Here is a 72,089-nt window from a genome sequence, read left to right on the forward strand (position 1 = left end):
GTTGAGCAGAAGAGGGTCCAGTCCTGATTGGAATTTATTGGAGAAGGCTGGGTATGAGCAGTCTAACCTGTGAAATGATGGCATTTTAGCAGGAGGGGTCTGTTGAAGTGTGGCCAATTTGGGGAATAGATGGCCGAAGAGGGTTCCTTGGGAAATAGAGGAATAATTCTTGTGGATTGGTAGCCATTGTTTGGTCAAGAGGAATGGGGGGAGATAGGTAAGGGCTATGGTCATGTGCAAGAAGGGGTGAGGAGGAACCTCTGCGGAGACAAGGACATCAGAGGACCACTCATGTCCTTCAGTCTCTCACAACCTTCAATATCACCTTGGATATCCCACTGAGAATGAACAGACCTGACACAACTGGGCAGTTTAAAAGCCAGTTGAATTCATCCCCCTTAACCATGAATCGGAAAAGAATAGTAGCTTCAACAAAGAATGATTGATTAGCAGCATCCTCCCCAAAACTCAAAGCTTTTAGCACCTGAATTGCTGAGCTATTTTCCTTTTTGATTGCTGAACCCTGTGGCTACCTTCTCACTTTTTGTTCTTTGTTTTCCAAATTGACCTTGAATTTTGTTTTCCAGTTGGTAATTCAACGCACCAGATCTTTTTGACTGTTCAAATAATCACAACAATGAGATCACTTTACATAGATTGAGAAGTTAATACCCATTGTCAATGATAGAGAAAGAATAACTTTCTTGGCATTACTGAAAATAGTTATAGCCTTAAAAGGATGTAATCTGGCAATATCTGTTATGTTGAAATTACAGTTCAGCCTAGCAATTTTCCTCCTGGGAATCCTTCCAATACTTATGGATTGTTCACAAGTGGCAAAAATTGGAAATGAAGCGAGTTTCATTAGGTAATGATGAATTTTAGGTAATTATTAAAAATGACTTAGAGCTATTACTGTAACTTGGAGGGACTGCTATGGCTTGTTGAATAAAGTAAGAATCAGAGAAGTGTGAACAATATTCTATTTAATAAAATGGTGAGTAAGATCTCTCTATACGTATATTAATATATGGTTAAATGAGCATGGAGAAAAGTACTAAAGTACACATGGATTAGGGGGAATTAGTGGTTTATCTTTATACCAATATCACACTTCTTGATTATTATATAGTACATCTTTTTTTTTTTTTAATTAATTTATTTATTTTTGGCTGTGTTGGGTCTTCGTTTCTGTGCGAGGGCTTTCTCTAGTTGCGGCAAGCGGGGGCCACTCTTCATGGCGGTGCTCAGGCCTCTCACCATCGCGGCCTCTCTTGTTGCGGAGCACAGGCTCCAGACGCGCAGGCTCAGTAATTGTGGCTCACGGGGCCAGTTGCTCCGTGGCATGTGGGATCTTCCCAGACCAGGGCTCGAACCCGTGTCCCCTGCATTAGCAGGCAGATTCTCAACCACTGCGCCACCAGGGAAGCCCCTATATAGTACATCTTTAAATCAGGTCGTGAAAGTCCTTTTAACTGTTCTTCTTCAGGATTGTTTTCATTGTCCTCGGTCTGAACCTGCATTTCCAGGTTCCGGTCTCCAATTATTCCCCTTCTTGTCAAATCCAAAGGGTATTTTCCAGTTTATTCTTACCTGGTCTTTAACAGGACTGAAGGTTTTTTACTCACGTGAACTGCTCTCTTTCTCTGCCTCTGTGATATCATTCTCCTAGTTTTTCTTCTGTCTTTCTGGCTATTCCCATGTCCCTTTAAGGCGTATCTTCCTCCCTTGCCATTGAACATTGGAGATTTTCAAGACTTGGTCTGGATCTTTCCTCATTCTACACTTCACATAAATGAGTACTGTTTCATAACCAGAGCTTTAATCAACTTATAAAAGATAGAACTTTACTTCTCTCTCAGTAATAGTCTAGGTGGTCCCTGCTGGTGGAGAGCTCTTCTTTACAGAACTTTCAGGACCCGGTTTACTTCTGTTTTGTTCCTTAAACATTCCCTTGGGCAGAGGTTATAACCTGGAGTCCATTATATTGGTTTTCTGTTGCTGACACAACAAATTACTACAAACTGAGCTGCTTGAACAACACCTCCTTATTATCTCACAGAGTTTCGTTTTCAAGCTCATTCAGGTTGTTGGCATAATTTATTTCCTTCTCATGCTTTCCATGTGGCCGTCTCTATATTTAAGCCAGCGACAGTTGAGCCCTTCTCATGCTTTCATTCTCAGACTATCCCCTGTGCCACATCTCTCTGGCTTCCTCTCCTATCTTCATCTTCTGGGTTTTAAGGTCATATGATTATGCTGGGCCCACCAAGACCCAGATAATTCAGGCTAAATTGCCTATTTTAAGGTCAGCTGATTAGTGATCTTAGTTATATCTGCAAAGTCCCTTTTGTATGTAAGTAACATAACCATGGAGTAACACCTGGAGGTGAAGGTCACAGGGGCCAAACTTATGCCTACCATATCCATGGATAGAATTCCGGAATACCATGAATTTGGATGGCAAAACAATTAACTCTATTTTCACTAACATTTTATTGAAATGTACCATTTCCTTCAATTATAAATGTTGGCAACAAAGACACAGAAATATAGCAGTATTAACAATAAATGTTTCACCATAAAAATCACAGGTAAGGTATTCTTATATTATGCAGATAATCTTGAAATGTCATTTATGTCCATCACTTCCAAAATCACAGTTGTTATTAGATCTGCTACTAGATCTTATTTATTTTGTTAATAAAGAAACATATTATCATACCACACATTTGTTTTTTTTAATATTTTTATAACTTTCATACTGAATTAATTTCCTTTGTAATCTTATATATTTTATTTTAAGCATTCCAAAACATTATTCTAAGAAGGGGTCTATGGGCTCCACCAAACTGCCAAAGAGATTTAAAGCACCAGAAAAAAAAAAGAATTCCTGCCTTCAGGAATAGTTTTCCTTTCTAAGATTGAAATTAGGTTACTGCCATTTCTATATTCCAATATAAACAAATAGAGAAAGAGGAATTTCAGGGTAAGACATTCCTTCAGGCAGAAGTTGCATACAACATTTTTGCTCATATGTCATTGTAAGAATGTGGCAATACTTAGCTGCAAGGGAGACTTGGGGAATGTATTCTCCAGTTAAGTGACCTTGTACCTAGCAGGAAGGAGAAACAGAATATAGGGGACAACCAAGAAAAGAAAAAGAAAACCAATGACCTCATTTACCTCTTAAATGAATAATGGGCATCTTTTGTACAAATTTCTTACTATAGACATGCTAATGATGTCATGCACTTTTCTAAAACATGTTTTATAAGTTTAGGAGTTAACAAGCCTTGAGGCTAAGTATTATGCTCTTGAAAGATTGAGATAGCATCTATAGTCAAAGTAATTTGACTAAAGAGAGACTTTCTTTTGAATATTGTGAAACACAGGGAGAGGATTTGTAATTTATGATAGGGGACATAGCATAGAACAATCTAATCTTTTGGGGAATCTTTCCCCAGCCTGACCAGTCGGATAACAAGTTTCTTTGTTTAGCATACTGAATTATAAATACCTTAAAGAGAAGGCAACTTAAAGTCCAGCCCCTGATTAAACAACTTTCAGGTTCTAGAGATTGTGTCCTCCCCTTGCAAGTCTCCTTACTGGTGACCCTTCAGGCCTGCTATATTGACAAATGTCAGTTGTACTTTAGGAGTGGTGGAAAGACCACACTTTTGGAAAATCAGACAAGCTTTATTCATCTAAAGGAGACAGGAGAAAGTCAGCACAAACAGGGGCAAGGATACACAGCAGAGAGATCAGCTGCTTCATTTCAGAATGAGTTGTAGCTTCCCAGGCATTAAATCTTGCTGGGCATTAAGCCTTCCTTAGGCTATATAGGAGTGGGGTCCATGTCAGACTTTCTTGCAACAAAACTCCCTGTTTCTTGGGTTCACTTCTGTTTGCTGACCTGAGTGGCTTAGGCTCTGGAAAACCCCTTATCTGAGCCAAGGACACCACCCCATGTTCTGGGAGCTGCTTTTAGTTATGTATTAGTTCATGTAACTATCTCAACGATCCTATGAGGTAAGTGTTAGTGTTATTTTCAATTTACAGATGAGAAAACTGAGCAGAGACAGGTTAAGTGATTTCCCCAAAGTTGTATGTCTAGTGAGTGCAGAGCCATGATCTACACCTCAAGAGGGCAAAGGACTACCCTGCCCTACATATTACAAGAACTAACCAACTCTGCCCTTTCTCATTCTTATTCACTCAGATTGGATTCCCTTGTTTACTTTGTTGACTTTAAAAATAAAAGTTATTTTACCAGCAAAAATGGGTTTATTCCGGAATAGCAGAGGAATTGTAACAGAGAAGAACAAACCTGATACCTTTAGCTCTAACCTTTGTGCTTTGTTGCCCCATAGCCTGTGCTTAGTCATGCTGGTTCTGCACCTTTGTCCAAAAAAATGTTGCCTAGAGCCTGAAATGTACTTTATAGCGCATTCTCAAGGCTCTGCCTTCCAGGCTTGACCTTTAAAGGTATAAGACTTTTCATTTACATAGAGATAAACAGTTGCAGAACAAAGAATAACATTTGTCTTGTTGGAGGTTTACAGGAACATGGTGACCAGACCTTTGTGGACAGCTACAAAAACAAAGGATTCTCACATCCCCTCCAGGGTCTGGCCTGCACCAAGAAGTCTGCAACAACCAACCACACCCCTTCCCCCTTTAGTATTAAAAGAAGCCTGAATTCTAGCTCCGGTAAGATGTTTCTTTGGGACACTGGTCTGCCATCTTCTCCGACTGCTGCCTTTCTGAATAAAGTCGCTATTCCTTGTCCCAACACCTGGTCTCTCGATGTATTGGCCTGTCATGGGGCAAGCGGTATCAGTTTGCACTTGGTGACCGAATTGCAATTTGGGTCAAGCAAGCTATAGCAAAAGCCATAGGCAAGTCCAACAAATAAAGGAAAGTTACTTTATAGAGAAAAAGGAGGAATTTGGGAGGGGTTCTTTTGAAGGAAAGTGCATGGTGAAAAGTGAGGGTGATGACAGTTTCTCATTGGCTGAGTTGCTGGGGTAGTCTATTTCTTGTATGAACTGCAATGTACATCTTTGCTCTTTGGGGCCTGTAATTGACAATTCTTTCTGCAATTGACTGGGAGTGGTACTGTACTGCATGAGAGCTCCCCCTTCTGGCCTCCCAACTCTATTTTGGTGAGGTTTCCCTTTATTAATTTTCACAACTTTCTCCTGTAGAAATCCCCCAGCAAAAAGAGTCTATTTCCTTTTCTTTGAGAAGGTTTCTCTGCGTTAATGGATGGTCCCACTTGTTAGAAATTTTCAGCCTGGAGTTAGACTTACTGAATTGGCAGTTTTGCAGGTGGTGCTCTTCAGTCCCTTTTTAACAAATCCTTCGAAAGAATCTGATGCAAGTTAAAGGCGGAGAGCCACTGCTGGAGTTTTCTTCCTCAGATACGTAAACAAGCTTTGCAAGTTTGGGAGATGACTGGGGGGCGGGGCTAGCCCCGGACGCTACTTCATCCGATCGGCACTAGGACCCCGGCGCCGGGGACCGGGTCTCGCAGCGGCCGTTGCGCCCGGGGCGGGGTTGTGCTGTTCCGGGAGAGGGGCCTCCAACTCGACCCGCCCCTGGAGGCGGACCCGAGTTGACTTAAACTCTGGGGCCGTGAGGCGCTGTGCTTTCCCCGCTCACCCTGGCTGGGTTGCGTGCCCGTTGGTAAGTGGCGGGGGCGGGGGGCCTGGTTCCCGGCGGGCACTGGCACGTCTTCACTGGTCTTGGCGGGGCTGGGGGCACCGGGAGTCCAGGTGTCTGCGGGCGGGGGCTGGGCGTGTGGCGGCGAGCGCTTTTGTTCTGCGGAGGGGACAGAGTGGCGGCTGCGGGGGCTCCGGGGGCTCGGGCCTCGGGCCCCGGGCCCGCGGTGAGCGCGCCCCGCTGGCCGCCGCCCAGAGCTGGGCGGGCCCGCCGGGCTCGGCTCGCTGCCCTCCCGCGGCGCGGGGCTGGCCCGGAGGAGCCGCGGACTCAGAGCCTGACCCAGAGGGCGGCGCCTCGCCGGGTGTTTTCTGTGGATCGTCTTACTCTTCACGGTAGAGGTCGCGGGTGCCGACTACGAGGACGCATTTTGTTAAACTCCAAGGCGATTGGTTAGGCTGGATGTGAGAGTGGCTTATGTTTTTATTGATTTCCTGTCGCTGGCTTGAAAAAAAGATATTTGTTTTGCATTTATTTTTCTAGTGTTTTCTTCCTCCCCACCCCCATTATGCAGAACCTCCCGAAACAATTGCTTCGCTTGCATCTCCAAGTGGCCCGCGAACGAGCTTGTGCCGGAGACGCTTTCTGTTCCTCTGCAATAGTTAGTCCCTCGAGGCATTTTTAAATGCACAAATGCGTACCGATTTTAGATGTTCTCGAGGGACGCGAATTCCCTAAGCAGATGACCTTAGGATCCAAGCTTACGGAGAATCGTTTCACTGAAAACAATTTGTAATACTTCTAGTGCCTGTATTCAAAATAAAGAGAACAGCAAGGGATGGGGATGAGCTTGGATGCATTTAAATAGGCGGGTCGCAGAGCTTGTTTGGGGATTTTTCTGATTAATGCGTTAGCTGTAAACCACATTTAAGTTTTATTTAGTGTTATTATGCATGAGTTAAGGTTTTACTTATTTTTTTTACTGTACAGTTGGCTTCTCGTTTACTAATCCAATAAAGAATTAAAGTGTTGCTTAGCGTGATAAAATAATAGTGGCCCAGGAGGAGCGCCCGTGAATTATCACTTAAAAAGTGAATGGTATTTTAAGGCAGACCCAGTTTCTGTTTGTTACTTTGCCTTCTTAATAAGAATTCAGTAAACTTAGTTTGCTTTTGGTGCAACCTTAAGGAACAGTTTGCACAGCAGTGTCATGTCAAGTAAACAGATTAGTGTGTATTTTTATTATAAATTTAATATGAACTTTATAAATTCAACTATAAATTTTGTATTAAATTATATATTATATATTTAAGTTTTATATTAAGTTATTATCAGTTATAAAATGTTTCTTGCTGTTCCTAGGACCAAAGAAGTAAACACACACTGTGGAGTGGTACTGACACGGGGAAATGGGAACATATACAGTAATGAATGAGTAATATCATATTTAAAGGTAAGCGTGTCACCTCTAAGTAGTCTAATTTATCTGTTGTGGAACAAAATTATTAAGTTGAATCAGCATTGGTTAAATATTAAACTATAGGATGCTGTGGATTTCACGTCAAAGCTTGAGAAATATGGTTGGCATGGCATGGAGAATTCAGTTGTTCATCTTTGCAAGAAAAGGAATAGGAGATGATGGTGAGGTGACTGTGGTCTAAGTTACTGAGGAAGAGGTCTACTTAACATTATTCTCTACATGGTCTGTCTCTTATTTTATGTTTTAAATTCATCATATGTGGCACATGGGGTTGGAGGAAGGCAGCACAGAGCAGAACTCTGGGAGAACCATTCCCTGAAATATCAACCTATAAAGCCAAAGAGGTCATTTCAGGGCTTCCATCCTGTAAACTCCAAGTAGTGTTAGGAAATCATCTGTAATGATTAAGACCATGGTCCCTGCAGTCAGACTGCTGAGCTTCAGATTTTGGCTCTACCACTTGCTATCTCTGCAACCTTGGGAGAATTATTTAACTTCTCTGCCTCAGTTTTCTCATCTTCTGTGAAATGGGGGTGACAGTAGTACCTAGCTCGCAGGATTGCTGTGATAAGTTAATGAGTTTGGTAGATAGAACACACTTGGAAGAGCTCCTGGTAAATGGTAAGTGCTTAATAAATCTTAGCTGTTGTCATGAGAAGAAATATATTTTATGGCCTAAGAAAATTAACACTGTCTTATAGGAGATTCAGTTTGCTCATTTAAGCTCTAAATCAGTTTATCAAGTTTGTGTTGATTAGACCCTTCACTGTAGATCATGTTGGAGGTTCTGTTTTTGTAAGGAAGTACCAGACACAACTCTGGTTTTTACCTGCAGCCGTTGTTTTTTTTTTAATTAATTAATTAATTAATTTTTGGCTGCGTTGGGTCTTCGTTGCTGCGCGCAGGCAGTCTCTAGTTGTGCCTAGGGCTTCTCATTGCGCTGGCTTCTCTTGTTGTGGAGCACAGGCTCTAGGCTCGTGGACTTCAATAGTTATAGCACGCGGGCTCAGTAGTTGTGGCTCGTGGGCTCTAGAGCGCATGCTCAGTAGTTGTGGTGCACGGGCTTAGTTGCTCCGCGGCATGTGGGATCTTCTTGGACCAGGGCTCGAAGCCGTGTCCCCTGCATTGGCAGGCGGACTCTTAACCACTGCGCCACCAGGGAAGCCCTAAAGGCGTAATCTTAAAAAAAAAAATGTTATCTTGTGGACCTTTGAAGAACTCTAAGTGCTTTGTTGACAGACAGCTATGTAGTGTGTCTATGCTTGCTATCCTAAGTGTGCTTGTAAATTGAAGGGCAGTGTTAGAGGCTAGCCTGTTGAGGTAAATGTCTCAAGTGATTGCAGAGATTTAATGACAGTCACTAAGATTGTCTTGAGATGTGTTAAATTACAAGACTTCATTTGTAAATAAAATCTTAACTTGTGTTTAAAATTGTGGTTAAAGAAATTATATTGTCCACTTAGGTTTCAAGAAACAAAAAATCATAAGCAAATTTTTTTAAGCCCCCAAAGAGAATTTTTTGGATCACATAACTTAAGAGTTCATGTGAGAAGATATACAGATTGCCAACAAACACATGAAAGGATGCTCAACATCACTAATCATTAGAGAAATGCAAATGTAGGTGATACCTACAATGAGGTATCACCTCACACCAGTCAGAACGGCCATCAAAAAATCTACAAACAATGCTGGGGAGGGTGTGGAGAAAAGGGAACCCTCTTGCACTGTTGGTGGGAATGTAAATTGATATAGCCACTATGGAGAACAGTATGGAGGTTCCTTAAAAAACTAAAAATAGAACTACCATTACACCCAGCAATCCCACTACTGGGCATTTACCCTGAGAAAACCATAATTCAGAAAGAGTCATGTACCACAATGTTCATTGCAGCGCTATTTACAATAGCCAGGACATGGAAACAACCTGTGTCCATTGACAGATGAATGGATAAAGAAGATGTGGCACATATATACAATGGAATATTACTCAGCCATAAAAAGAAACGAAATTGAGTTATTTGTAGTGAGGTGGATGGACCTAGAGTCTGTCATACAGAGCGAAATAAGTCAAAGAGAAAAACAAACACCATATGCTAACACATATATATGGAATCTAAAAAAAAAAATGGTTCTGAAGAACCTAAGGGCAGGACAGGAATAAAGACTCAGACGTAGAGAATGGACTTGACGACACAGGGAGGGGGAAGGGTAAGCTGGGATGAAGTGAGAGAGTGGCACTGACATATATACACTACCAAATGTAAAATAGATAGCAAGTGGGAAGCAGCCGCATAGCACAGGGAGTCCAGCGAAGTGCTTTGTGACCACCTAGAGGGGTGGGATAGGGAGGATGGGAGGGAGACGCCAAGAGGGAAGAGATATGGGGATATATGTATATGTATAGCTGATTCACTTTGTTATAAAGCAGAAACTAATACACCATTGTAAAGCAATTATACTCCAATAAAGGTGTTAAAAAAAAAAAGTTCATGTGGCTTGACTTTCAGGTTTGGCTGGATCCAACATTTGAATCTGAAAGAAAGTATTAAAGACTTGAGACACTGTCTTTGAGTTCTGCTGTCCTCTTTGGCATTGACTTCATTCTCAGGCACAGCTCCCCCTTCATTGGGTAGCCCTAACATCTCCAGGTATATAGCCAGTCAGCTTCAACTTGCACAGAGCATGTCTTTGGTTGCTCTGCCAGGTCTATAATTACATTAGTGCTCATCGTGTCATGTGCCCATGTCTGTGCTAACAACTGGGAAATGTTTTGTTTTTTTAAACTGTAGTTTAGAGATATAATTCTATATCATATTCATATAATTCAGTTTATTCACTTACAGTATACAGTGGTTTTGCATATATTCACATAGTGTGCAACCATTACCACAATCACTTTTAGAACATATTCTTGCCCCCAAAAAGAATCTCTACTCATTATACTCTCCATATATTCTCTATACTCTCCATTCTCCCCCAACCCATGCATCTCCAGGCAACCGTTAATCTAGTTTGTCTCTAGAGTTGTGTATTCTGAACATTTCTTATAGATGATGTCATATGTGATCTTTTACGACTCTTTTCTCACCTAGCGTGATGTTTTCAAGATTGATTCATGATAAGCATGTATGTATTTCATTGCTTTTCATTAGCAAGTAATAATTCCATTGTATGGTTATGCCACATTTTGTTTTCCTTTCATCAATTCACACACATTTGGATTGTTTCCACTTTTTGGCTATTCTGAATAATGTTGCTGTGACCATTCATGTACAAGTGTTTGTATGGACATACATTTTCAATTCGCATATTATGTATATATCTAGGAGTGGAATTGCTCTGTCATATCATATGGTAACTATATTTGACCTTTTGAGAAATTGCCAGACTGTTCTTGATGAAGCATATACATTCTCAGTAGTAACAGCAATGCACAGGAGGAGTTCCAGTTTGTCCACATCCTTACCAACACTTGTCTTTTTGATTGTAGCTATCATAGTGAGCATTAAGTGGCATCCTGTGATTTTATTGCTTTCCTGTGGTAGTTAATGATGTTGAGCATCTTTTTGTGCATATTGCCTATTTGTATATCTTTGGAAAAAGTGTCTATTCAAAATCTCTGTTAAATTCAAGTTTTTATATTGTCGAGGTGTAAAAGTTCTTTATATATTCTGGATTCTAGTTTCTTCCTAGTGATCATATATATGAGGATTTGTTTTTGGATTCTGTTCCATTGATCAATGTCTATCCTAGTTCAGTCCCACATGACTTTGTTTACTCTATTTTTTTTTTAGCCTTTGGTATTAGTTATTATAATTAGTTGTTGCATAATTACCCCAAATATTAGTGGCTTAAAACAGCAAATAGTTATCTCATATAGTTACTATGGGTCAGGAATCAGGGAATGGCTTAGCTGAGTGGTTCTGGCTCAGGGCTTTTCATGAGGCTGCTGTCAGGATATTGGCAGGAGCTGCACACAGTTTTTGAAGGCTTGACTGAGGCTCAGGGATTTGCTTCCAAGATGGCTCACTCACATAGCTGTTGGAAGGAGGCTTTAGTTTTTTGCCATGTGAGTATCTCCATATTTTGCCTGAGTGTCCCGATGACGTGACTGCTGGCTCTTCCCCTTCTCATCAGGTCCTTTCAGATGGGCAGCAACATCATTGGAAACCACAGAGGTTCAAGGTACAGGGAAGGCTTGCAAGATCATCAGTACCATTAGAGTGCAAAACTAAAAAGGCTCCCAATGTGATGTGCACCCTTGCTCAATGGTAGCTCTTCTTATTAATTTGCAGTTACTATTTTAAGATCTGCTGGTAGTGCAGGGTCTCCTGCAGAGGTGGGGTGGGGTGCTGTGGCTCACGGGGACAAGGACACTGGCAGCAGCAGTTCTGGGAAATACCCATTGGCGTAAGGCCCCACCAAAGAGCCTGTAGCGGTTTACTCTAGTTTTGTAGTTTAAAGTTTTGAAATTGGGAAGTGTGAGTCCTTCAACTTTATACTCTTTTTCAAAATGAATTTTAGGGTCAGTTTCTCAATTTCTGCAAAGAAGACATCTGGGACTTTGGTAAGGGTTGTAATGAATCTGTAGACCAATTTGAGGAGTAGTGCCGCCTTGAGAGTATCAAATCTTCCAGTCCATGAATGTGGGATGTGTTTCCATTTATTTACGTCTTTAATTTCTTTTGGCAATGTTTTGTAATATTCAGAGTGTACAATTTTTACTTTTCGTTAAATTTATTCCAAAGTATTTCATTCTTTTTGCTGTTACTGTAAATGGAATTGTTTTCTAGATTGTTGTATAGAAATAAATTTGGTTTTTGTATACTGAGCTTGTACTAGGCGACCTAGTCAAACTAGTTCTATTAGTTTTTTAGTGGATTCCTTACAACTTCCTATATACAAGATGAAGCCATCTGTAAGTAGAGGTAGTTTTATTTCTTTTTTTTTTTTTAATTTTTTTATTTATTATTTATTTATTATGTTTATTTTTGGCTGTGTTGGGTCTTCGTTTCTGTGTGAGGGCTTTCTCCAGTTGCGGCGAGTGGGGGCCACTCTTCATTGCGGTGCGCGGGCCTCTCACTATCGCGGCCTCTCTTGTTGCGGAGCAGAGGCTCCAGACGCTCAGGCTCAGTAGTTGTGGCTCACGGGCCCAGTTACTCCGCGGCATGTGGGATCTTCCCAGACCAGGGCTCGAACCCGTGTCCCCTGCATTGGCAGGCAGATTCTCAACCACTGCGCCACCAGGGAAGCCCTAGTTTTATTTCTTAATTTCCAATCTAGCCATGGCTAGAACCCCTCCTACAGTGTTGAATAGAAGTGGCAAGAGCAGATATCCTTGTCTTGTTCCTGATCTTGTAAAGGGAAAAACAGTCAGGCTTTAAAGCTGTGGCTTTTCTTGTAGATGCCTTTTATCCAGTTGAGTAAGTTCCCCTTTGTTTCTAGTTTTAGTGTTTTTATCTGAAAGGGTGTTGGATTTCAGGATGCATTTAATTTCAGTCGTAGTAGATGCTTTTTCTACATGTGCTTGAGATGATTATGTGGTTTGTGTCCTTTATTCTACTGATGTGTTATATGACATTGGTTCAACATAAAAAATAAAAAAATCAATCTTGCATTTCTGGGAAAGTACCAGTTGGTCATGGCGTATACTTATTTTTATATGCTGTTATATTTGGTTCACTAGTATTTTGTTGAAGATTTTTGCATCTATATTCATAACAGATTGGTCTGTAGTTTTATTGTGATTTTATGTATTTATTTATTTCCTGATTTTAGTATTGGCCTCAAAATTGATTTGGGAAGTATTCCCTCTTTTATGTTTTAGAAGAGTTTGTAGAGTGGGTTTTAAATGTTTAAATTTTTGGCATGAATCACCAGAAAGTCATCTGGGCCTAGCCATTTCTTTTTGGGTTGTTTTTTGGTTATTAATTCAATTTCTTTATGGGTCTGTTCCGATTTCCTGTATCTTCTTGAGTCAGTTTTGGTCAGTGTGTCTTTTGGGATTCTGCACCCAATTCCAATGTGTGTGGGGTGGGAGTTCCCCCCCATACCACCAACAACCAATTCTCTGGGAATATCAGTTGGGTGTTCTACAATTCAACTTGTTACCAAGTCCAAGCTCCCTCTACTTGCTGCACGACAGGCCAGTAAATCAGGAGACGAGGTGTTGAGGCAAGGAATATGACTTTATTCCGAAAGCCGGCAGACGGAAAAGATGGCAGACTAGTGTCTCAAAAGAACCATCTTATCGGGGTTTGGATGCCAGTTTCTTTTATAGAACAGAGAGGGGGAGGAGGTGAGGAAATGAAGTAAAAAGGCCATAAGTTTTGCAAATATCCCCTGGAATGGCCAGCCTCAGGGAGGAGGGGATGTGTTGATTTCTTCTTTCTTGCAGCCATCCACAGGTGGACAGAGTCTGGACACTTCCCTGAACAAAGGCACTTTGGTTTAACATTCAGGGGCAGGGTTCCCTGAGTCAGGCCATTATGTATAGACAGTATCCTTTTAGTGAACAAAAGCAGCGGAAAGCAAAGGTTAAAGTAAAAGAACCAGATCCAACATGTAGTTAGATTTGTCTCTTCCCTGTTACAAACTCAATTCTGACACTATCTACCCGGAAATGCCATCAGATTCCACAGGTCGAAGCCTCAGTCCCACAAGCTGCCTCACCCCCCACTTCAGATGCACAAGCCCACATTGTCACCTGTGCTTCTGACTGGATACAGATTGGAGGTTTCCAGGACCGACCCTCTCCTTGAACTTCATACACCAGTCTCAAGTCCAGGTTGATACCTGTATTTCTGATCGATTGGTAAGAGGTTTCTAAGACCCCCCTCCTCTGTTCAATTAATTTGCTAGAGAGACTCACAGAACTCAGAAACATTTTACTTACTAGATTACTGGTTTATTGCAAAGGATATTAAAGGATATTGTTACACAATACTCAACTGAGTAAATTTGAGGATCTAATTGGCTTTTTTCAACAATTCATGAATTGAGAGTAAATTGGAGCTCTGAGGAGCTGTACAGAATGGAAGCCTTTTATAGAAACCCGGCCGAGAAGGAGGTTATTAGCAAAAGAAAAGAAAGTATTGTTTCAGGCAAGGTTACCTCACTAGTGCTGACCAGGAAATTCCAGAAATTTAAGTCCTGGGAGATTTTGAAACTGCAATTAAATCTTAGTTTGCTGTCCTGGGGGCAAGTGGCTCCAACCTAGGACCTGTTGTTTTTGTTTTTGTTTTTATTTTTTAACAATAGGAGTCATCAACCAGATGGAAGAGTGGAAGAGATGTGTAGGGTGAAGTACATGGGAGGAAGGGATGTGGAGCTTCCATGCCACTTCTCCCCAGATCATGTGTTCATCAACCCCGAAGCTCCCCAACCCTGCCCGTTGGGGTTTTTATGGAGACCTCTTTACACAGTCATGATTGATTAAATCACTGGCCATTGGTGATTGATTCAACCTCCAGCTCCTCTCCCCTCCTGGAGCTGTGGGGTTGGGGAGGGAGGTGCGGGGCGGGGGGTGAGGGGTGGGACTGAAAGTTCAACCCTCTAATTGTTAACGCAAACACAGTGAGACCAAACAAACTGAAATGTCAGAGTTTGCAGCAGAGAAAGGTTTATTGCAAGGCCATGCAAGGAGATGAGGTGGCTCATGCCCTGAAAAGCCTTGAGCTCCCTGAAGGGTTTCAGCAAAGCATTTTCAAAGGCCAGGTGATTGGGGCGGGGCTCTCAGGGTAAGTGATCAGCTTGCGCACAGTTCTCTGATTGGCTGATGGTGAGGCAGCCGGGTGGTGTCACAGGGGTTAACCTCATCAGTCCTTAGGCTCCAGGAGGCCTGGGGATATGTGCTCATGATCATCATGTAGTTTGTCCAACAACTCAGGAAATTTGCATCAAATACTATTATCTAGGTACTTCAGAGAGGAGCTAAAGCAGAGGATATGGGGGAAGGCCTGTCCCAGAAAGGCCCCATAGGGTCCTGCTGTGTTACAAAATCATCTGGTTGGTTCTCCTGGCAACCAGCCTCCATCCTTAGGTGCAGTCAGAAAGTCACCTCAGTGACATAACAAAAGACACCTTATCACTCTCACTAAGGAAAATCCGAGGGTTTTAGGAGCTTTGTGCCACAAATGGGGATGAAGACCTAATAATGTATTTCTTATTATAAATTACAATATCACAGGGGTTTGTCCTTATCATCCAAATGATCTGAATATATTGGCATACAGTTGTTCATAGTATCTCTTTTTAAATGTAAGGTTGGTAGTAATGTCCTTATTCCTGAGTTTAGTAATCTGAGTCTTTTTTCTTGCGCAGTCTGGCTAAAGGTTTATCAATTTTGTTGATCTTTTCAGAGACCCAACTTGTGGTTTTGTTAGTTTTCTCTCTTTTTGTATTCTTGTGGCTAAAGTTTATGACAGCAAAGGATACACTATAGGACCAACGGGGAAAAGGTGTGCATAGGCAAAGTCCATAGAAGTCAGATGTGTGCTTCCAGATTCTCCCTCCATTGAGAGCTGCATGGACATGCTTTCTTTGTAGCTGGAGACTGCAGGAACACATGGTCTCAGGAAGCAATTATATACAGTAAAAATTCTTAAAGACCCTAAAGAACATTTGTTTATGTAGGTTACATCAATGTTTACTGCATTAAAAACAAACAGGAATTTTTAAAAACTATTTTATTTAAAAATAACAGTAGGACTTGCCTGGTGGTGCAGTGGTTAAGAATCCGCCTGCCAATGCAGGGGACCACGGGTTCGAGCCCTGGTCCGGGAGGATCCCACATGCTGCGGAGCAACTAAGCCCATGTGCCACAACTACTGAGCCTGCGCTCTAGAGCCCGTGAGCCACAACTACTGAGCCCATGTGCCACAACTACTGAAGCCTGCGCGCCTAGAGCCCGTGCTCCACAACAAGAGAAGCCACCACAATGAGAAGCCCATGCACCACAACGAAGAGTAGCTCCCCACTTGCCACAACTAGAGAAAGCCCGCGCTCAGCAACAAAGACCTAACGCAGCCAAAAATAAATAAATGAATAATAATTAAAAAAACCAGAGTAAATCCTTACATGTTAATATAAATGTTTTCCAAAACAACACAAAACACCAGTGAAAAGAGTGGCATTGTTTTGTATTTTTGCAAATCTCTTTAATGTCTGGCTAATAGTTGGATTCTTATATCTGCTTCTGCATTCAGTTTCTTGCTACGTGTTACTTTAGTTGAAGTAGTTGAAGGATGTTTATTGGATGACAGAAATTCATCTTCAGTAGGTCACTTTCATTATGCCCCTAAAGATTCACTGCCACAATTTCTATCAGTTTTTACATTTTCCTTCTATATGATCATGTCATTGGGCAAAGTGTTGTGGCTAGGGTGGCTTAGAGCATGGGATTATTCACTTTACAACTGAGTGCCATTCCTTCTCATCCAGCAAAATTTGAATGGCTCCCCTATGCTGGTGGGGAAGGAAGACAGTACTGATCATGGGGGTAGGGGGCGCTTAGAAACCATTAATCTAATTTACTCCAGACTGTTGCCACCATCTTCAGTATAACTACAGGCCAATGGAAGATCTTAACCTAAGGACACTTAGAAACTCAGCAGCTGCTGACTTTGAGAGTGGATGTCCTTGGAGCTGTGTCCTTGGGCAAAGGCCTGAATACTTCATCCTATTAGTCATGATTTCTCATGGTTTCCTGATTAGAACCCTCTTGTGTACATTTTCTAGACTGTAGTTATGGCTCTGAATTTAACTGCTTGCTGGATCTGTCATCCTTTACCTGACCCTGCTGACAAGAAGGTAGATTCTGTCCTGTATATTTCTTCTGGTACTTGAGATCTGTTTGCATCATTAATCTTAACCTCCAGTTTTATAGAATCTGAATCTTAACCCCATGACAACAAAATGCCTCTGTTGTAGTTCTTGGAATCCTGTCAACAACCTGGGACTACCAGAACAAACACTATAATGTGCCGATTATGACAGTGGTAACCAACAGGGAGGAAAAGATTTTTATCAGATTTCTCTTCAGAGGCATTTCGGCGTACTTTATGGGAACTGTTCACTTCTACTCAGGGAGTTTGTCTACCTCAAGAGGCACAGAATCGCCTCATTCCTATTGTAATAAGTGATGCTTATCTCCTAATGCAGTTTGTACCCCAGTAGAATATTGTTAAGTAGCTTATACTTGCCTACCAAATATTAATCATCTATACTTGAGGCAGTTGTCAGGGATTTCCAGATACTTGAGACCACTACCCCTCTAATGGGTCGTGTTTCCTTGAGGTGGGAACCTAGAGGGCCCAAATGAGTTGCTAGGCAGAACTCCAAGGAAGGATAACTGACTTCTTCCTGTGTGCTCTGTGATCTTTAGTTCCCACTTTAGGGAATAATACTCCTAGAAAAGGTGGTCTGAAATTTGTCTGACCTCTACTATAAAGACGCAACAAACAAGTGTAAACTTTCTAGCCCCAGTGATCATCGCATTGCTCTGAATTTCCTGCTGCCCATCATGATGAGTGCCAACATCTCATGCTGTACTGAGATTAATCAGTCAGGGAAAGGAGAGCAATTTATTCCGGCTTCTCCATTCTCCCAGGAGGAAGCCATGTGGTTCTGACTGGTGAACCTTGATGGCATCTGGGACATATGGGGAGCCTGGTTGTGGCCTGATCATCCTGCTGAGAGTCACTGTCTAGTCACTCTTACCCAGTGTTACCTAAGAGGAAGTATAATTAAGTAGGGTGTCTGATTGTGCTTCTGAATCGAATTTGGAGCTAGGTACCTGAAAGATTGGAGAGTAGACGTGTAGGTGAACAGCTTCACCGTGGGGCTCTGATGACCCTTCTTTTCCTTTAAAAGCCTCACAGGCAAAGTTTAGCTTAATCTCAGTCTGACCCACACCTTGGCAGGACACCCCACAGGTCCACAATGTGGTTTCTCTTCCTCCCTAGTTCCACTTGCACTCAAGACTTGACAGCCTCCCTTCCCTTGGGGTATAACTGCAGGCTATGAGATGACTGCGGTTTAGTTCTCATCCGCCTTGGTACTACCTTGTGGGACTAGGGACACTGAAGTTGGTTTTGCTGTTTGAGTGGGTAAAAAACTACATAAGAATCCATTCAGTCTTGCCTCCTTTCTGTCTGCGGCAGTGTAGAGAGCCGACCTAACAGCTGGGACAGTGGCCCTGCCAGCCGCGGTGCTCCTGCTTAGGACTGCTTGGCTTCGTGCATTTGTTGTGACCATTAGATGTATTTAGTATTCAATACAGTTCTTGACATAAATTTTCAAGTGTTAGCTGTTACTATTTATAAGTTGTGTTATAAAGGTAAAATTTAGGGTAGTCTATTCTTGAAAGCCTAATTCAAGGACTGATAAAAGCCTTATTTCTCTTAGGACTAAGAACACAAGAAGTCAGAGCTGGAATAGGTTGAGTAAATCTTGATACTTTTGGAATTCCTCAGAAGTGGGTTTTACCACTTATGTGTGGTATTTCTGGTTTTGTTGATTTTAAAGAAGAATCTATAGCTTTTTCCATTGGAGATGAGTTTTGCAATGAAAAATACTGGTTTTTCCTCAATTTAATCACATCAGTGGAATCTCCAAATAAACACGTTAGAAGTGGAACTAAAGACATAACGGAAGGTTCCAATTTAAAATACCAGAAGAGATATATGTTTTTTTCAGGTATGAGAAGAGTACTATATTTTTTAAGAAATCCTGTATTTTTGAGGTACTGAAATGCTTACAGATGAAATCATGTAATGTTTATGGTTGACACAGATGCAAAGGGAGGGGTGGAGACTTTTTCCCATTTGCAGATTTAAATAGGGACTTCTCTTTAACTTGGTGTTCAACAATTATAGATAACATTTATTCATTTGACAAACATTTATTGAAGCCTGCTAGACAACTGTCTAGATATGCATCTTTTTTTTTTTTTTTTTAATTTCTGGGCCACGCCATGCGGCATACTAGTTCCCTGACCAGGGATGGAACCCGTGCACCCTGCAGTGGACACGCAGAGTCTTAACCACTGTTTTGCCAGGGAAGTCCCTAGATACGCATCTTTTGCTTTTCCCTGAGACAGTCTTTTTAAAAGCCTATCACTCTTGGCTTTGAATAGCATTATCTTTCACTATAATAATGTTCCAGTTTCTTTGATAAATTAATGGTTACCCTTGCATATAAAAAATTCTTGATGTGGCTTAATTTGCCCTTTCATGTTCTGTTTCTTACTACTTTTTCTGGCCTAAAGTAAGCCTGGCCATGGTAAACCATAATATGATAGGTCCATTTCAGTAGAGTTTTTTCTGTTGGTGGTTGTAAATGCTTGTGCATTTGTGTTGAAGATAGATATTAATATGATTATTCTTCAAAGGTATGATTTTTAGGTTATTTTTTGGTTTGTAATTTTCTGTAATAAGTCTGACTTCAAATAAAGGAGGCTTTCCAGTTAAACCATATTTGCATTGTATGGATATAGAATATTTTAAAATAAAAAAAATTCACAAGCCTTTTCTTAACGTTAGTAAGGTCTTTATGAAGATTTTATGTGAAAATCCGCATGCATTGTTACATTTATAGTCTACTGCAGCCACTCACTTCCCTTTTTTTCCAGCTTCACTAATTCATCTTAATTTCGCAGTTTACAACTTGCTATTCACAACTTCCTATGCCATGGATTTTAGTGACTTGCTTTTGTCCCACTTTTCTCACAGGAAGTAATAGTAATAATATATATAAGATTTCAATCCAGAGACTGTCAGACCTAAAGATAGACTTTAGGGTTTTTTTTAATTAAAAATTTTAAAAGACTGTTTTTGTGATGACACACAGGAAGCCTCCATGGATTCTCTCTTTGGAATAGGAGTATATGAATTATGACTCTAAATCCCCCCAGTGTAGACCATAGCACTTTATTAATGTCAACACACCCGGGCTGCTTGCCTCCCTTCCCAGTGAGGGCCACCACAGTTTATCAGCATCAACATATTAGTATTGCTTGTTCTCCAAACCGTAAAACCTACAGCCAGATGGGTGGGTTAGTAGAGCCAAACTTTGTGCGGCTATATCAAGGATCATTATTTACGGTTTGCTAATTTACCTATACCTATTCATAGTTAGAAAGATTCCCCACAACAGAATATAAGAATCTAGTGCTTTCATAGCTTGCTGGCACGTGCACCTGTCACTGGGCTGCTTGCTGACCCTTTTGCCACTTGACAAGAGTACATGAACTATTGGATCCAATCCATAGTAACTGCCAGAGAGGAGAGAACCTTAAAACTACAAAGCAACCAATGGACAATTGTGCACTAACCTGCAACCTAAAGTACTCTAGTTTTTTGAATTTTTTTTTTTTTTTAATCTGCACTGGAAACTAGAAATGTGGGTGTATATAATATGTTGAAAACTCCTATTTCCTTGTTGATTTTTTTTTTCCCCCTGCCAATTCTGTTCACTATTGAAAGTGGGGAATTGAAGTCTTTGACTCTTGGTGAATTGGCTATTTTTCACTTTGTGTTTTGCTTCTTGTATTTTTTTTATATAAATTTATTCATTTTTTAAAAAAAATTATTTTTGGCTGCATTGGGTCTTCGTTGCTGCGTGGGCTTTCTCTAGTTGCAGAGAGCAGGGGCTACTCTTCATTATGGTGCACGGCATTCTTATTGTGGTGGCTTCTCTTGTTGCAGAGCATGGGTTCTAGGTGTGTGGGCTTCAGTAGTTGTGGCTCGCGAGCTCTGGAGCGCAGGCTCAGTAGTTGTGGCGCATGGGCTTAGTTGCTCTGCAGCATTTGGGATCTTCCCGGATCAGGGCTGGAACCCGTGTTCCCTGCATTGGCAGGTGGATTCTTAACTGCTGCGCCACCAGGGAAGTCCCTACTTCTTGTATTTTAATGCTCTCTCTCTTTTTTAAAATTTAATTTTATTTATTTATTTTATTTTTGGCTGCATTGGGTCTTCACGGTTGCACGCGGGCTTTCTCTAGTTGTGGTGAGCGGGGGCTACTCTTTGTTGCAGTGCGCGGGCTTCTCATTGTAGTCGCCTCTCCTGTTATGGAGCACCGGCTCTAGGCACGTGGGCTTCAGTAGTTGTAGCACACGGGCTCAGTAGTTGTGGCTCCCGGGCTCTAGAGTGCAGGCTCAGCAGTTGTGGTGCACGGGCCCAGTCGCTTTGAGGCATGTGGGATCTTCCTGGACCAGGACTTGAACCCGTGTCCCTTGCATTGGCAGGTGGATTCTTAACCACTGTGCCACCAGGGAAGCCCTTAATGCTCTCATAAGTGTGTATATGTTTATAGTTGTTATATGTTGCTTGGTGGACTGACCCTTTTATGGTTATAAAAAGTCTCTCTTTAGTAACATTTTTTGTTTTAGTGTATTTTTTCTGATAATTAGTATAGTCATTCTCCCTTTATTGTGGCTGTTATATGCCTAATATCTTTTTTTTATCCCTTTTTAAAAATTTTTATTTATTTATTTATTTGGCTGTGCCGGGTGTTAGTTGCAGCACAAGGGATCTTTGTTGTGGCATGTGGGATCTTTAGTTGCAACACGTGGGATCTTTTAGTTGTGGCATGTGGGATCTAGTTCTCTGACCAGACCTGGGTCCCTTGCATTAGGAGTGCAGAGTCTTAACTGCTGGACCACCAGGGAAGTCCCTCTTTTTTTATCCTTTTATTTCCAATCTGTTTTTATCTTTGACTCAAAGGTATGCCTATTGGAGACAGCATATAGTTAGCTAGCCATTTTTTAAAAATATAATCTGGCATTCTGTCGTATGGATTGTTTAATCCACTCACTTTTAATGTTATTATGATATAGTTGGATTTACATCTCCCGTTTGTACTTTTTATTTTCTGTCTCATATCTTTTTGTCCCTCACTGTTTTTGCATTAAGTGAGTATTTTGTAATGTAGCATTTTAGCTTCTTTAATAATTTTTTCAGTATTTTTTTTGTTATTTTATGGAATCACAAATTACTTTTATTTTTTATTTATTTATTTAATTTATTTTTGGCTGCATTGGGTCTTTGTTGCTGTGTGCGGGCTTTCTCTAGTTGTGGCGAGCGGGGGCTACTCTTTGTTGCGGTGCACGGGCTTCTTATTGCGGTGGCTTCTCTTGTTGCGGAGCATGGCTCTAGGTGCGCGGGCTTCAGTAGTGGTGGCTTATGGGCTCTAGAGCACAGGCTCAGTAGTTGTGGCGCGTGGGCTTAGTTGCTCCACGGCATGTGGGATCTTCCTGGACCAGGGATTGAACCCTTGTCCCCTGCATTGGCAGGCGGATTCTTAACCACTGCGCCAACAGGGAAGTCCCACCTTTATTTTTTTTTAATATTGGTTTATTTAATTTTGGCTGTGCCGGGTCTTAGTTGTGGCATGCAGGATCTTTAGCTGTGGCATGTGGACTTCTTAGCTGTGGCATGCATGTGGGATCTAGTTCCCCAATCAGGGATTGAACCCCCACCCCCTGCATTGGGAGCACATTGGAGTCTTACCCACTGGACCACCAGGGAAGTCCCACAAATTACTTTTAAAAAAATCATATTTGTTTCTACCTTTAAAGGTCTTAAGCATTTAAAATCTGATTTGTTATATTTGTGATTTTTAGCCAAGTTAAAAGACTGTCACTGGTGTGTGTGTGGGGGGGGGAGTAGAGAGCTGAACAATGTAGGGCCCAGTGAGGTTATTTGTTGTGTTTTTTGAGTACCAGTAATCCTGGCGTATGTGCGTATGTGTGTGCGCCTGTGTATGTGTAACTGACTTAATCCAGTAGAGACAGGTTGATACTGGGAATACAGGGAAAGGGAGTAGGATTTTATCTCTCTCTCTCTCTGTTTTTTTTTTTGTTTGTTTTTTGTTTTTTGTTTTTTGGCTGTGCTGCGTGGCTTGCAGGATCTTAGTTCACTGACCAGGCATCGAACCCGGGCCCATAGCAGTCAAAGCACTTAATTGTAACCACTGGACCACCAGGGAATTCCTGGGAGCAGGATTTTAAATGTAGAGATTTGATACTGTAAGTACAGACTGCATTTACAAGGCTGTGTCTTATAGATTTGGTGACAGGAGGATGATGGATAGTGCTATTTTTTTTCTCTCTGAAATATAAGCAGCGGAGTACGGGGAGCATGTGTATGGGTTGGGGTGGCGGGGGACCAGGGAGGAGAGAAGAATGGAAAAATTAAATTACTTTAATATAAATAAAATTTCAACAAAATGAAGTAGAATTGTCAGGCACTGTTTATATGTGCAATGTGTGAACTCATTTAGTTGGCTTGTGTGTTTTTTCCCCAGAAAACTTCGGCTACTCCTGTGCAGAGAGGTTCTTAAGTTCAGCCGTAGCTGGAATTTGTTAGGTAAATGCCATGGCTGTCACAGGTGAGGGGAGATAAGAGGGCGGGGTGCCAATTTGGGGGCAAAAGAGTTTATTTTTCCAAGAAAAACTTAAATGATAGACATGGAAATCCTGTCTCTGGTTATCTCCATTAAAATATATCTTCAGAAGGTCTAAGAATACATTGTATCCAAAAGTAGAGGCTGCAGTCAGGAAAAAAGTCTTTTTTGTTTTGTTCTATTTTTGTTTTTGTCTGCGGCAAGTGGCATGTGGGATCTTCGTTCCCCAACCAGGGATGAAACCAGCGCCCCCTGCAGTGGAAGTGTGGAGTCTTAACCACTGGACTGCCACAGAGGTCTCTTAACTCTCTCCTTTTAATTTCGGTAGTTCAAGGTTGGTTTTCCAGGCTTCAGTTTTTTTCTATGCCAGCAAAGGAGAGAGAGGGGGTAAAAACCCAACAACCCCAAATTATTTGTAAGGAGCATTTCTCTTCCTACCCATAGGCTCTGTGTTAGTCTGCAGGGCTGCCCTAACAAAATAACCACAGCTTGGGTAGCTTAAACAATAAATTTCTGCAGGTCTAGAGTCTGGAAGTCTGAGATCAATGTGTTTGGTTTCTCCTGAGGTCTCTCTCATTGGGTTGCACACAGCTACCTTCTCTGTGTCTCCTCAGATGGTCTTTCGTGTGTGTGTGTGTGTGTGTATACACCTGGGTGTCTCTTATAAGGACACTAATCCTGTTGGGTTAAGGCCCCACCCTTAAGACCTCATTTAACCTTAATTGCCTCACTCAAGGCCCTATCTCCAAATATAGTGAACTGGACTTAAACATATAAACTTTGAGGGAACAGAATTCAGTCTGTAACAGCCTCCCACCCCCAAGCTCACATAAGAAATAGGGCAAATTATTGGGAATTTATCATTAACTCTTTTGTAGTACTGCTACTTGGTAGTACTGCTTTTTACTTTGTATTATACTTCTCCCTAATCAGTTGTCTTATTAAGGAGCTTTCCTGGGAGAAAGCATGTGAGGAATATACAGATCTTTCTCCTTGGGACCTGTTTTTAAACCAAAATGTGCATGCTGTCATGCTGGACAAGGGTGATCTGGCTCCCCGACAAATTAAACTCTCAAGAGAGGGAGGTTTCTTTACTACCTTAATCAGATGACAGGTCAGGACAAACATAGAGTTCACCAATGACTTTGACTTTCACATAAGTGAGAAGAAGCAAGCAGAGAAATAGAAAGCAAAAATGTATGTAAAAATGCAGAATGAAAGTTAAAACCACTTGAGCACGAAGTGCTTGTAACGAACCAAGTCCATGCATCCATAATAGAAAAGTCCAGTTGGTCCAAGACACTAGTCTCCTCAACGAGGCACTCAAGCAGGTCTGGATTACTGCTGGGTCACAAGTGATGAGGTGAAGACTGTCCATTTGGGCAAAGCCTCTGGTGGCCAGTGCCTTGGTGAATGGATGCTCGACAAGAGATGAAGTTACAGCAACACTTGTCTCAAATGCAAACAGTCCCAGCTCACCTAAGTTTATAGTCCCAGGAGCACGTTATCTCCAAGATCAGATGTTCAGTTTGGGAGGGGGAGAGTTTCTAATGCCACCTGTGTCACCTTAGGTCACCTTGGCAGGAGATCCCCAAAATGTCTGCCTCTTCCTTCCAGCATGCACAGATCAATCTTGGCTCAGGTACAGCAATGACAAAAAATGAAACCTCTGAAGTCATGGAGTCAGTTTCTAGTCACGGCTTTATTTCATGCTCGACACCAGGCCTCAAAAGGTTCCCTTCTATGTATTATTTATGAGCAAATACGTAAATAAACATACATATCAAGAAATTAAACACATGGTAACATGTGCCTTCTTCAATCTAGTTTGAGTACACTATGACCCATCATGTAATAGATCTAAAAGATCTACAGATTGTTTTGGATTTTCTACATAACGTCTATTAATAGCTTTATATTTTCCTTCACAATTCTTATACTTTCTAGGATCTCCAGTGCAACAATGAATAGAAGTGGGTGATAGTGGCATCTTTATTTAAGTTATCTATTATTATTAATAATAATATTACTGTTGTTGGTCTGAATTTTTGAAATTACCATTTATCAAAATTAAGGAAACTTCTTTCTATTCTTGGTTTTATACAATTGTTCTTTTAATGAATTTTAATTGAATTTTATCAAAAGTTCTTGCATCTGTTGAAATGATCATGTGATTTTAAAAATAATTATAATGTAATTACTCTGATTAATTTTCAATGACAAACTTTGTATTCCTGAAATAAACTCAGTTCGATCGTGATGTTATCCTTTTCATGTATCACCCCATTTGGTTTGCTAACATTTTGCTCAGGACTTTTGTGTTTGTTTCTGAGAGATTGGCTTCTTAATTGTCTTTCTTTTCAGCTTTGGTATGATAGGCTCAGTAAATAAGCTATGAAGTGTTCCCTCTTTTATCCTTTTAAAGAGGTTATATTGGATTATCTTTTCCATAATTGGTAGAACACTCCAGTACAGCCACATGGCCCTGCTGTTTTCTTTGTGAAGATATTTAATTATAGATGTTAGGATATGTTTTTTCAAGGAATTTCTCCATTCCACCTAAATTTTAAATGTTTGGAAATACTCAAGATAAATACATTACCGTTTTAATGTCTGTAAGATCTAGTGATAGCCTCTTTTCCCAATACAGTGGATTTTTTTTTTATGATGATCAGTGTTGTCAGAAGCTTATTGATTTTTATTTGTTACCAACTTGTGACTTATTGAATCTCTGTTCTCATTTTATTTCACTCTGTCTTTTCCTTGGATTAACTTATTTTTAACTTTGTATGATAAATACAGAGATTGCTTCCCAGTCTTCTTTTAAATAAGTCTATTTAATGTTATAAATTATCCTCAAGTCATATGTTAACATGGGGTTGGGAGCCCATTATGGACTGAACTGTGTGTCTTGTCCCCTACCCCCCCACCAGATGCATATGTTGAAGCTCTGACCTCCAGTGTGACTATTTTTAGAGATGGGGCCTTTAGGGAGATAATTAAGGTAAATGAGGTCATAAGGGTGGGATCTGATTCAATAGGTCTGGTATCCTATTGGATAATTAGAGGAAGAGACACCAGAGCTCACTGCATTCTTTATTTCTTAATTATTTGTCAGTTTCCTAGGTCCTTTTTCTACAATTTCTAGGTTAATGCCACTGTGAATTAATCTGAATTATTGTAATCCTTCAAAAATGATATTTGCTTATGGCCTAGCCATATGGTCAGTACCAGTAAAAATTCCATGTGCATTGGAAAGAATGTGTGTTCTGCAGTTGTTTGGTATACTATTAATACGTTTAAGTCAACTTTGTTTGCCCTATCATTTGTTACAGATTTGTCCGTTTTTAGATATGTCCCATGTCCCTGTACTGTTGGTGAGAGTATAAATTATTTCAGTCTTTTTGGAAGGCAGTTTGTCACTGCTTATGAAAATGATTTTAGTGTCTTTTGACATTGATTTCACTTGTAGGAATTTGCAGAAACAGCACAAATATAAAAGCATAAATACAAGAATTCTTAGTATAGGATAGTTTATAAGTGCAAAAACTTAAGAAAACCAAATGTCCATCAATAGAGAAATGGTTAAAAGGTGATATACACAGAAAGTGGAATGTTATGCAGACAGTGAGATAGATATGTGTGTAGTTGAAATGATAAGATATCCTAGGTATAGTAATGAAAATGAGGCTAACTGTAGACAGCATGTTTGGTAGGACTCCATTTGTCTTAAAAGATGAGGTTTTATCTATGTATTGGTGTTTTTTTATATATAGAAATTTTCTGAAAGAAAGGTAACAGTAGATACCGCTAGGGAGTTAGACATTGGAGATGGACAGTAGTAAGGGCTTCTTAGTATATGCTTGATTTTTAAAAAATTTTATTTTTTACAGTGATCATGGGTTACTTAGAATAAAGAGCTAGTTAAAATAAATAAATGCAGAAAGTAATTGTCTCTTAAGTGTAACAAACAAAATACTAACTATATTGGGTAGAATGAATTTCTGTTGAACACGCCAGAAAATTTTATTGACATTTGCCATATTTATTATTACATCTTCCTTTGCTGTTCCTCTTATCCAAATCAAAGATGAAGCTTTCTCTAGTCTGAGGTTTCAGGAATTTTGCTAGACATAGTCAGCATTGGTGATAAGGTAAACTAAGAAAATTATCTTAGAAATTCTGACCTGGCAAAACAGCTTTTTAATAAAAGATCTTTATTTCCTACAGATTCCTGACATTCAAAACAGCTGGCTTTTAATACACTGCTACTGCATCAAATCGACAATGAACTGGAATGCAAAATCAGAGAGTGTCACCTTACCACCACAGTATCCTAAAAAACAGGCATCTTTTTTGGAGCAAGCTTTAGTAAACACACTTACCACAGCATCTCATAGTTCTTTAAACCATCCTGGAAGTAACCAAGAACCATGCCTATTTCTCAGTAATTTAAATCCAGTATCACAGCCGCTGCTCAACATCAGAAATTATAAAACTCCTCAACAAATCCCTATTTCTGATATGCATGGTGGGACCATTGTGACCTCACAAACTTCAGTAGAAAGAATAACATATGCAAATGTTAAAGGACCCAAACAACCAAATCACGATTTGCAAATGTCTTCAGGAGTTACACAGGATGTATGGTTGAACTCACCAATGAGGAATTCTATGCTTTCTCATACAGGGACAACTGTATCTCATCAGACTGGTTTTGGAACGAATACGCCCAATGTACGTGCACTACAGAATCAATTTCTAACATCAGATACCTATTCTATGCAACTACAAATGATCCCTTCTAATTCCGGAAGAGTTCCTATAACTTATCAAGGAAACCCGAGACTTAACCTACCTTTATCAGAGCAACAGGTTGATTGGGCACAGCAGTGTGCATCCAGTGGATTGACTTACCCAGATTACAGACCACTTCCAAAGCAATATAGTTATTCATCACAAAGCTTTTTGCAGGATCCTACTCTTCAGAAACAAACCCCTATGTCATCTGTATCATTACAAGTTAAAAATAGTCAGTCTCCAAATCCTGCCCTGACTTTACAGTCAAAGCAGATTGCAACTGTACCGTCATATCAATATGCAGTTACTCAAACTGACAAAAGACCTCCTCCTCCTCCTTATGACTGTAGGTATGCAAGCCAGCCTCTGCAAAGTACTCAGCATGTTGTTAAACACACTTCTATGGAAGTTCCTCAGAGTCAAGAAATGCACTTATCTGAAATGAGAAAAGACTTTTGTAGAGGCTTTCAGCAGCAGTGGCAAAACCTTAATGAAAATTTCAACACAATGGGAAATTCCTGTAACTTGAGAGTAAATACCAATGTCAATCAGCCTTTTAATGAACCTATTAGATCTTCTGTGGATGGTGTTCAGGCTCTTACTCAAAATAATCAAGAGAAAAGAGTGGATTCTCGAAATCTAACTTCAAATCAAGTACTGGACACAAGTGCCACAAAAGAAAAGTTAGTGAGGGATATTAAAACATTAGTAGAAATAAAAAAGAAGTTTTCGGACCTTGCAAGGAAAATTAAAATTAATAAAAATCTTTTGATGGCAGCAGGTTGTATTAAAACAACTAATAACTCTTACAGTGAATCAGCTCAAAATTGTGGGTTGTCTCTGAAACAAACTGCCAAAATCCAGTCTGGACCACAGGTAACCCTAGGCCCTCCAGATGCTGTTGAGGATAAACCACCAACGGTAATGGAATCTGCAGAAGAAACAAATAGAACACACAGTACATTGAATTCCAACCTTCAGGACAGAAATTTTAACCAAGTCAGTTCTGTTTTACTAAATTCTGGCTGTTCACAAGTTGTGAGTTCTTTAAAGACATCAACTGTTGAGATTACCCAGGCAATATTAAATAACACCCAGTTTTCATCAGGAAATCTAGTCAACGTTGCACAGAATGTGCCAACAAATTCTGAAGCAACTTCTCTTCCTCAGTCTACATCCTTTGAGGAATATGTTTCAAAATATCCAAATAAAAATAGGCTAATTCTCAGTTTACTTGCATCTGGAAATAAAACTCAGAAGAAATTATTAAAAGATACTAATGAACATATTCATGATTCTAAACTGCATAGTTTTGAAATGAATCCAAATATCCAGAACACTGGTAACCAAGTGAATTTGAAACCCATGGAAACTCCAGGTACTCCAAGTACTTGTAATATAAATGCCAAGATTTCAAACAACTCTTACTTTGAGCATAAATCCTTCAATGGAATGTCTTCTAAAAGTGACTCTCACTTTTCCATGGAATTGCTAGCAACGTGTCTTTCTTTGTGGAAAAAGCAACCTTCAGAACCTACGGAAGAAAAACAGTGTAATGAGTCAAAAACAAACACAACAGCAGTTGGAATTTCAAAGCCTGTGGACATCTGTGACAAGAGTCCATTTTCAACTGTGGGAAATTCTCAGAATAAAATTGTAAACAGCTCACAAGAAACAGTTTTATCAATGGTAGCACAGAATTATGAGTCTTCAGGAGCAACTACTACAAAGGGGATTGCTGTAGTATCACCCTTAATTCTTTCAGATGTCAAAACATTGTCTGTCAAAGGTATAACACCTGAAGCTTTACCTGAAACAATGTATCCAGTTATTAAAGAAGGCAGTGTTTGTAGCTTACAAAACAAATCGACGGAAAATACTGCTGCTTTGAATGTTAATGAACCAGTGACAAGTACCACAAGCACCAAGATTTTCCCACTAATTCAGAAGGATAAGCAAAGTGAATCAACTAATACTAATTCAGAAGTCACACCTAATACCAATCAAGGAAAGCATAACAAATCAGAACCAGATATCCAGTGTCCTGTGAGTGATCAGCAAACCACATATATATCAAAGGACAGTGATATCGTGGGCAGAGATGTATTACAGATTGGCAGTATTTGTTCTCTTGTTGAAGGTGATACTGCTTATAATTCCCAAATAGCAAAGATATTCAACTTGCCCTCTTTGCAGAAGGTTGAGCCACAGAAACCTCTACCCAATCACCAAGTAATGAATAATAGACAAAATGAACAATTTGACAATATCACTGGAAATAAAGACTTTGTCTTTCAAAAAGAGAATTTTGTACAGTGCACAGATGTTTCACATAAAATAACTGATCAGTCAGAGTCACTGCAACCTCCAGAACCATCGACTTTGAAGTACATTGGAGCAAAGAGTGGTATTCTTGAGGAAGGCAGTTTAGAGCATATCACTAAAAATGAAAGCATGTCTAATGATATGTGTTCACCAGCTGCTATTCAGCACGATAGTTACCCTCAGGAAGCGGCCCAGGATCCTACAACAAATGAGAATCTCAAAGATAAGACATCCATCTTATACCTACATGATCAGCTGTCAGAACTTTTAAAAGAGTTTCCCTATGGTATTGAACCTGTGAACATGCATGAAGGTTTTGTGGTCCAACAAATGGCACACCGAATCTCAAAAGCTCAAACTTGTGATAAAACCAGTTGTGACTCCAAAGACTCAACAGACCAGATACAAATTACAATATTAAATTCAGAGCAAATGAAAGAATTATTTCCTGAACAGGACGATCAACCCAATGAGGTAGACAAACTGACAGAGCCTCAGAAAGAAAAGCCTGTCACAAAAGAAGGGAACCAGTGTGACCCACAAGCACATACAGTTGAAGAAACCTGTGATTCTGTAATACTGGATTCAGAAAAAGATGATGTCCGTTGCTGTGCATTGGGGTGGCTGTCTATGGTTTATGAAGGAGTACCTCAATGCCAGTGTAATTCCACTAAGAACTCAACTTCAAAGGAAGAAAAAGGGAAAGATCCACGTTCTCCTTTGGAGACCAATGGTTATAAACAAGGAGAGAGAACTTCTGACAGAGATGTTCCTATTGCATTTAACAGTCCTTCAAATAATCAGCCGAAGATTCCTCTGACTTGTCCAGTTGAGAAAAAACCTTTTCCTGAAACAGAGCAAGGCAGGAATATAAAAGATAAATCCAAATCAGAACATAACAGCTCATTAAGGACAGAACAAGAATTATCTGGTCACTTTTTATCTAAAGGTGATAAAAAACCAGATTCTTTGCAGAGTCACAAAAGAAAAAGAAAACTGCAATTTCATGAGATAACTTTTCATTCCACTAACAAAATTGCAAAATTTTCTCAAGAGAGCCTGCAGAGGAAGCTCATGGCACAAAACTTACGACCACTAAAACCAAAGATGGGTTTTTTGACAAGTAAAAATAAAGATTTGCATGTGAAGAATGGTTCTTTGGTACAGTCAGTATCACCAGAAAAGAGAAAATTGAAAGCAGGTGGCTCTAAAAAAGTTTTGGAAAAGAAGTTAGATGAAGGGAGCGTACTTGATTCAGAGATAAAGAGGAAGAAGTATGATAAACAAGAGCAGAATAAGAATGTGGGAGGTGGTGCATTTAAATTCTGTAACCCTTTCTCAACCACAGGTGAAAGAGCCAGGATTAAAGAAAAGACAGTGTCAAATGTTAAGTCCTCAGGCTCTATGGATAGCTCATCTAAAATTAATAGAGTTCTATCACCAAAGGAGTATTTATCAAGGCAGAAGCATAAAGAAGCATTAAAGAAAAACTATCTGAAAAATGTACCATGTGATTCTCAGTATATGAGGTCCAATAAACTTTCTACGCGAGTGGGAAGTTATGGGAGATCAAATGAGAGACACAATGGCAGTGTACAGACCTCTAAAGAATCATTAAATATTGGTACAAGCCATGGTAAAAACCTCAAAGCCCATCATTCCAAGGAGTCTAAAACATATGTTTCAAGGAATATTAAAGGAACAGTTGGTGGAAAGCAACCTGATAAAATGTGGATTGATAAAACCAAATTAGACAAAAATTTAAGTAATGTAAATAATGACGTTGAATTCAGCCAAATGGCTTCCCAAGCAAAGGATCAAAGGAAACTGTATCTGAACAGAGTTGCATTTAAATGCACTGAACGTGAGCGCATTTGTCTCACAAAATTAGACAGTTCACCCAGGAAGCTTAATAAAGAAAAGAGACCAGAAAGTAAACCTAAGACCCTTTTACCTGTAAAAGATACCACAGAGAAACTAAGCATGCTGGAGTTTAAATTATGTCCAGATGGACTATTTAAGAATACAAACCCTGTTGAAGACCAGAAGGATCTGCCATTTACTCCTAGGAAGGAGCAAGCTCCTGTGCAAGGTCCAGTATGATTTTTTTGATGGTGTCTGCAACATTGTAATACTGTAGTTCAGCAAGTGACAGAGCATCTCTCCTGACTTCCCTGTAACTAGGAGAGACTTAAATGCATTTTGCCTTTACTTAGTATTTAGTCTTCTCAGTAAGTTGATGGTTCATTGGGCAATATTTGTTTTAAGTTTGTGTCCCACTTATTTTAAATTATACTACATTCACGTTAAAGACAAGAGGTATATAAAATTGTAAGGTTTGCCAAATACAAAGATTTCCTTTTGTGCCATGAAGTGAAAAACATTCTTTGTGCTAAGTCAGAAAAGCATCAAGTGTACATTATTTCAGGTCTTGCCTTTGTTCATTCTCTTTTGGGGCTTGCAGTTTCAAAGCCCTGTGAATTTGAAATTTTGGTCTAAATGTTAGGAGATATGTAATGTTAATGAAATCTTTTTGTACATATGGAAGTGGTTTGACTTACTGTCATCTTTGAAGCAGTTGGTGATTGTGTTATCACTAAAGTTAAAGTGGTACCTTGTAGTCTACTCATGAAATACGCAATGAGAGGATCTTGGAAGCAGTGTTGTCCATTGTTGAGTTACCAAACCCGAATGGAAATCATGACTGTTGGTTAGCTGAAGAATAGAATTCTCAATGTAGTGCAAGATGGAAGGAGAAAATAGAGGACTCATCATTTGTGGTAGAAGGAAACATTTATGGGTTGTGGATAGTATATGTAAAACATTGTGTTGAGAAACCCAGATTGGAAAACTAAAGGATTTGAATGGAAATCGTAGTTTCTCCTGTACTGTGTTCAGACAGTATCTGTTTGGGTATAAAATTACAATGTAAATAAGGTACTTTTTCTTGGAAGGTGGTAGGGATATATGAGTATATAGAGTATAAAATTCATCTTGTAAAGTACTGGTGATTACACTTGGTTCTTAAAACTAGATCCTTAGCATCTGAGGGCCTGGTTGGAAGTGGGTGCAGCAGCAGTGTGAGGTACATTCTGTCTCATGTGCCCTTAAGTACCTTGAAATGTGTTGGTGTTCAGCCCAAGTGGGAGAAACATAATTACATAATGAAGGTAAACTTTTAAATTGTGAGATTCAGGCACGTCATATGGGAGAAAGCATTTTTCCAGGCCCTTTTTAGTTATGTGTGAATATATCTGATGCCTTTTAAAATCTAATTTAGGCTTACATGGTTTTCCTTCATTATAGTACTAAAAGAGATGAATAGCAATATCTAGAGATCTGAAAATGAATATTTAAATAGTTTCAGGAATAAAAAGTTCAAAAGAAGACTGGTTAAAATGTGTGACTGAGGAGAAAAGGATGCCGGAAGCCAACCAAGAAATAGGTAAAGCCGTCTGTTTAAGTTTTTATTTTACTTACCTGGCACTCTGTCATATATAAGCTGGATTACAGTTATGAAACTATTGTGAAGTTTGGTTTTTATCCATATTCTTTTAAAAAGCAGTTCAGTGTCTGTATGAGTGGTAGGAAGACATTCTCTTATTTTTTCTGTCATGCTGTGGACAGAGAAGTAGTGATCTATTTCCTTTTAACAAGAGAATTCTAATCACAGTGACTTAAGACAAGGGGTTGGCATACTTCTTCTGTGTAGATAGGTTTTGCAAATCATAATGTCTCTCCTAAATACTCTAACATTGCAGTGAGAAATGGCTGTAGAATAATGAATGAGCATGGGCTATGTTCCGATTAAACTTTACCAAAACTTGCTAGAGGCTGGGCTTGGCCCACAGGCATACCCTGTTAGCCAACCCCTAGATTAGATTATTTGCAAGTTAGTTAATTAAATTCTCAAAACCAGGGAGTCAAAGATATTCCCATTTATCAATGAGAGGTTAGATCATTTGGCTGAAGTTACATAGCCAGTAACTCAATAGGGACTTGAACCACATCCCTCTCTTCAAAGTTTATTAAGTGTGGAATTTGAGTTATTTTGATGACGAAAGACTGATGCTCCTAGTTTTTTGTTTTGGTTTTGGGTTTTTTTGTTTTTTGTTTTTTTTTTTGCTGGGAAGGGTTTTGGGCTGAGGGCCAACCAGAAAACCAGAATTTTTAGTATCTGATTTTTAATTAGTGGAATTAATGTATTTTGTGTTTTAGGGTTTTGCATTGAGAACTGGAACCTAGGGTTCAGGAATTTTATTTTAGTTTTGGTTAATTAAATACACAAAGAAGAGTTCATAAGAGTCTTTTGAAAATTGGGAGAAGCAGAATTTTGCCAGGAGCAACAATAAAGAGAAGCAAGAGAAGAAGTGTGACAAAGGTTGAGAAGAGCTTATAAAGAATATATGTAAGCAGGCATGTAGAAATGGAGTCTTATACATTGAAGATACATAAAGGGAAAAAGAAACCTGAATGAAAGAATTGAAGGAAGAAGAAATGTACACTCTTAATTAGAACAGGAAGACAACTGAAAGAGGGGAAAATGAATTAGTGAGAGTAGAAAACACACCCCTACAGTTGGAACACAGGAAGTGAAATATGAGAAAGATGGAAATGGGTGTGGAGATTGCAGCAAGAAAGTACCTTGGAAAAAGGGAGGGCCATAAGTTTTGCCTCAGAGAGAGTTGAGAGGCATAACTTGAATCTGAATCTGAAAATACTCAGAAGACAGATATATGCACAGGTTGACCAGAGGCTCAGGGAGCAGCATGAGCTAAACAACAGACATGAAGATACCTGCAGACAGGATGAGCAATAAACACTGAAGGTGGGACATCAGTACTCAGGATCACTATGGAAATGACACAAAGCAGGGCCCAGGCGCAATGAGAGATGCAGCAGGGTGAGAGAAAAGCTAAGAAACAAGTCCAGAGCTCTGTCAAAAGTCTTACGAGACTCAGGGAAATCATGAAAGACAGAACATACCAAGAGGAAGAGGCTGGAGAACTGGAACTCCCAGAGAGCTATAAAAAAACACACTTTAGATAAGCGACACCTAAATTTGGTGGCAAAGGTTGGAGCGTAGATGGAGCAAGCCGTGAAACTGTCAGGGTGAGGTAGAAGAAGAGGTGACAGAATCCAGCGGAAAGCAGCTTAGAGCTGCACCTCAGGTATCAGCATTCATAACAGAAAGCTGATGTGCATGGAGAGGAATTTGAAACATAAAGAATTAAGAGTAACCATCCTCTGTTACCAAAAAAATAAAGAAAGAAGAGGACAGAGTGCTTGACCCACCCAGGCAGAAAAAGGTAAAAGAAAACTTATTCAGAAAGGAGTGGCTAGAGCAGGAATGTAAAGTACGGGAATTCAGAATTGGAACAGCTTCTGAGATACAGAGGCACATCTAGAAATACACGGAAAGAGGAAAAGCTGGCTGGGCCCATCAAAAAAGGGATAGTGAGGCTAATGACAGCACTGAAATAGTCTAAAGAAATAGAAAAATACAGATATTTCTTAGAATACCTAGTGCATAGCAAGACCACAATATGCAAGCTGTACTTTCCATTTACTCTTTGGAACTGGCTTGCGTTTGTGCTTTTTATATTGCTAGTTTAGATGGCTGTTAAGAAAGTCACGTTCATAATAGTGTGCAAATAATAAGAGTTTTTATTGGGCAAGGGTACAGGTAGAGCAGAATAGCCCTGGGCAGTGAAGATGGGGATGAGGTTAGAAAACAGCCCCCAAAGGAGAGGCAAGATGTCCTGTGTATTTACTTTATAATTCTGTAGGTAAAGGGCCATAGTTTGTCACATTTAACTCTTTCCATTTTTTATCCCAGAGAACAACGCATGTTTTCCGTCTCAATTTATACTGATTGTATACTAGTCACTAACATTAAGAGTAATAAAGTAAATAAAATTTTTGTTTCCTTAGATGATAATGTTTTGGCTAATTCAAGACTCTCCAAGAGAAGTTTCAGTGCAGATGGATTTGAGACACTACAAAACCCAGTAAAAGATTCAAAAGCAATGTTTCAAACCTACAAAAAGATGTACATGGAGAAGAGAAGCAGAAGTCTTGGTAGCAGTCCTTTAGAATAATTTTGAGACTTTAATTCTTCTGATGGTTCTCTAATTGCCACAAGAAAATTTCTGTCACTTTCTGTTCGAATTATTTTTCCAGAAATACTCAGATTGCCGTGATAAAATTTCTCAGAGAGTTTGGTTACCATTTTAGGTTATGTATATCATTGAAGTTACTTAATTAAATTGGCTTGAGAACCTTATTTGTGGGTAGCAGACATAAGAAATAGATGGTATTTGTCAGGGAAACTATAGGTATTGAATTCTGACATTATTGAACCAGTTTACCATTATTTTAAAAGGAATTATTATACTATCCATCCTAAGGGAGACCTGTTCATTACTTAAGGACTTGTTTATTTCCTCTGGGACTGTATTTTTGTTTCTAAAACTTATTAGCAAAATTTATTTTTCAGAAATCCTCACTGTGAATGTCAAAGTATATTCTTAAGTATTTTATACTGAATTGTAAACTTTGTCAGAGTCTTGTTTTATACTTGTTAAACTGAACATAATTTTTGGATAATGTTTAAACATTACTTTTCATACTTGAAATAAACATCTATTTTTAAAAACGTATATCCAAAACAGTTTGATTTGTGTTTGATTTCCTGCCCTCACAACAGAGCACATTTTAGAAAGGTGTTTTTAAAAGGAGAAATGCTAATTAAGCTGTCACAAGTAAATATTTTCAGGTTCATTCATTAGAAGAGCAAAAATTTACTAGGTTCAGGAAATTGCAAGGAAGGCAAAATATAACTCTTCAGATGTTTCTGGGCTTTATTTTATGACTACTAGAAGTAGAAATGTGTTGTTTTCATAAAATATTAATGCCACATAGTTCACACATACTAAAACTACATTTCTGGGAGTAGAGAGAAATGGAGAGTTTTTTAGTTGGATGTATAGTTTCAGTTTTGCTAGTGCAAATATTCTTACCGCTATTGAACTGTGCACTTAAAAGTGCATGAGATGGTAAACTCATGTATATTTTATCACAAGTTTTAAAAATACATTCTGAAGACTTCAGAAGACTGAGCTTCTCAAAATATTAAATAGCATGCTTCCATAGGAAAAGCCATTGTGCTCATCCTGAGCAATGTCAATAGAAGGATCAGTTAGAAAAGCAATGGTTGGTAGAACTGGCACCATAGCACTAGTCAAGGCAATGCAGTGGTTCCAAACTATGAATATTAGTGGTCATTATATTGGTCATTGTGTTCTTTTATTTTTAACTGTTTATTTTACATTGGAGTATAGTTGATTAACGGTGTTGTATAGTTGCAGGTGTACAGTGAACTGATTCAGTTATACATGTATCTATACTTCTTCAAATTCTTTTCCCATTTAGGTTTTTAAATAATATTGAGCAGAGTTCCCTGTGCTATACAGTAGGTCCTTGGTTATCCATATTTTTATTGGGGTATAGTTGCTTTACAATGTTGTGTTTGGTTATCCATTTTAAATATAGCAGTGTGTACATGCCAATCCCAAACTCCCTAACTATCCCTTCCCCCCTGGCAACCACAAGTTCATTCCCTAAGTCTGTTAGTCTGTTTCTGTTTTGTAAATAAGTTCATTTGTATCAGTTCTTTTTAGATTCCACATATAAGCGATAACATACGATATTTCTCTTACTTTACTCAGTCTGACTTAATTTCACTCAGCATAACAATCTCTAGGTCCATCCATGTTGCTGCAAATGGCATTATTTCATTGTTTTTAATGACTGAGTAATATTCCATTGTATATATATATACCACATTTCCCTTTATCCATTCCTCTATCGATGGACATTCAGGTTGCTTCCATATCTTGGCTATTGTAAACAATGCTGCAATGAACATTGGCGTGCATGTATCCCTTCTGACCATGTGTTTCTCCAGGTATATGCCCCAGAGTGGGATTGCAGGATCATACGGTAGCTCCATTTTTAGATTTTTAAGGAACCTCCATACTGTTCTCCATAATGGCTTCACCAATTCACATTCCCACCAACAGTGCAAGAGGGTTCCCTTCTCTCTGCACCCTCTCCAGCATTTATTGTTTGTAGATTTTTTGATGATAGCCATTTTGACTGGTGTGAGGTGATGTCTCATTGTAGTTTTGATCTGCATTTCTCTAATAATTAGTGATGTTGAACATCTTTTCATGTGCCTCTTGGCCATCTGTATGTCTTCTTTGGAGAAATGTCTATTTAGGTCTTCTGTCCATTTTTTGATTGGGTTGTTTTGATGATATTAAGCCACATGAGCTGCTTATAAATTTTGGAGACTAATCCCTTGTTGGTCACTTCATTTGCAAATATTTTTGTCCATTCTGTAGGTTGTCTTTTCATTTTGTTTATAGTTTCCTTTGCTCTGCAGAAGCTTTTAAGTTTAATTAGTTCCCATTTGTTTATTTTTATTTTCATTACTCTAGGAGGTGGATCAAAGAAGATATTGCTGTGATTTATGTCAAAGATTGTTTTCCTATGTTTTCCTCTAATAAGAGTTTTATAGTGTCCGGTCTTACATTTAGGTCTTTGATCTAGTTTGAGTTTATTTTTGTGTATGGTGATAAATAATGTTCTAATTTCATTTTTTTACATGTAGTTGTCCTGTTTTCCCAGCACCATTTGTTGAAGAGACTGCCTTTCCACCATTGTATAATCTTGCTTCCTTTGTCATAGATTGACCGTAGGTGCCTGGGTTTATTTCTGGACTTTCTAACCTCTTTCTATCAATGGACCCATTGATCTATATTTCTGTTTTTGTGCCAATACCATACTGTTTTGATGACTATAGCTTTGTAGTATAGCGTGAAGTCAGGGAACCTGATTCCTCCAGCTCCGTTTTTCTATCTCAAGATCGCTTTGGCTATTTGGGGTTTTTTGTGTCTCCATACAAATTTTAAGATTTTTTGTTCTAGTTTGGTGAAAAATGCCATTGGTAATTTGATAGGGATTGCATTGAATCTGTAGATTGACTTGTGTAGTATAGTCATTTTCATATTATTGATTCTTCCAATCCAACATGATATATCTTTCCATCTGTTTGTGTCATCTTCGATTTCTTTCATCGGTGTCTTATACTTTTCAGAGTACAAGTCTTTTGTCTCCTTAGGTAGGGTTATTCCTAGGTATCAGTATTTTATTCTGTTTGATGCAGTGGTAAACGGGTTGTTGTTAGTGTATAAAAATGCAACAGGTTTCTGTGTATTAATTTTGAAACCGGCAACTTTACCAAATTCATTGATGAGCCCTAGTAGTTTTCTGGTAGTATCTTTAGGATTCTCTATAGTATCATGTCACGTGCAAACAGTGACAGTTTTACTACTTCTTTTACAATTTGGATTCCTTTTATTTCTTCTCTGATTGCCGTCACTAGGACTTCCAAAACTATGTTGAATAAAAGTGGCGAGAGTGTACATCCTTGTCTTGTTCCTGATCTTAGAGGAAATGCTTTCAGCTTTTCACTGTTGAGTATGGTTTTAGCTGTAGGTTTGTCTTATATGGACTTTATTATGTTGAGGTAGGTTCCTCTATCTCACTTTCTGGAGAGTTTTTATCATAAATGGGTGCTGAATTTTTCCAAAAGCTTTTTCTGCATCTATCAAGATGATCGTACGGATTTTATTCTTCAATTTGTTGGTGTGGTGTATCACACTGATTGATTTGTGGATATTGAAAAATCCTTGCATCCCTGGGATAAATCCCACTTGATCATGGTGTATGATCTTTTTAATGTATTGTTGGATTTGGATTGCTAGTATTTTGTTGAGGATTTTTGCATCTATGTTCATCAGTGATAATTGGCCTGTAATTTTCTTTTTTTGTGTTTTCTCTCTGGTTTTGGTATCAGGGTGATGGTGACCTCATAGAATGAGTTTGGGAGTGTTCCTTCCTCTGCAATTTTTTGGAACAGTTTCAGAAGGATATGTGTTAGCTCTTCTCTAAATGTTTGATAGAATTCGCCTGTGAAGCCCTCAGGTCCTTGACTTGTTTATTGGGTGCTTTTTAATCACAGTCTCAATTCCAGTGCTTGTGATTGGTCTGTTCATATTTTCTATTTCTTCCTGGTTCAGTCTTGGGAGATTGTACCTTTCAAAGAATTTGGCCATTTCTTCCAGGTTGTCCATTTTATTGGCACCTTTCAAAGAATTTGGCCATTTCTACCAGGTTGTCCATTTTATTGGCATACAGTTGCTTGTATTAGTCTCTTATGATTCTTTGTATTTCTATGGTGTCAGTTGTAATTTTTCCTTTTTCTTGATTTGAGTCCTCTCCCTTTTTTTTCATGAGTCTGGCTAAAGGTTTATCAATTTGTTTATCTTTTCAAAGAACCAACTTTTATTTATTTATTTAGTTAGTTTAAAAAATTTATTTGGCTGCGTCGGGTCATACTTGTGGCATGCAGGATCTTGGCATGTGCAGGATTTTTGTTGCTGCATGCAGGCTCATTAGTTGTGGCATGCAAACTCTTAGTTGCGGCATGTGGGATCTAGTTCCCTGACCAGGGATCGAACCCGGGCCGCCTGCATTGTGAGCGTCGAGTCTTAGCCATTAGACCATCAGGGAAGTCCCAGAACCAGCTTTTTAGTTTAATTGAAATTTGCTGTTGTTTTCTTTGTCTCTATTTCATTTATTTCTCCTCTGATCTTTATGATTTCTTTCCTTCTAGTAACTAGATTTTGTTTGTTTTTCTTTCTCTTGTTGCTTTAGATGTAAGGTTAGGTTGTTTATTTGAGATTTTTCTTGTTTCCTGAGGTAAGATTGTACTGCTATAAACTTTCCTCTTAGAACTGCTTTTGCTGCATCCAATAGGTTTTGGGTCATTGTGCTTTTATTTTCTTTAGGTATTTTTTGATTTTTTTCAGTGATCCATGGGTTGTTTAGTAGCCTATTGTTTAGCCTCCACGTGTTTGTGTTTCTTATAGTTTTTTTCCTGTAGTTTATTTCTAATCTCATAGCGTTGTGGTCAGAAAAGATGCTTGATATGATTTCAATTTTCTTAAATTTACCAAGGCTTGCTTTGTGGCCCAGCATGTGGTCAATCCTGGAGAATGTTCCATGTGCACTTGAGAAGAATGTGTATTCTGCTGCTTTTGGATGGAATGCTCTATAAATATCAATTAAGTCCATCTGATCTAGTGTGTCATTTAAGGCCTGTGTTTCCTTATTGATTTTCTGTCCGGATTGTCTGTCCATTGGTGTAAGTGGGATGTTAAATTCCCCTAATATTATTGTGTTACTGTTTCCCTTTATGGCTGTTAGTATTTGCCTTATGTATTGAAGTGCTCCTATTGGGTACATACGTATTTACAATCGTTGTATCATCTTCTTGGATTGATCCCTTTATCATTATGTAGTGTCCTTGTTTGTCTCTTATAACAGTCTTTATTTTAATGTCTATTTTGTCTGATATGAGTATTGCTACTCCCGCTTTCTTTTGATTTCCATTTGCATGGAATACCTTCTCATCCCCTCTCTTTCAGTCTGTATGTGTCAGTAAGTCTGAAGTGGGCCTCTTGTAGACAGCATATATATGGGTCTTGTTTTTGTATCCATTCAGCTAGTCTGTGTCTTTTGGTTGGCGCATTTAATCCATTTACATTTAAGGTAATTATTGATATGTATGTTCCTATTGTCATTTTCTTAATTGTTTTGGGTTTGTTTTTATAGGTCTTTTTTCTTCCCTTTGTCTTTTGTTCTCTTCTGTGGTTTGATGACCATCTATAGTGTTGTCTTTGGGTTGCTTGTGTGTGTGTGTGTATCTATTGTAGTTCTTAGGTTTGCTATTCCCATGTGGTTTTGATATAGCAGTCTCTTTATGTTCAGGTTGTTTTAAGTTGCTGGTCTCTTTCTTTCTCACCTAGAGGAGTTCCTTTAGCATTTGTTGCAAAGCTGGTCTTCTGGTGCTGAATTCTCTTTAGCTTTTGCTTGTCTGTAAAGCTTTTGATTTCTCCATCATATCTGAATGAGAGCCTTGCTGGGTAGAGTATTCTTGGTTGTAGGTTCTTCCCTTTCATCACTTAAAATATATCGTGCCACTCCCTTCTTTCTGGCCTGCAGAGTCTGTGCTGAGAAGTCAGCTGATAACCTTATGGGAGTTCCCTTGTATGTTATTTGTCGTTTTTCCCTTGCTGCTTTTAATACTTTTTCATTTTCTTTAATTTTTGTAAATTTGATTAGTATGTGTCTCAGCGTGTTCCTCCTTGGATTTATCCTGCCTGGGACTCTCTGCTCTTCCTGGACTTGGGTGACTGTTTCCTTTCCCATGTTAGGGAAATTTTCAGCTATTATCTCTTCAAATATTTTCTCATGTTCTTTCTCTCTTCTCCTTCTGGGACCCCTATAATGTGAATGTTGGTGCATTTTTAAAAAATATTTATTCATTTATTTTGGTTGCGCCGGGTCTTAGTTGCAGCACGTGGGATCTTTAGTTGTGGCATGTAGACTTCATATTTATGGCATGCAGACTTCTTAGTTGTGGCACGCAAAATCTTAGTTGCGTGGCATGCATGCGGGATCTAGTTCCCTGACCATGGATCAAACCCAGGGCCCCTGCATTGTGAGCGCAGAGTCTTACCCACTGGACCACCAGGGAAGTCCCTGTTGGTGCGTTTAATGTTGTCCCATAGTGCTCTTAGACTGTTTATATTTCTTTTCATTCTTATTTCTTCATTCTGTTCCATGGCAGTGATTTCCCCCATTCTGTCTTCCAGGTCACTTATCCATTCTGCTGTCTCAGTTATTCTGCTTTTGATTCCTTCTAGTGTATTTTTCATTTCAGTTATTGTATTGTTCCTCTCTGTTTGTTTGTTCTTTAATTCTTCTAGGTCTTTGTTAAACATTTCTTGCATCTTCTCGATCTTTGCCTCCATTCTTTTCCGTGGTCCTGGATCACCTTCACTCTCATTATTCTGAATTCTTTTTCCAGAAGATTGCCTATCTCCATGAATTAGTTGTTTTTCTGGGATTTTATCTTGTTCCTTCATTTGGGATGTAAACCTCTACCATTTCATTTTGTCAAACTTTCTGTGATTGTGGTTTTCGTTCCGCAGGTTGTAGGACTGTAGTTCTTGCTTCTTCTGTCTGCCCTCTGGTGAATGAGGCTATCTAAGAGACTTGTGCAAGATTCCTGATGGGAGGGACTGATGGTGGATAGAGCTGGGTCTTGTCCCTCTGGACCGGGCAGTGCTCAGTAAAACTTTAATCTGCTTATCTGCTGATGGGTGGAGCTGTGTTCCCTCCCATTTGGTTGTTAGGTCTGAGCAACCCAACATTGGAGCCTTCAGGCTGTTTGGTGGGACTAATGGTGGCCTCTGGGAGGGCTCACACAGTTAGTACTTCCCAGAACTGGTGCTGCCAGTGCCTTTGTCCCCTCAGTGAGCCACAGCCGCCCCCCACCTCTGCAGGAGACCTTCCAATACTAGCAGGTAGGTCTGGCACTGCTTTTTCTCCCCTGGATCCTGATGTGTGCAAGACTTTGTGTGTGCCCTTTAAGAGTGGAGTTTCTGTTTCCCCTAGTCCTGTGGAAGTCCTGCAGTCAAATCCCAGTGGCCTTCAAAGCCAGATTATCTGGGTACCCCTCCTCCTGTTGCAGGACCCTGAGGCTGGGAAGCCTGACTTGGGGCTTAAAACTTTCACTCTAGTGGGAGATCTTCTGTGGTATAATTGTTTTCCAGTTTGTGGGTCGCCCACCTGGTGCGTATGGGATTTGATTTTATCGTGATTGCACCCCTCCTACCCTCTCGTTGTGGCTTCTCCATTGTCTTTGGATGTAGGGTATCTTTTTTTGGTAGGTTCCAGCGTTTTTTTGTTGATGGTTGTTCAGCAGTTAGTTGTGATGCTTGTAAGAAGGGGTGAGGACACATCCTTCTACTCCGCCATCTTAGAAAAATGGTCATTGTGTTCTTTAGTGCTGGAATCTTTCAATTAAAAAGTCTCCCTTAAGAATGTCTTTGATAAAGTGGTGAAAGTTGTTTATGTTGTTAAATCTCAACCCCTGAATATACATCTTTTAAATATCCTAAGTGATGAACTAGCAAGTACACATAAAGAAATGTATGCATTCCCAAATGATTTGAACCAAGAGAGATACAGAAGCAATGGTGGTGTGATGGTCATTGAGAAGTAGTCCCATGGAACATCATATTTACTTGAAGGAATCATGGACACGTGTGTCTCGAACTTTGTCATCCTGATATTTCAAGGGGAATAAAAATACTTGTTGCCAAGGATAATTTGAGCTTTTGAAGAGAAATTAGGATTTTGGAAATTTTGTATCCAAGATGCTGAGCTTGATAGCATCCCATTACCTGGATCTCTAGTCAACTCAATGAGAATATTAATGAACTCAATTATTTTTGATGTTGTGTGGTAAGAAGTGTCAATATTTGGAAGATCTGTATACCTTAGTGAACCAATATTTCTGCTGACCAGTGCGAAGAGATAAGAGATCCTTTCAAAATGCCATGTAGACCAATGGATTTTAATAAAACTGAAAATTTCTTTGTGGTGACAGCTTCTACATTGCAACTAAATCTTCAGGAAACAATGGCTTGTCAACTTTTGGCACAGTATCGAAGAATAATGCATGATTATCTGAAAAGGCTATGAACACACTCTTTGTCCACATAAAAAGCTATGCCTGTATGTGAGATCGGATTTTTTTGACATATTTCAAGACAACATAGCTCAACAGCAGAAGGCACAAGTAAGAATTCAGCTCAGTGCTTTGTGATGACCTAGAGGGGTAGGATAGGGAGGGTAGGCTCAAGAGGGAGGGGATATGGGGATATATGTATACATATAGCTGATTCACATTGTTGTACAGCATAAACTAACACAGCATTGTAAAGCAATTATACTCCAATAAAGATGTAAAGAAGAAAAGAATTCAGTGGTCCACCATAAACTTAGATATTAGAAATTTGCAAAAATGTAAAACAATGGTAGACTTTTGTCAAATGTTTTGATAATTATTTTTCATTAAAAATAATTTTTTTTTTTTGGCCACACCACATGGCATGTGTGATCTTAATTCCCTGACCAGGGATGGAATGGGTTTAATAATTTAATAATAAACCCAGGGAATAATGGGTTTAATTTTAAATGAAAAATGCTTTAAAAATGTGTTTCAGTTTCTCATGAAATAAATTTTGATAAGTATCTTTTGAGTTTCCTCAGTTTTTAAGATTGTAAAAAAAAATCTCAGTGGTTAAAGTGGTGATTCAAGCACTTTAACCACTGAGGCACAAGCACAATTAGGTGGATATGTTCAGTCTTGCCTCATTACCAAAAAGTCAACATTAAATTTCAAATACTTAAATCGGATAAGACATTTAGAGCTGCACATGTGTATTTAACAATGTTGAATTGGCTGCTATCATTATTCTTTAATTTTTTAATAGTTAATGTTTTCACTTTAGGCATGGTGTTTACACGTTGAGGCTTGCACCTTACAGGTACCAATGAAGATTTTATAACATCTAATTTCAGTGGTTAATTTCAGCAGAGAATGAAAGAAGACTGCTTTGACTTAAAATTAGTAAAAAGAAATTCGACCTTTTAAGTGTTTGAGGCTCAGGGCAATTGTGTGTAGAATATTCCTTTATGCATAATATGAAGAAAGACAAACAAACCCTCAATGAAAGAAAGGATCAAAGAAGAGGTCCTTCAGGAAGAAGGGAATAAAAAATAGAAACTGAGATGCAAGAGTGGAAGATCAAACAAATCAGTAGACATCCATGTAAAGAACTGACCACAGAAAGAAAGTGATGATAAGACTAATTTTAGAGGAGAAATATAGAGTGAAAATATCCATCTGAACGGTGACATTGTTCTGGAGGGAGAGCTAATAGGGCTTGATGGTGGATTGGATAAGGGAGAAGAAGAGAGAGGAATCTTGTTTCTGGATTGTGCCACGGTGTGGGTGCCACTGAGTGGCCTTGCCTGTGTGGGAACAGGTGTCTTGGGACTGAGGATTGATTGCGTTAAGCATGTGGCCAGTTTCAGTGGAGCTTTTGCAATGGCCATCTCCTTTTCTTGCAGGCCATGATGGAAGGCAACAATCTTAAATGAGTTAACCCTAACCACTTAGTGGTTGAGTCACCCAGTATAGATTCTAGAAAGGAATGGAGTCATGAACTTGTACCCAGGGCACCATCTTCCCAGCAGCATTATTTTCATAGATGGTATTTCAGGATAAATTTTAATGGAAAGAATGTCTGTGGTTTAATATGAGATTTTTATAATTTATCCTAACTTTTGCTTTGCCTAATTAGAATCGATTTGTCTATGAGATAATAGAATTTAAAAAAAAAAAAATAGCCAGAAACCTGGACTATTGACCTGAATGGAAAGAGTTAGAAGGGAAGGAAAGGAAATTTAGCCTTTCCTTTTCTAAGTCCTTTTAGTTGCTTTCCTCCTGTCTTTTATTCTCTGATCTCTCTGTTGATCAACTCCAAGTTGATGATTTGCTTGAGATTCTAGGCTGTTGAAATTGTGGGGACCCAGTGATCAGGGAACTGCTGCCATCACAGCTGCATTTTAGGTATGTTACATTCCATTGGTCACTGGGAATTTGCATGCTCTGATTGCTTTGAACTACATATCCAAAATGTGGCTCCTACCTTGTAATACTATAATTTCTTGGGGTCCAAACTCTATTTTTAAGACATCAAAACATCAAATGTAAATCCTATACTTACTCATGGTTGCATGGCCTGAGCAAAATATCAAGTTAGGCTTGGTGAGAATTATCTTAACTCTGTTCCTTTTAGATGCTTCAAAGGATCTTGTAGGAAACAAAATGTGTGGATAGTTAATTTTTCTCTTCAGATTCAAGTACACCCTTTATTAATTAACCCTTACTCATTTCCTCTCATTAATGATAAGTTAATATTCACAGTAAACCAGGAAGTTACATTGTCCTTGTTTTATACATATGAGAACATTGAGCTACAGAAAATTAACTTAAGGTCAAACAGCTTTTAAGCTTACCCAAGAATTAATATAATCATCAAACAACTTATAATTTGACCCCAAATACTAAAATCAACAATTACAGTCCAGTTACCAAGGAGCATTTCTATTACATGATGCATATCAACACCTACCCTTTCTCCATGAATAGAAGTACTGGAATAATTGGCCAGAATATGTGTTCTAAGTAATCCCAGCATAGGACTCACACAGACTGTCCTTCAGCTTCCACCTGTATTTGGCTTTGCACTTAAAATTTCTAGTGGGCTTGTACTTTTTCTGTCGTGACTTCTTCCTGTGTCAGTGTGACCTTAACTTTGCTTACTGCCTCCCTTTTCTTCATTTCTGACTTAGTACCACCTACCAACTTCTTATATTTGGAATATACTATCATCATGTGCTTCTCCTTTTGCAGAATGAAGCTCATTGTTATATCCCCGTATCCGTTATTGTCATAGTTTAGGGCTTGAAGCAACAAGCATTTACTATGTCACAGTTCCTGTGGGTCAGAAGTCTGATGTGGCTTAACTGGGTGCTCCTCCTCAAGATCTGTCATAAGGCTGCAGTCAAGGTGTTGGCTGGGATCGTGTTCTCATCTGAAGGCTTGACTTGGAAGGATCCACTTCCAAGTTCACTCATGTGATTCTTGGCAGGATTCAGGCTTTTCAAACTGTTAGACTGAGGGCCTCAGTTCCTTACAGGCATTGGCCTGGAGCCTCTTTCAATTCTTTGCTGTGCAGATCTCTTCATAAGGCAGCTGACTTTCCCTAAAGCAGTAGAACATGAGTGTGAGAAAGAGGCAGGATGAAAGTCACAATCTTTTTGTAACGATCTCAGAAATGACATCCTATCATTTGTGCTATATTCTGTTTGTTAGCAGTGAGTCACAAAGGTCCAGCCTGCACTCAAGGTGAGGGGGTAATCCGAGGGTATAACTATGAAGGGGTAGGGATCACTAGGGACCATCCTAGAAGCTGCCTAACAGTCTTTTCCTAAATTAAACCCTAAATTGTTCCTTCTTCATACGGGAATGGAAGGCCTGAATGGACATGTGAACTTTCTGTTTGATTCGAGTAGCTCTATGCTTATTCTACGGAAGCTTGGAAGTCAGGCTCCTTGGCCAAGATAAGGATAGACAGTGATACACCTGGTTAACCAGTTGCCTAGACAGGTTTTAGCTACCTGGTGCGGAGTATAAAAGACCCCTGGGTAGACATGTGCCTCGGCATCCCTGAGATTGCAGTATCTCACTCCTGTCTTGGTGGTTCATAGCCCAAAGACTAAGAAAGGACCCTGGGAGCTGTGTCCAGAAGCCTCAGATTTCTCTATGGCTGTCTGTGCTTTTTTCTTATGCTGTACTACATACTTTTATTTTAAAATTACTTAAGTATATCCTGTGAAGTCACAGGAACCCTTTCAATGATCCAGTCGCATGGAATTGCTGCAGTTGGGCAGTACTATTACCACACTGTGTGCACTTCAGATATAGCCACTGTGTCTAAATTCCACTGGTATTGAAGGGGCTTTGGAAACTCTGCTAGCATCAGTCAAATCATCCATGGGCTGCAAAGAACCTCATTAAATGCCTTTCCCTAAAGTCAGTTATTCTTTTAGGGTTAGACCTCTTTCTGCACTGCTTTCCATGCCATTCTCTCCCATTGCTTCTTTCTTTGTACAGTACCAGCTTGCTGAGTTTTCTACTGCTGTAGGAGTGCTTATTGTATTACATTACAATTACTCTCAGTTCCTGGAGAAATTAGGAGCTCCTTGAGTGCAGGGACCCTGAATTAGTTATATTTGTATTATAGTGCCTATTGTCTAGCACAGTGCTGTCCAATAGAAATGAAATGTGAGCCACATATTTAATGTTAAATTTTATAGTTGTTGGGACTTCCCTGGTGGTGCAGTGGTTAAGAATCCACCTGCCAGTGCTGGGGACACAGGTTCGATCCATGGTCCGGGAATATCCCACAGGCCATGGAACAACAAAGCCCATGCACCACAACTACTCGGCCTGCACTCTAGAGCCCACAAGCCACCACTGCTGAGCCTGCATGCCACAACGACTGAAGCCCCTGCCCTGAGAGCCTGTGCTCCACAACAAGACAAGCCACTGCAATGAGAAGCCCACACACCACAATGAAGAGTAGCCCCCGCTCTCCACAACTAGAGAAAGCCTGCACACAGCAACGAAGACCTAACGCAGCCAAAAATAAAAATATAAATAAATAAATAAATAAATGATAAATTACAAAAATTTTTTTTCTAGTTGTCACATTAAAAAGAGTAAAAAGAAACTGGTGAAATTAATTTTAATAATATATTTTATCTAAGTCAATATATTTAAAATGTATTGTCAGGGGACTTCCCTGGTGGTCCAGTGGTTAAGACTCCATACTTCCAATGCAGAGGGCATGGGTTTGATCCCTGGTCAGGGAACTAAGATCCCACAAGCTACATGGTGTAGCCAAAAAAAAAGAAAAAGTATTGTCATCATGTATTGATATAAAAATTATTAATGAGATATTTTACATCTTTTTCTTTCTTTTCTTTCTTTTCTTGGTACTGAGATTTTGAATTCTGGTGTGTATTTTACATGTACAGGGCATCCTATTTTAGATTAGCATTTCAGAGTTTTTTTTTTGGCTGTGTTGGGTCTTTGTTGCTGTGCATGGGCTTTCTCTGGTTGTGAAGAGCGGGGGCTACTCTTCGTTGTGGTGCATGGGCTTCTCATTGCAGTGGCTTCTCTTGTTGCAGAGCACAGGCTCTAGGCACACGGGCTTCAGTAGTTGTGGCACATGGGCTCAGTAGTTGTGGCACGCAAGCTCTAGAGCACAGGCTCAGTAGTTGTGGTGCACAGGCTTAGTTGCTCCGCAGCATGTGGGGTCTTCCTGGGCCAGGGCTCAAACCCATGTCCCCTGCATTGGCAGGTGGATTCTTAATCACTGCGCCACCAGGGAAGCCGCATTTCAGATTCTTAATAGCCACTTGTGGCCACTAATTGGACAGCACAGGCCAGCACATAAAAGGTGCTCAAGTATCTGTAGGTACATAAGAGGTCCTCACTTTCTGAGGATTTGTTAAGTGCTCTGCCAATCTATCGCTCATATTATCTTAATTAATACACACACCACCTTGAGATGCAGGTATCATTATCCCCAGTGTGAAACAGGAAAACACTTGTTTTCTTCATCATTGTGTACCCAATTCCTAGCTTATTTTCTTTTTTAATTTATTTTTATTTTTGGCTGCCTTGGGTCTTCGTTGCTGCACACGGGCTTTCTCTAGTTGCAGCAAGCGGGGGCTACTCTTTGTTGCATTGCACAGGCTTCTCATTGCAGTGGCTTCTCGTTGCAGAGCATGGGCTCTAGGTGCACAGGCTTCAGTAGTTGTGGCACACAGATTCAGTAGTTGTGGCTCGCGGATTCTAGAGCACAGGCTCAGTAGTTGTGACACACGGGCTTAGTTGCTCTGCAGCATGTGGGATCTTCCTGGACCAGGGCTTGAACCTGTGTCCCCTGCATTGGCAGGCAGATTGTTAACCACTGCTTCACCAGGGAAATCCCTATTTTCTTAATAATTATTTGTTTTATGACTAAGTAAATGACTATTGAGGAGTGAACATTTGGGCTTAAAAAGGTTAGATAACTTGTGTTAAGTGAGTAATAGAACCAGGATTCAAACCCAGCTCGGACTTGACTCCAGAGCTCTTCACTGCCCTCTGTGCTTCCTCTACAGACAGATGAAAGAACTGATATGTTAATTAATAACTAGCACATTAATAAGGACATGAAATACAACCACAAATATAAGAATCCATCATGGGGGCTCCCCTGGTGGCGCAGTGGTTGGGAATCTGCCTGCCAGTGTGGGGGACATGGGTTCGAGCCCTGGTCTGGGAGGATCCCACATGCCGCGGATCAACTGGGCCAGTGAGCCACAACTGCTGAGCGTGCGCGTCTGGAGCCTGTGCTCCACAACGAGAGAGGCCGCGATGGTGAGAGGCCCGTGCACCGCGATGAAGGGTGGCCCCCGCTTGCCACAACTGGAGAAAGCCCTCGCACAGAAACAAAGACCCAACACAGCCAAAAATAAATTAATTAATTTAAAAAACAAAAACGCAGTACCCCCAAATCAGGGCCGGGGTACCCCCATAGGATTGACTCTACAAAACTCCTAAAAAAAAAAAAAAAAAAAGAATCCATCATGTAGCACTTATGTGAAGTGCTTGTTGAATCAGAACATGTTTAAAAGTGAGGTTATTCAAAAATAAATATTAAGAGGCACTTGTGGTATGGCATGTGACTAGTAAAAACTGAATTCTTATTGCAACCAACCTCATTATATCCTACCACTAGAAAGAGAATAACTCTTAAATAGCCTTTGAGTTACTAATAGTGCAAAACCCCACAGCGCTTTTATGAGCAAAATAAATTCTTGAGTGTAATTAAATATGAAGCAGAGAGAGAGAGGACTGGTTCATTCACCTGTGTAGCAGCTACAAACAGGCATAATCTGGACAGCCAAAACCAAGACTAAGTGACCAGCAGAACATGTGTAGGGATTGCCTATCTGCTTTGATAGGCCTTTTTTTAGTTTAACTTTCTCAAAACATGATTTTATTGGAGTATAGTTGATTTACAATGTTGTGTTAGTTTTAGGTATACAGCAAAGAGATTCAGTTATACATATACATATATCCAGTCTTTTCCAGTTTCTTTTCCCATACAGATTATTTCAGAATGTTGAGTAGAGTTCCCTGTGCTCTACAGTAGGTCCTTTTTGATTATCCATTTTATATATAGTAGTGTGTATATGTTAATCCCAAACTCCTACTTTATCCCTCCCCCCCACGTTTCCCCTTTGGTAACCATAAGTTTGTTTTCAAAATCTGAGTGTGTTACTGTTTTATAAATAAGTTCATTGTTATTATTTTTTAAAATTAGATCCCACGTATGAGTGATATCATATGATATTTGTCTTTCTTTGTCTGACTTACTTCACTCAGTGTGATAATCTCTAGTTCCATCCATGTGACTGCAAATGGCATTATTTCATTCTTTTTTTTTTTTTAATTGGCGTATAGTTGTTTTACAATGTTGTGTTCGTTTCTACTGTACAGCAAAGTGGATTTCCCTGTGCTATACAGCAGGTTCTCATTAGTTATCTATTTTATACATATTAATGTATATATGTCAATCCCAATCTCCCAATTCATCCCACCCCACCCCTTTCCCCCTTGGTGTCCATACGTTTGTTCTCTACATCTTTGTCTCTATTTCTGCCTTGCAAACCAGCTCATCTGTACCATTTTTCTAGATTCCATATATATGCGTTAATATATGATATTTGTTTTTCTTCTTCTGACTTACTTCACTCTGTACGACAGTCTCTAGGTCCACCCATGTCTCTGTAAATGACAGTTTTGTTCCTTTTTATAGCTGAGTAATATTCCTTTGTGTATATGTACCACATCTTCTTTATCCATTCATCTGTCAATGGTCATTTAGGTTGGTTCCATGACCGAGCTATTGTAAATAGTGCTGCAGTGAACATTGGGGTGCATGTATCTTTTTTTTTTTTTTAATGAAATGGCTTTTCTGTTTTTTGGTTGTTTTTTTAAAATTTTATTTATTTATTTATTTATTTATGGCTGTGTTGGGTCTTCGTTTCGGTGCAAGGACTTTCTCTAGTTGTGGCAAGTGGGGGCCACTCTTCATCGCGGTGTGCGGGCCTCTCACTATCGCGGCCTCTCTTGTTGCAGAGCACAGGCTCCAGACGCGCAGGCTCAGTAGTTGTGGCTCACGGGCCTAGTTGCTCCGTGGCATGTGGGATCTTCCCAGACCAGGGCTTGAACCCGTGTCCCCTGCATTAGCAGGCAGATTCTCAACCACTGCGCCACCAGGGAAGCCCCCCATGTGTCTTTTGAATTATGGTTTTCTCTGGGTATATGCCCAGTAGTGGGATTGCTGGGTCATATGGTAATTCTATTTTTAGTTTTTTAAGGAACCTCCATACTGTTCTCCATAGTGGCTTGGGGGAATTTACATTCCCACCAACAGTGCAAGAGGGTTCCCTTTTCTCCACACCCTGTCAAGCGTTTATTGTTTGTAGATTTTCTGATGATGCCCATTCTAACTGGTGTGAGGTGATACCTCATTGTGGGTTTGATTTGCATTTCTCTAATAATTAGTGATGTTGAGCATCTTTTCATGTGCCTCTTGGCCATCTGTATGTCTTCTTTGGCGAAATGTCTAGGTCTTCTGCCCATTTTTGGATTGGGTTGTTTGTTTTTTTGATATTGAGCTGCATGTGCTGTTTGTATATTCTGGAGGTTAATCCTTTGTCCGTTGATTCTTTTGCAAATATTTTCTCCCTTTCTGAGGGTTGTCTTTTTGTCTTGTTTATGCTTTCCTTTGCTGTACAAAAGCTTTTAAGTTTCATTAGGGCCCATTTGTTTATTTTTGTCTTTATTTTATTTACTCTAGGAGGTGGGTCAATAAGTATCTTGCTGTGATTTATGTCAAAGAGTGTTCTTCCTGTTTTCCCCTAAGAGTTTTATAGTGTTCGGTCTTACATTTAGGTCTTTAATCCATTTGGAGTTTTGTGTATGGTGTTAGGAAGTGTTCTGATTTCACTCTTTTATGTGTAGCTGTCCAGTTTTCTCAGCACCACTTATTGAAGAGACTGTCTTTTCTCCACTGTATATTCTTGACTCCTTTGTCATAGATTAGTTGACCATAGGTGCGTGGGTTTATCTCTGGGCTTTCTATCCTGTTCCATTGATCTATATTTCTGTTTTTGTGCCAGTACCATATTATCTTGATTACTGTAGCTTTGTAGTATAGTCTGAAGTCAGGGAGTCTGTTCCTCCAGCTCCAGTTTTGTTTTGTTTTGTTTTTTTTCTCAAGATTGCTTTGGCTATTCAGGGTCTTTTGTGTCTCCATACAAATTTTAAGATTTTTTGTTCTAGTTCAGTGAAAAATGCCATTGGTAATTTGATAGGGATTGCATTGAATCTGTAGGTTGCCTTGTGTAGTATAGTCATTTTCACATCAGTGATTCTTCCAATCCAGCAACATGATATATCTTTCCATCTGCTGGTGTCATCTTTGATATCTTTCATCAGTGTCTTATAGTTTTCTGAGTACAGGTCTTTTACCTCCTTAGGTAGATTTATTCCAAGGTATTTTATTCTTTTTGTTGCAGTGGTGAATGGGATTGTTTTCTTAATTTCTTTTTCTGATCTTTTGCTGTTAGTGTATAGGAATGCAAGAGATTTCTGTGCATTAATTTTGTATCCTGCAACCTTACCAAATTCATTGATTAGTTCTAGTATTTTCTGGTGGCATCTTTAGGATTTTCTATGTATAGTATCATGTCATCTGCAAACAGTGACAGTTTCACTTCTTCTTTTCCAATTTGGATTCCTTTTATTTCTTTTTCTTCTCTGATTGCTGTGGCTAGGACTTCCAAAACTATGTTGAATAACAGTGACAAGAGTGGACGTCCTTGTTTTGTTCCTGATCTTAGAGGAAATGCTTTCAGTTTTCACCATTGAGAATAATGTTTGTTGTGGGTTTGTCATATATGGCCTTTATTATGTTGAGGTATATTCCCTCTATGCCCACTTTCTGGAGAGTTTTTGTCGTAAATAGGTGTTGAATTTTGTCAGAAGCTTTTTCTGCATCTATCGAGATGTTCATATGGTTTTTATTCTTCAATTTGTTAATATGGTGTATCACATTGATTGATTTGCGTATATTGAAAAATCCTTGTATCCTTGGGATAAATCCTACTTGATCATGGTGTATGATCCTTTCAATGTGTTGTTGGATTCTGTTTGGTAGTTTTTGTTGAGGATTTTTGCGTCTATGTTGATCAGTGATATTGCTCTGTAATTTTCTATTTTTGGAATATCTTTGTTTGGTTTTGGTACCAGGGTGATGGTGGCCTCATAGAACGAGTTTGGGAGTGTTCCTTCTTCTGCAATTTTTTGGAAGAGTTCTTTTTTATGGCTGAGTAATATTCTATTGTGTATATGTACCACATTTTCTTTATCTGTTCCTCTGTCAATGGACATTTAGGTTGCTTCCATGTCTTGGCTATTGTAAATAATGCTGCAGTGAACATTGGGGTGCATTTATCTTTTTGTGTAATATTTATTTATTTATTTATTTATTTTGGCTGAACTGGGTCTTAGTTGTGGCATGCAGGATCTTTAGTTGCAGCACATGGGATCTTTTTTTAGTTGCAGTGTGCATGTGGGATCTGGTTCCCCAACCACAGATCATACCTGTGCCCCTGCATTGGGAGCACAGAGTCTTATTCACTGGACCACCAGGGAAGTCCCAGGGGTGCATGTATCTTCTTGAATTATGGTTTTCTCTGGATGTATGCCCAGGAGTGGGATTGCTGAGTCATATGGTAGTTCTATTTTTAGTGTTTCAAGGACTCGCCTTACTGTTCTCCATAGTGGTTGTACCAGTTTACATTCCCGCCAACAGTGTAGGAAGGTTCCCTTTTCTTCACACCCTCTCCAGCATTTATTGTTTGTAGACTTTTTGATGATGGCCATTCTGACTGGTGTGAGGTGATACCTCACTGTAGTTTTGATTTGCATTTCTCTGATAATTACTGATATTGAGTATCTTTTCATGTGCTTTTTGGCAATCTGTATGTCTTCTTTGGAACAATGTCTATTTAGATCTTCTGCCTGTTTTTTGCTTTTTTTTTTTTTTTTTTGACAAAAAGCTGCATGAGCTGTCTGTATATTTTGGAGATTAATCCCTTGTTGGTCGCTTCATTTGAAAATATTTTCTCCCATTCTGTGGGTTGTCTTTTCATTTTGTTTATGGTTTCCTTTGCTGTGCAGAGGCTTTTAAGTTTAATTAGGTCTCATTTGTTTATTTTTGTTTTTATTTTTATTACTCTAGGAGGTGGATCAAAGAAGATATTGCTGTGATTTATGGCAAACAGTGTTCTATGTTTTCCTCTAAGAGTTTTACAGTGTCCGGCCTTATATCCAGGCCTTTGATCCATTTTGAGTTTATTTTTGTATATGGTATTAGAGAATGTTCTAATTTTATTCTTTTATAAGTAGCTGTCTGGTTTTCCCAGCACCACTTATTGAAGAGACTGTCTTTTCTCCATTGTACATTCTTGCCTCCTTTGTCATAGATTAATTGACCATAGGTGCATGGGTTGTTTTGGTAGGCCTATAGGAACCTTGTTGGTTAGCTAATTAGGGGGATATCACTGGCTACTCCAACTCTGACTTTATAGCAGTACTGTTCAGTAGTTCTGTATCTGACTGACAGTGTAGCTGCTAGCCACATATATCTCTTGAGGAACTGAATTTTTAACTCTTTAATTTTAATTAATTTAAACTTAAATAGTTCATGTGGCTATTTGGCCATATGTTCCTTATTGGATAGTATAGTGTTATAGGATGGGTGGAAAATTCCAAGTGTATCTCTCAGTCATTAGGATCCCCACAGGCTTTTGCCAGACAGGCATAGGACCTAGTATAGCCTGTCTGATGCCTTTCTAGGTTCCCTTGTGGGCTACTGAGCACCTGGCTGCCCTCTAGCCTCCTGATCTTAATTCTTTCAACTTCTATGACATCGACCAGTAACAATGTGTATACTTGGTTGTAGTTTAGACATCTGCTTTCAAGTGTTTTGCTTTCTGTTATAGAGTGAAATTTGTCATATTGACATCCTAGAGAACACTGGTCCATTTCCTTGATGATATGTTGATTGGACCTGACAAGTAGAAAATAATTAGCATTCTCTAAGACTTAATAAAGCACATGCACACCAGAGGATGTGAAATAAACCTTTTAAAAAATTCAAGGGCCGGCCACATTAGTTACGTTTTGAAGGCCTGGTAGTAGTCTGGTGCCAGTTGCACAAGTTACAGAGAAGAACAAACCTGACTCCATACTGGATCTATTCCTTTAGCTCTAACTTTTGTGCTCTGTTGCCTGTGCTTAGTCATGCTGGCTCTGCACCTTTGTCTAAAAGAATGTTGCCTATCACCTGAAATGTAAGTGATAGACCATTCTCAAGACTCTGCCTCCCAGGCTTGACCTTTAAAGGTGTAATACTTTTCATCCATATGGAGATAAAAAGTTGCAGAACAGAATAACATTTGTCTTGTTGGAGGTTCACAGTAACATGGTGACCAGACCTATGTGGATAGCTGCAAGAACAAAGGATTATCACGCCCCCTCCAGGGTCTGGTCTGCACCAAGAAGTCTGCAACAACCAGCCACACTCCCTCCCCTTTTAATATAAAAGAAGTCTGAATTCTAACTCGGGTAAGATGTTTCTTTGGGACTGTAGTTCACCATCTTCTCGGTCTGCTGGCTTTCTAAATAAAGTCTCTATTCCTTGCCCCAGCACCTCATCTCTCAATTTATTGGCCTGTCGTGCAGCAAGCAGTATGAGCTTGGACACCACCACAAAGAGGCATGATATTTGATGGGTCTCTGGATGTGCTGTCCTAAGCAGTTTATATCATAACTCGCAGGATTCCAGATCTCTGTGAGGCCCCAGGCAAGAGAAAGTTCCCCAGCAGGCCCAGGCTGTGGTGCTAGCTGCCCTGCCCCTCAGGCCTAGTGGCCCTGCAAGCCCAGTGGTACAGGGAGTTTCAGTGCTGTCTGTAGCCTCTCACAAACATCTTTTAGGAGAATCCTAGCAAAGCCCCTAGCACCATGTCCTCTTTTGCTAACAAGTGTTCTCCATTAGAGAAGAAGCTCCTAGGTTGCTACTGGGCCCTGTTCTGAGGACACAAATTGACTATGCAACCTAACTGCCCAGGAATACAGTGTTATCTGATTCACAAAGCTCCATAATTGGACTGGTGCAGCAGCATTTCACAGTTAAGTGAAAATAGTATGTACATTACTAGTCCACGCAGGTCTTGAAGGCATAATTAACACATATAAGCAAGTAGCCCAGCATTCTCTCATAGCTGCTCCTTTTGCACTGGCTTTCCCTCAGTCCACACATACGGCCTTATGAGGAGTGAACAGAAGGAAAGAAAGTAGGGTCCTGGTTTACCAGTTGGTTTGTACAGTATGCTGACTCCAACCAGAAGTATTTTATAGCCCTACTCAGAGATGATACGAAATGACAGTGATGAAGCCAAAGTCATTATAGCCTGCCACCAGGAACAGAGGAGAATCAATCCTCTAAATTGTTTTTAGTTCCTTATACTCTGTAACACTTCACAGCCTTTACAAGAGCAAATTCTTGGTTGTAATTAAATGTGAAGCAGAAACAGAAAGTACTGCTTCATTTACCTCTGTAGCAGCTATAAACTAGTCCAGACAGACCAAAACCAACGTTAACTACCAGAACATACGTAGAAAATGCCATATCTGGTTTGATAAACCTATTAAGCAAGTGCCAGAGTGGCTGAAGAGCCAGTGTATCTGGTTATTAATTTTGGAAATGGATGCATAAGTATCCTATGTATGAAGCAGTGTTGATTCATGGACAGTGGCTAATGGGTTGACCTGCTGAATGGAACCTTAGGAAGAACAAGATTGGAAGATTGGTGAAGTCTGGGGGAAAAGTTATGTGGAGGACCTCTCAGAATGGGCATGTATGACAAATCTGTAACCCATATCAATGCTCATCAGAGGGCATCTACTGCAGAATAGCCTCTCAATAATCAGATGGACAGTACATTCTGTCCTGTGGTAACAGGCAACCTATTTCCCCAGCTGCCTGGTACTTGCTTAACAGGCCCATTTATAAAGTGACAAGGCAACAGGAAAGGAGGCTGTGCATGGACTTTTCTTCACTGAGGCTTATCTGGCTTCAGTCTCTGCCGGGTCCTCACGTGTTAAGAGTCAAGGCCATGCTGAGCCCCTGATTGAACACACCGTTCCCCAGGGAACCAGTGAGCCATTTGGAGGCAAATTGATACATTGGACACTTTCCATCATGGAAGGAGCAGCAACTTGTCCTCTCGGGAATAGAAACATACTCCAGATATGGATTTGCCTTTCCTGCCTAAAATGCTTCTACTGGCACTAAACAGAAGGCCTCATTCATTGCAGTTCGTATTCCATTCATTCATATTCTACACAAATCACCTCAGACCGAGGAATTTGTTTACAGGGAAGGACATAATGAAATGGAATTATACTCACAGAATTCACTAGCATTATCACAAGCCCCCAAAACCCAGAAGCGTCTGGCTTGACAAAGTGGTAGAATGGCTCAGTGACTACATCAGCTAAAAGAAAATTACCTTACAGGATTGGGGTGCTGTTGTACAGGATGAATATGTGACTTAAACCAGTAGAAACACATGGCGACGTCTCCCTCACAGCTAAATACATGAGCCCAGGAACCAAGTGGAGGAGCTTCAGAAAGGTCCTATTCACTTCTTCCCCTTGCTTTTTAAAAATTGAGGTATAATTCACATACGCGTATAGTGTGTACAATTCGGTGATTCAGTGTTTTCACAAAGTTGTGCAGCCATAACCACTATCTAATTCCAGCACACGCGCATCACCTCCAAAAGCAACCCCGTACCCTTAGCAGTCCCCTCCATTCCCCTCCCCTGAGCCCTAGGTAACCACTAATCTGCTTTCCGCCTCCATGGATTTATTTGCCTATTCTGGATATTTCGTATGAATGAAATCATGTAATATGTGGCATTTTGCATCTGGTTCCTTTCATTTAGCATGATGCTTTCAAGATTCATCCATGTTATAGCATGTACCAATACTTCATTCCTTTTTATGGCTGAATAATATTCCATTGTATGGCCTTCTACATTTAAAAATAATAATCCACTTAAGGAAAGTTTTCTTTCCATTCTATAATCATTGGGCTCAGAGGGTTTGGAGGTCCCAGTGTCCAGTGAAAAGAATGTTCCACTAGTGAGCACTGACATAGTTCTGTTCATTTAGGAGCAGATACTCCCTCCTACAATTTTGGGTTTCTCATGCTACTTAAACAACAAGCAGAGAAACAGGGGCCACACAAATGGCTGGGAAATTGATCCTGATTACCAAGGGGAAATTAGGTTGCTGCTAACTAATGGGGGAAAGAGGTCAGTTCATGTCTCCAACTCATGGAAATGGGGATGAGGGAACAGATTTAAGAAATGTAGAGGAGGTTGTATCACCAAGACTTTGTGATTGATGAGCTGTAGGGATTGAGGACAAGGAAGGACTCACTGTCATTCTTTCGTATATTTTGTTCTGTTTGCTTGCTTTCTATCTATTTTTCTTTCTTTCTTTCTTTTTTTTTTTGGCTGCCGCAGGGCTTGTGAGATCTAAGTTCCCTGACCAGGGATTGAACCCAGGCCCTTGGCAGTGAGAGCACAGAGTCCTAACCACTGCACCGCCAGGGAATTCCCTATGTATTTTTCTATTAGTTACTGGGAGAGGGTGAAAAAATAATTGAAAACAATAGCCAACAATAATTGAGAAATAGCCAAATTCTCTCAGTTTCGTCACTTTTGTTCCCATGTAACAGTCTGTTTTGAAACTCTATTTTTTTTTAGTTAATTAATTTATTTCTTTATTTATTGGCTGCATTGGGTCTTCGTTGCTGCGCGTGGGCTTTCTCTAGTTGCGGCGAGCGGGGGCTACTCTTCGTTGCAGTGCACAGGCTTCTCATTGCGGTGGCTTCTCTTGTTGCGGAGCACAGGCTCTAGGCACGCAGGCTTCAGTAGTTGCGGCATGCGGGCTCAGTAATTGTGGCTCACGGGCTCTAGAGTGCAGGCTCAATAGTTGTGGCACACGGACTTAGTTGCTCTGCGGCATGTGGGATCTTCCCAGACCAGGGCTCAAACCCATGTCCCCTGCACTGGCAGGCAGATTCTTAACCACTGCGCCACCAGGGAAGTCCTGAAACTCTATTATTAAGTGCATATATATTTAGGACTGTTATGTCTTCTTGATGAATTCATCCTTTTATCATATGAAATATATGTCTCTCTGCTAATATTCCTGGTTGTGAAGTCTGCCTGTCTGATATACACAGCCAATCCAGCTTTCTTATGACTAGTATTTGCATGGTATAACTTTTTTCATGCTTTTAATTTTAACCTATTTGAGTCTTCACATTTAAAGATTATATGAACAACATGTAGCAGCATATATATTTAATATTAATATTGTTCTTTATATATTAAGATATTAATTCTTTATTATACTTGCTGCAGTTATTTTTCTGAACCACATCCCGTTGATCTCTTGTATTAGTGGATTTTATTTATTTATTTATTTATTTATTTATTTATTTATTTGCCGCACCACGCAGCATGTGGGATCTTAGCTCCCTGCCCAAGGATTGAACCTGCGCTTCCTGCAATGGAAGCACAGAGTCTTAACCACTGGACCACCAGGGAAGTCCTTGGATTTTAAAAAGAGAATTTTTGAAAGGAAAGTGAAAATAGAGACTACTTGCCTTAATTCTTTGTTCCATGAAATTCTAATCTAGGAAGACAGGACTGCAAAGAATTAATAACTTCACTGCTTACCTTAGGATATGTTGACCAAGCAGTGTATCTGGGCAGATCATCCACAGAAGTAGCTCTCCTATTAAAGTAACAGCTTGCTCACCTGGACAAAGAGCTTGCTTCTCTGACACCAGTTTGTTTATCAAAAACTACTCAGAAATCTTCACTTTGCTGTCATAAACTTTGCCCTGTTCCAAACAAGTCTCTGCCTTGAAGGACCATCTTTAAACCACAACTCTAGGCCTTCAAACTCTTGATCCTCAGTAGTCCTAACCTAATCTGCACCCTCGCTCCTGAGTCACAGTTAAGTCAAGGTGGCCTCTCCTCTGCTGCAGTAAAATTAGTAAACTCAGCTTGACCGAGTAGATTTCTTTGGTGGTCTTATTGGAAGTTGAGAAAATTTTGAAACTAAAATGACTTGGCATTTTTTTCACAATTTTTAGGTAAGTAAAATTCTCTGTCAAATATAGAATCTATAATCATTCCTACTTTTATATCCTACTTGCATTACTTCCTACTGCTCACTTATCTAAATCAGATTAAAATGACAACACTTGGGGAATTCCCTGGCAGTCCAGTGGTTAGAACTCCACACTTTCACTGCTGAGGGCCAGGGTTCAATCCCTGGTTGGGTAACTAAGATCCCGCAAGTGTTGCGGCCAAAAAAAAAAAAGAAATAAAAAAATAAAACGAGGGGCTTCCCTGGAGGCACAGTGGTTAAGAATCCTCCTGCCAGTGCAGGAGGCACGGGTTCAAGCCCTGGTCCAGGAAGATCCCACATGCCGTGGAGCAACTAAGCCTGTGCGCCACGACTACTGAGCCCGTGTGCCACAACTACTGAAGCCCGCACGCCTAGAGCCCCTGCTCCCAACAAGAGAAGCCACCACAATGAGAAGCCTGCACACCACAACGAAGAGTAGACCCACTCGCCACACGAAGATCCAACGCAGCCAAAAATAAAATAAATAAAATAAAATAAATAAGTTTATACAAAAAAATAAAATGATAACACTTGCTTGGCATTTTGAGCCAACCAAACTAATACAAATTTGTTAACATTCTGAAGGTCAAATTCTTATTTTGCCATGTAATTATTAGTATGCTCTCAACATAACAAGTAAATATATTTAATCAATATTAGGACTTGCGGGACTTCCCTTGTGGCACAGTGGTGAGGAATCCGCTTGCCAGTGCAGGGGACATGGGTTTGAGCCCTGGTCTGGGAAGATCCCACATGCCACAGAGCAGCTAAGCCCGTGCGCCACAACTACTGAAGCCCATGTGCCTAAAGCCCATGCTCTGCAACAAAGAGAAGCCACTGCAATGAGAAGCCCACACACCGCAAGGAAGAGTATCCCCTCTTGCTGCAATTAGAGAGAAAGCCCGTGCGCAGCAACGAAGACCCAATGCAGCTAAAAATAAATAAATAAATTAATTAATTAATTTTAAAAAAAGATTAGGATTTGCATCTTTGAATGGAGAAGCTGAACAATTACTTTTACCTCTGCTGTTACATTACAATATTCCTAGTTACTTTAACTTAATGTGAAAATTTATAGAAAATAGAATATGGTAGGTTTGTTACACTTTGATTCTTCATATCTTCAGAGCAATGTTTTGGAGTGCAAATATGATCATGTCAGCACTCTGTGCATCATTTCTGATGCCTTTCTATTGCTCCAAACATCCTTAGTACAGGTAAAAGGCGCTGCATCCTGTGGCTCCTGCCTAATTGTCAGTTTTCATGTCTCAGCGTGCTCTTCTCTCACTGTTTCCCAACGCCCAAGCTTCCCTCCTTTCTTTGAGCACCCCCAAATTCTTCTAACATTCAAGGCCTTCACATTTGCAGTGCCCTTTCCTGGAACACTTCCCCCTTTCCCTTCTACATTCCTTTTTTCTCCTCTAAGCCTCATCTTTTAGATTTCAGCTTAAATAACACTTGCTAGGACTCATCCCCAGGCTTCCTAGTCTAGGTTAAGTCTTTCTTTTATAATTTTCTTTGGACTCTGCCTTGTCCCTCCTGGCACAAATTTCAGTTGTAAGTTTATGGCTATTTGCATGTTTGTTCCATGTTGTCTTTCCCACTGGGCTCTAAGTTCTTTGAGGCACTTTGTTTACTGTACAGGACAGTGCCTGTCTCAGAGCAGGACTCCATGGATATTTGTGGAGCAGATGAATGAATTTATAAAACTGACTTTTAAACTACTGTTTTTCTTCATAATCATCCTCTCAATATAGGAAAGTGTTAAATAAAATAACGTGGGCCTTCCCTGGTGGTCCGGTGGGTAAGACACCACGCTCCCAATGCAGGGGGCCTGGGTTCGATCCCTGGTCGGGGAACTAGATCCCCCATGCATGCTGCAACTATGAGTTTGCATGCCACAACCAAGAGTCCACATGCCACACCTAAGAAGTCCTCATGCCGCAACTAAAGATCCTGCATGCTGCAACTAAGACCCAGCATAGCCAGAATAAATTAATTAATTTTAAAAAGAGTTGTTTATTAAAAAAATATTGATAAAATAAAATAACTTATTTTTTTTTCCATGCCAAGGTCCTGACAAATTTTAAGACAAATTAATTATAGCTACAGCTTTGCTTCCCAGTGCCTATTTTTATTTATTTAACAAAAACTTATATATAATTGCCAATGTGCAAGGCATTGCCTTAAGTGCTTTACAATTAGGCACTCATTTTGTTGTAGTAATAATGCTCTGAGGTAGGTACTATTATTATCGCCCTTTTATTATTTTTATTTTATTAAAAATTTTTTTTTATATTTGACTGCACCACTCAGCTTGCAGGTTCTTAGTTCCCTGTCCAGGGATGGAACCTGCGCCCTTGACAGTGAAAGCGCAGAGTCCTAACCACAGGACTGCCAGGGAATTCCTGTTATCGCCCTTTTATAGATTAGGAAAGTGAAGCACCAAGAGGTAAAATACATTGTCCAAGGTCACACAGCTAGTAAATGGCAGAGCTGGGATTTGAACTCAGGGAGGCTGATTCCAGAGTCTGTACTTTTGACCATGATTCCATGCTGTGAAGAATAGTGCCTTGCACATAGTAGGTGTTCAATGAATGCTTGTTGGATGAAAAGTGTTTTTCTGTAATCTTTCTTTGCCCAGGTTCCAGCTAGTGTTTGATTTCAAGGCAGAAACTGCATCTTTGAATTCTGTATCTCAGTGCCTAACAGGCACAACCTGACTATCAGCTAATTGGAAGGGCAGGATGAAATCACTACTCCCTGACTCTAAATCCTAGATTCTTTAACTCCTACTGAAGTTGGGCTTACAGGCCATTGTGAGGGTGAGTGGCTTTATAGTGCATGAATCAGATTGAAATCTTTGAAAAACAGGTTTAATTTGTCAAATGCTTTTTCTGCATCTATTGAGATAATTATATAATTTTTATCCTTCATTTTGTTAATGTGGTGTATCACATTGATTGATTTGCGAATATTGAACCATTCTTGCATCCCTGGAATAAATACCACTTGATCATAGTATATAAACCTTCTGGTGTATTGTTATACTCAGTTTGCTAATAATTTGTTGAGGATTTTTGAATCTATGTTCATCAGGGATATTGACCTGTAATTTTCTTGTTGTCCTTGCTTGCTTTTGGTATCAGGGTAATAATGTTGGCCTTGTAAAATGAGTTTGGAAGTGTTCCCTCTTCTTCAATTTTTTGGAAGAGTTTGAGAAGGATAGGTTTATATCTTTTTTGAATTTGGGGGAGAATTCACCTGTGAAGTTGTCTGGTCCTGGACTTTGTTTTTTGGGAGATTTTTGATTACTGTTTCAATCTCTTTACTAGTGATTGGCCTGTTCAGATTTTCTATTTCTTCATGATTCAGTCTTGGAAGGTTGTATGATTCTAAGAATTTCTCCGTTTTTCTAGGTTGTCCAGTTTGTTGTCATATAGGTGTACATGGTATTCTCTTGTAATTCTTTTTATTTCTGTGATATCAGTTGCAATTTCTCCTCTTTTATTTCTGACTTTATTTATTGGAACCTTCTCTCTCTATTTTTTTCTTAGTCTAGCTAAAGTTTTGTCAATCTTATTTATCTTTTTAAAGAACCAGCTCTTAGTTTCATTGATCATTTTTTTATTGTCTTTTTAGTTTCTATTTTATTTATTTCTGCTCTGATCTTTGTATTTCCTTCCCTCTACTAACTTTGGGCCTTGTTTGCTCTTCTTTTTCTAGTTCTTTTAGGTGTAAGGTTAGAGTGTTTATTTGAATTTTTTCTTATTTCTTGAGGTAGGCCTGTATTGCTATAAACTCTCCTTGTAGTACCACTTTTGCTGCATTCCTTAGATTTTGGTATGTCATGTTTTCATTTTCATTTGTCTTCAGATATTTTTAATTTCTCCTTTGGGTTCTTTGTTGACTCAATAGTTGTTCAGTAACATGTTGTTTAGTCTCCACATATTTGTGATTTTTCCAGCTTTCTTCTTTTAGTTGATTTATACTTTCAAACCACTGTGGTAGGAAAAGATGCTTGATATGATTTCAATCTTCTTAAATTTATTGAGACTTGTTTTGTTTTCCAACTTATGGTCTATCCTTGAGAATTTTCCATATGCATTTGAGAAGAACTTGTATTCTGATGCTTTTGGTTGGAATGTTCTCTATAATTCTATTAAGTCCATCTAATCTAATGTTTTATCTAAGACCACTGTTTCCTTGTTGACTTTCTGTCTGAATGATCTATCCATTGATGTAAGTAGAGTATCAAAGTCCTCCTCTGTTATTGTGTTGCTGTCAGTTTCTTCCTTTAGATCTGTTAATAATTGCTTTATATCTTTTTGTGCTCCTATGTTAGGTGCATATATATGAATAATCATTATGTCTTCTTGATGAGTTGTCCCTTTTATGATTATATAACATCCATCTTTGTCTCTTGTTGCCCTTTTTGGCTTGAAGTCTATTTTGTCTGATATGAGTATGGCTACATCTGCTTTATTTGGCTGCTATTTGCTTGGAGTATCATCTTTTATCCCTTCACTTTTGAGCCTATTTTTGTCTTTAGAGCTGAGATGAGTCTTCTGGAGGCAGCATATAATTGGGTCTTGTTTTTTTTTTTGTTTGTTTGTTTGTTTGTTTGTTTTTGTTTGTTTTTTGTTTTTTAATTCATCAGCCACTTTGTGTCTTTTGATTCATGAATTCAATCAATTTACATTTAGGGTGGTTATTGATAAATGAGAACTTAGTAATGCCATTTTATCTTTTATTTTCTGGTTGCTCTGTATCTCTGTCGTTTCTTTTTTTGTGTGTATTTATGTCTGCCATTTTATTTTCATGGTTTTCTATGATGTTTTTCTCAGTTTCCTCTTTTTATATGTTTTGTGTCTCTGCCCTAGACTTAAGTTTTGTTTGTATCAAATGTCTCATAGATAAAATAGTCCTTTTTCTGTTGATAGCATGTTATCTTCATTTGCCTATATGAGTTCTGTCCTTTTTCTCTTCCCCTTTTATGTTTTTGTTGTCTCAAATTATCCCGTTTTATGTTGTGAGTTTGTTAACAAATTGAAGTAGCTATAGTTATTTTTACTGCTTTTTTTCCCCTTTAAACTTTATGCTATAATTATTTAATAACCTATTCTGATATGGAGTTACAATTTTCTGATTCTGACTCTCTCTTTATCACCTTACTCAAAGTTTTGTGTACTTTTGCCTTTTTCTTTCAGGTGGAAGAGCTCTTTTCAACATTTCTTGTAAGGCACAACTAGTGTTGATGAACTCCCTCAGCTTTTGTTTGTCTGAGAAAGCCTTTATTTCTCCTTATCTGAAGGATAACTTTGCTGGATAGAGTATTCTTTTTTTTTTTTTAATAAATTTATTTTATTTATTTATTTTGGCTGTGTTGGGTCTTCGTTGCTGCGTGTGGGCTTTCTCTAGTTGCAGCGAGCAGGGACTACTCTTCGTTGCGGTGCGTGGGCTTCTCATTGCGGTGGCTTCTCTTGTTGCAGAGCATGGACTCTAGGCACACAGTAGTTGTGGCTCATGGGCTCTAGAGCCCAGGCTCAGTAGTTGTGGCGCACGGGCTTAGTTGCTCTGCGGCATGTGGGATCTTCCCGGACCAGGGCTTGAACCCGTGTCCCTTACATTGGCAGGTGGATTCTTAACCACTGCACCACCAGGGAAGCCCTGGATAGAGTATTCTTTGCTGACAGTTTTTACCTTTCAGTTTCTTTTTTTAAATGTTTATTTATTTATTTAGCTGCACCAGGTCTTGATTGTGGCACGTGGGATCTTTAGTTGTGGCATGCAGGCTCTTAGTTGAGGCTAGCAGGATCTAGTTACCTGACCAGGGATCGAATCCAGGCCCCCTGCATTGGGAGCACAGAGTCCCAACCACTGGACCACCAGGGAAGTCCCTATCTTTCAATGCTTTGAGTGTGTTATTCTACTCCTGGCATGTAGAGTTTCTGCTGAGAAATCTGCTGACAGCCTAATGTTTTGTTTGTTTGTTTACTTTTTGGGTTTTTTTGTAGGTTACCATCTTTTTTTCCCTGGTTTCCTTTAAAATTCTTTCTTTATCGTTGACTTTTGATAGTTTTACTAGAATGTTTCTTTGAGGAGGTCTTTTTTTTTTTTTTTTTTAATTAACTTATGGCTGTGTTGGGTCTTCGTTTCTGTGCGAGGGCTTTCTCCAGTTGCGGCAAGCGGGGGCCACTCTTCATCGTGGTGCGCGGGCCTCTCACTATCGCGGCCTCTCTTGTTGCGGAGCACAGGCTCCAGACGCGCAGGCTCAACAGTTGTGGCTCACGGGCCTAGTTGCTCCACAGCATGTGGGATCTTCCCAGACCGGGGCTCGAACCCGTGTCCCCTGCACTGGCAGGCAGATTCTCAACCACTGCGCCACCAGGGAAGCCCGAGGAGGTCTTTTTGCATTGGGGTAATTAGGTGTTCTCTTAGCTTAGTGGACTTGTATATCTGGTTCCTTCCCCAGGTTTGGGAAGTTCTCAGCAATTATTTCTTTAAATAAACTCTGCAACCTTCTCCCCCTCTTCTCCTTCTGGAATACCCATTATCCTTATGTTGCCTTTCCTAATAGAGTTGGATATTTCTCATAACATTTCTTCATTATTTTTTTTAAATAAATTTATTTATTTTATTTATTTATTTTTGGCTGCATTGGGTCTTCATTGCTGCACGCGGGCTTTCTCTAGTTGCGGTGAGCGGGAGCTACTCTTTGTTGTGGTGTGTGGGCTTCTCATTGTGGTGGCTTCTCTTGTTGTGGAGCACCAGCTCCAGGTGCATAGGCTTCAGTAGTTGTGTCACGAGAGGTAAGTAGTTGTGGCTTGCAGGCTCTAGCGTGCAGATTCCATAGTTGTAGCATATGGGCTTAGTTGCTCCATGGCATGTGGGATCTTCCCGGACCAGGGCTGAAACCCGTGTACCCTGAATTGGCAGGCTGATTCTTAACCACTGCACCACCAGGGAAGTCCCCTTCATTATTTTTTAGACCTTAGTTCTCTCTCCTCTTCTACCTGTATCATTTCTCAATTTCTGTCTTCAAGCTCACTAATTCTCTCTGCTATATGGTCTGCTATATTTCCAGTGCTTTCTAATGCATTCTTCATCCCAGCTCTAGCATTTCTGTTCAGCTCTTTGTAGAGTTTCAACCTTCTTGATAAAGTATGCTTTCTGTTCATTAATTTTATTCCTAAGCTCATTGAACTGCCTTTTTGAATTTTCTGTAGCTCATCAAGTTTCTTCATGATAGCTATATTGAACTCTCTAACAGTTAGATCCCAATATTCTATGAATTTAAGTTTGTTTCTGGCAAATTGTCTCTCTTTTGTGTGATACTGTGTTACTGTGGTTTTTCATGGTGCTTGATGACTTGTTTCTCTGCTGGCACATTTGAAGTAGTGAATACCTTTCTTCTTTAGGTAAAGCTTTTTTTACATAATACTAACAATACATAGGTTAGTAATTAGAGGCCTTTCTTTTGTTTTTCAGTAAGCAGTGCTATAGCATAAGTTTTTGGTTTTTCTTACCTGAGCTGCTTCTGGCTATATTTGAGAATCAGCATTTTCCACCCTCCACTGCCTCTGCTAGAGGTATCACAGGCACCTTCTCTTCACTGCTTGTGCCCCAAGCATCACTGGTGCCTTACTGTCAGTGTTGCTGCTGTTGCTAGTGTCACACATGTGGCATTGGGATACTGGGTGCCTCTGCCACATGTAGGGTCACCTGGGTCACAGGCTCTGCCAATGCGGGGAAGGAGAAGTGGGGGGAGCTGGGTCATAGGCATCTCTGCCACATGGGGGTTGTCAGGTTCACAGGCACTGCTGTTGCAGGCAAGGGGGCCAGAGCTGCAGGCACCTTTGCATCTGGAGGGACAGGGACCCAGGCCCTGCTGCTGCTGCTCAGTTTCCTGTGGCGACAGGTGCTGTCATGGCCAGGGGGTGGTGTCTTGTGCTCCCCCTTCCCTGCTGCTACCAGGTTCTCTGAGTCTGCAGGGTCAGTCACTGTGGTTGGGGGGCTAGGATTGCAGGCACTGCCTCCACTCTTCCCCTGGTTCTACCTTCACTATGTGTTCCAGTCCACCCACCTTTTGAGGTGCAGATGTGTGGAACTCTCCAGTGTCCTGGTGTGTTGGTCAGAGGAACCTTTGTTGAGTTATGAATGTTTTACTGATTGTAGATTGAAGGGGAGAGAAAAAGGAAGGTGTCATGCCACTATGATGCCGATGTCACTCCAAGACTTTATTTTTTAGTAGATTTAAGTTCACAGCAAAATTGATAGGAAGGTACAGAGAGTTCCCATATACCCTCTGCCCACACATGCATAGGCTCTCCCATTGCCAACATCCCCACCAGAATGGTACATTTGTTACAACTGATGAACCTGCAGTGATATATCATAATAACCCAAAGTCCACAGTTTACCTTAGGGTTCACTCTTGGTGTTGTACATTCTATGGATTTGGACAAACATATAAGGACATATATCCATCGTTACAGTATCATACATAGAATTTTCATTGCCTTTTCCAGAATGTCATAGTTGGAATCATACAGTAGGGATGTAGGCTTTTCAGGTTGGCTTCTTTCACTTAATGATATGCTTTTAAGGTTCCCGCATGTCTTTTTATGGCTTGGTTGCTCTTTTTTTTTTTTTAAAGCATTGAATAATATGCCATTGTCTGGATGTACCATTTTTTTGGGGGGGTGGGGGGTGCTGCGTTGGGCCTTCATTGATGTGCGCGGGCTTTCTCTAGTTGCAGCAAGCGGGGACTACTCTTCGTTATGGTGCACGGACTTCTCATTGGGGTGGCTTCTCTTGTTGCAGAGCATGGGCTCTAGGCACACGGGCTTCAGTAGTTGCAGCACGCAAGCTCAGTAGTGGTGGCACGCGGGCCCTAGAGTGCAAGGGCTTCTGTAGTTGCAGCACACGAGCTCAGTAGCTGTGGCTTGCGGGCTCCAGAGCACAGGCTCAGTAGTTGTGGTGCACGGGCTCAGTTGCTCCGCAGCATGTGGGATCTTCCCACACCAGGGATCAAACCCATGTCCCCTGCACTGACAGGTGGATTCTTAACCACTGTGCCACCAGGGATTTACCATTATTTATCCATTCACCTACTGAAGGACATCTTTGTTGCTTCTAAGTTTTCATATAAATAAAGCTGCCATAAACATCTGTGGGCAGGTTTTCATGTGGACGTAAGTTTTCAACTCCTTTGGCTAAATACCAAGCAACATGATTGCTGGATCACATAGTAAGAGTATGTTTAGTTTTGTAAGAAACGACCAAACTGTCTTCCAAAGTGGCTGTACCTTGTTGCATTCCTACCAGTAATACATGAGAGTTCCTGTTGCTCCAAAGCCTTTCCAGCATTCGGTGTTGTCA

The 72,089-nt window shown here is 39.8% G+C and overlaps 1 protein-coding gene across 7 annotated transcripts; it reads left to right on the plus strand.

Moving 5' to 3' along the window:
- The first annotated feature begins 5,586 nt into the window (after positions 1–5,586).
- On the plus strand, positions 5,587–37,258 carry RESF1 (retroelement silencing factor 1). 7 transcript variants are annotated; one of them, XM_068560501.1, is made up of 6 exons: positions 5,587–5,691; positions 7,027–7,117; positions 13,780–13,961; positions 27,782–32,768; positions 34,038–34,121; positions 36,611–37,257. In XM_068560501.1, the coding sequence occupies exons 4-6, from the start codon at positions 27,839–27,841 to the stop codon at positions 36,775–36,777; spliced, it is 5,181 nt and encodes a 1,726-aa protein (XP_068416602.1). In that variant the 5' UTR covers positions 5,587–5,691; positions 7,027–7,117; positions 13,780–13,961; positions 27,782–27,838; the 3' UTR covers positions 36,778–37,257. The 7 variants fall into 7 exon arrangements, with proteins under 7 accessions (XP_068416602.1, XP_068416599.1, XP_068416604.1 ...); XM_068560498.1 differs by lacking the exon at positions 13,780–13,961 and adding an exon at positions 23,453–23,536; XM_068560503.1 differs by lacking the exon at positions 13,780–13,961 and adding an exon at positions 23,453–23,514.
- The last annotated feature ends 34,831 nt before the right edge of the window (positions 37,259–72,089 follow it).

The sequence above is a fragment of the Eschrichtius robustus genome, chromosome 13 (genome assembly GCF_028021215.1).
Source record: "Eschrichtius robustus isolate mEscRob2 chromosome 13, mEscRob2.pri, whole genome shotgun sequence".
NCBI lineage: Eukaryota > Metazoa > Chordata > Mammalia > Artiodactyla > Eschrichtiidae > Eschrichtius > Eschrichtius robustus.

Coding starts and splice junctions, on each gene's coding strand:
- RESF1 (XM_068560498.1), top strand. Junction 32,769..34,037: donor GGAGCAAGCTCCTGTGCAAG/GTCCAGTATGAT, acceptor ATATTTAAATAG/TTTCAGGAATAAAAAGTTCA. Junction 34,122..36,610: donor GGAAGCCAACCAAGAAATAG/GTAAAGCCGTCT, acceptor TTGTTTCCTTAG/ATGATAATGTTTTGGCTAAT.